Source organism: Mus musculus, chromosome Y, assembly GCF_000001635.26.
Source record: "Mus musculus strain C57BL/6J chromosome Y, GRCm38.p6 C57BL/6J".
In the NCBI taxonomy this organism is placed as follows: Eukaryota; Metazoa; Chordata; class Mammalia; order Rodentia; family Muridae; genus Mus; species Mus musculus.
Window position 1 is genome coordinate 88,529,881 of NC_000087.7, and position 72,089 is coordinate 88,601,969.

Consider the following 72,089-nt stretch of genomic DNA (forward strand, 5'->3'; position numbering starts at 1 on the left):
TCACTGTTACAGTCCAGGTTACACAATGTATACACAAAGGAAAGGAGTTATAGTTAACCAGTTAAACTAGTCAGGTGGTTAGCTTGTAGATGGCCAGCATTACAACACTGTAGAGTGTCTTCTTCCATGGGTTAGCATAGCCCATTCTACCTCAGATAAATAAATTTGTATATCGTCAAATATTAACATTCCTGAAGAAGAGAAAGGACTTGAATTTAATACTGAGTCAGAAGCAGTTGTTGTACCTGTCTGTGAATCATGGCAGGCTGCATACTGAGGAAATTATCAGTAACGACTTTAGGTGGAGAAACTGGGATAACCAGAGGTAGGCAAGTGGACCAGATAATTGGTTGTAAAATATCCAGTTTCCACTCTGATCCTGACAAGTCTAGTCGCCTGGAGATCAGTAAGGTTGAATGTACCAGAGAACACTAGTGGTCTTAGCAGCAGGAAAAATCTAAAATGAGACTGCCTGAATTCAAAAGGGAAATGTTAAAATAAAATAAAACAATAACAAAAAGCAATCTGACTTTCTCCAGCCCCTCTATGGTCCAGTAGCCTCCATGGCTTTTTAACACCAACAAACCACTAGTAAAAACTACTGTTGGGCAGATTTGTGTGTTGCTATAAAGCTGCCTTGATCATTTGCTTTCTTGGGTGTTATCCTTCATGAAGTTATTTCTCTCTTTTCCTTCTCTGTAAAATATATAAGACTAAACTTAAAAGCATTTTCTGAAGTGATACATGAGTCCCACCCTCTCTATATAAGATCTGGTTACCATGAGTCAGCCAAAATAAACTCTGCCTGACATTCTTAGGTTGGATTCTGAAAGAGGTGTTTTCTGTTGTCACTGGGGTGTCACTTAGTTCCCCATTCACTAGCAGCACCTAGAACATGGCACTAGGGTACAAAGGCCAGTGGAAGTCCTCCTCTCTCAACTCATGGATGTATTTTCATAAAAAAGATATTAATCCCAGCATCTATTCCACCTCTAGAGAACATGAATGCCAGCCTAGGCTCCTATACCTAACAAAACTCTCAATCACCATAGACGGAGAAAACAATATATACAACGACAAAGCAAATTTTACACATAATCTTTCCTTAAATCCAGCCCTACAAAGAATAATAGGTGGAATACAACAACACAAGGAGTGAAACTACACCATAGAAGAAACAAGAAAGTAATCTTACAACAAATCCACAAAAACATGCTTCCACCTCTAAGAATAAAACTAATAGAAAGTAACAATCACTTTACCTTAATATCTATTAATATGAAAATTAATATTACCATCATAACCTAATTGAATGAAATTCAAAAATATGAGGAATTAGAAATTGTCCGTTTTTCATTATGTTGTTCCTAATTTGGTAAATAGGATTAACAAGTCCAATATTGTATAATCCATATAGTCTTTCTTCTTGTTTATACATAACACTGTATTGCTGTGTGCCACATAATGGTCTTGAAAACATGGTTCCCCTATCTCAGCCTCTGTATTAGTAGGATTGTTTATTTGATATTTTTACACTATACTATGGTTTTCAGAACAGCTTAAATTTTTCAAAACTCTTTATAAACCAAAATAAATGTAGACAATTAATTTGGGAGGTGGCTTATAAGAGAACAGCAAAGAGTGAGACTAAAGGCTTTGCTTGATATTTATTATTATTGTATAAATTCTGAAGAGGACTTTATAAGTTACTATTATTCTAAGGTGAATGCTTTTGAAAAAACATCACATCCAATAAAACTGAATTCTATCATCAACTAACTTCTGTGACACTCTCCAAGCAGAACAATTCTTCATTGAAACAGTTGATCAATGACTTCATGGATAGACCATCTTAATAAACACCCATTCCATAAGTGAATGTACCCTGTTACATGTGGCCTGAGAATGACAACAATCACTCAAATCAAATAGCTTTGAACATAGCAGAAAATTAGTATCCAAAAATCATGCCTACAGTTCATTCCTTGCCACAGCAGATATATCAACTCTACCCTTAGTACTATGGAGGTAAAATACTTTGGTGATGTGAGGGACATTCAAGTACAGCCTTATTACAATGAAATCCAGTGTCCATAAATTGTTCTTCTTTTTTTCTTTTCTTTTTTTTTTTGTATCACAGTAAGCCAAGATTTTTTTTTAATTTTACAATTATTATATACTTTCTTCGTTTACATTCCAAAAGTCCCCTCCCGCCTCCCCCCTTACCTCTCCTTGATCCCCAACATACCTACTCCCACCTACATTCCCTAGCAGTACCCTGAACTGAGGCATATAACCTTCACAAAACCATAGGCCTCTCTCCCCACAGATGGCCTACCAGGCCATCTCCTGCTACACATTCAACTAGAGACATGAGCTCTGGAGGTACTGGTTAGTTAATATTGTTGTTCTTATTTAGGGTTTCAAACCATCTCAGTTCCTTGGGTACTTTCTCTAGCTCCTCCATTGGGAGTCCTGTGTTCCATCCAATAGATGATTGTGAGCATCCACTTCTGTATTTGCCAGTCACTGGACTATCCTCACACAAGACAACTTCAGGGTCCTGTTAGCATAATCTGTAAGTCAAGAATTTTAAGATCTCCTAAAAACACAACAAACAAACAAACAAACAAACAACAAACAAACCAAAAGACTATTTATGTTCACCAAAAAAACTAATAGTGATATATTATTTTAATATATCATACAGTTAATATAATTGCAGTTATTTAAAATTTATGAGAAAAAAGAATTTTCAGTATTGCTGCAGACAAATATATAAATTGATTGTTGTTTCTATCAAACAACATTTTTAATATTCATTTTTATTGTTACAATATTTTATAAATATTAAGGAACATGATAAAAAATGGAAGGTTGATAGGTTTTGAGTGGGCATCAGCTGGAGGAGTTGGGGTACAAAATAAAAAGAAGAATGTGATGTAAGTCTGTTTACTCAAAATATGTTTTTAGATGTTAACAAATTCAGATAAATTGAAATTATGTATATTTTCTTATCATAATGCAATAAAAATTAAATCAAAATATATTTCTAGAACTGGTGGGATTGCTCAGCAGTTATGAGAACCGGCTATTATTTTACAGTTCCTGAGTTCAATTCCCAGCAACAACATGGTGGCTTACTACCATATATAAAGTGATCTGATGACCCCTTCTTTCATGAAGGTGAACCCATAAAAAGAGGACTCATACATTTTAAAAATGATAGACTTAAACACATTAAAATGTTTCTATTATTATTATTATTATTATTATTATTATTATTATTATTATTATTATTAAAGTGTCTAACTACTTCCTTTCATTTCTTTCCACCAAACCAGCCTTGGAAATCTAATGCACAAGTAGGAAAACACTGCAAGTTAATGGGCGGAATGCTCTTGGGTACATGAAATACACACTAGACTAGTTGAAAAAATGGAAAAACTAGCTGTTAAGGGCAACTTTTGGTTAGGCAGTGGTGGTTCATGCCTTCAATCACAGCACTTGGGAGGCAGAGGACAAGGATTTTTGAGTTCAAAATCAGCCTGGTGTAAGTTCCAGGACAGACAGTGCTACACTGAAAAACCCTGTCTTGAAATTCAATAATAATAATAATAATAATAATAATAATAATAATAAAAGCACCTATTCTATGCAGAGGACCAGGCACAAAGCACCCACATTGTGGCTCATAACATATGCACAATCACAGTTTCAGAGAAACAGTGCTCTCTTGCAGCGTCTGTAGGCAACAGAGGCATAAGTGAGAGAGAGGGGCTGCTCAGCCTAGCACATAAGTGAGAGAGGGGACCTGGGCAGCCCAGCATATAAGTGAGAGAGAGGCCCTGCCCAGCCTAGCACATAAGTGAAAAAGAGGGCCTGCAAGGACTAACATCTAAGTGAGAGGGAGGTCCTGGGAAGCCTAGCACATAAGAGAGAGAAGGGCCCTGGGCAGTCTAGCACATAAGAGAGAGAGAGGACATGTGAAGCCTAGCACCTAAGAGAGAGAGAGAGAGAGAGAGAGAGAGAGAGAGAGAGAGAGAGAGAGAGAGAGAGAGAGAGAGAGAGAGAGAGAGAGAGAGAAAGAGAGAGAGAGAGAGAGAGGACCTGCCCAGCCTAACACCTAAGTGAGAGAGTGGGCCTGAGTGGCCAAGCACATAAGTGAGAGAGAGAGGGCCTGCACTGCCTAGCACACTCTTCTATCAAGCTGAGGACTAGGAAAGTAGAGAAAGGAGAGTACCAGGGGTTGTAGGAAATCTGCATGTTCCCTTCTGAACTCTTAGGGCAGCATAGACTCTTCTGGTGTGCGTGTGTACATGCAGAAGTCCACATTATTAAATGTTTATGCACATAAATAAATAAAAAAACAAAAATGCTTACAAGAGCCTCTACAGCTGAAATTAAGTAGAGCCATTTGCTGTATTTCATATGTTACATATTTGTTCTGGATTTTCAAGTTTGTAAGCACTTGTCAACCAACAAACTGGAAATCATTTGTCTTAAAGCCAGTAGATTACTCCCACCTTCTAAAATCTCCCTTCAAAGTACTTGGTATTCCGTGAACGCATGCGCAGGGTGTATTCAGCCAATCAGCACAGTCCTTTGGTGAGACCTATTTGCTCCAGCTGGCATCACAAAGGATCCTCTGAGGCTTCTGTCTGGGTGTGGCCCCTGACAACGGTTTTTTTTTTTTTTTTTTTTTTTTTTTTTTGCCATTGAGGAGCTAAGCACAGAAGGGTGCGGTTGGGAAGGTGTTCTCCTCTTAGATGAGCTGTAAGTGATAGTCTGCCCTGATCAGGGTTGTTGGACAGTTAATCGAGGTGTGACAGGGTGGGGAATCTCAGGCCCAGGAGGCCACTATGTGAGGAAAAGCCTCCTGATCGCCATTTTCTGTGGAATCTGAGGGTGAATGGAAGGTGGAGGACCGTATTCATGGAAGAGGATCGAACAGGTCAGGGCCATAGAGAATTGGGAACCCTTGGAAGAGAAAAGCTTGGGGCCTGGGGATAGGATCAGAGAACCAGCTGCAGGACTGTGGGTCAGGGAACAGGGAGCCATTGGTGAGATGCCTTGGCGATTGTCCTGTGTGATATTCAGGATCCCTTAGAAACACACTGAGGATTCCTCCCTCCTCATTGTCTTCTCTATGGTGTGTTCCTTTGGTATAGACTGTATGAACATTGCAGACAGTAGAATGGCATAGGAAGATGAATGAAAAGAAGAAGAGGAGATAATTGTAAGAGATTCATAAGTCATTGGGGATGGATTCTGACCACAGATCTTTCTGTCTCAGTCTCCCATGTATTGGGATTAAAGACTTGCACCACCAAGTTCAGCTTTTTCTCTCAGTTTAGTTTCTGTAGGATGGGATCTATCTTTGCAGTTTAAGCTGGCCCGGCTTGGCCTGGCCTTGAACTTACAATCTTCAGATGTTTGAAATCCTCGGCTTCCCCAAATCCCTAATTTCTCCAATATAAGGTCTTTCTGTGTGGGTGGTGGTGGTAGTTCATGTTTTTTTGTAGACTTAGTGGTGGATCTTTTTGATATGAATATACAGTTACCATGTTCTTTATCTTTCTGGATAGAACTGTGAGTTTACGTTAGACTGAGATAAACTGGTAAACAGAATTGCTGATGTTTTGTTTAAAAATATTCTGTGGGAGATAGGACCAAAATTCAGATACCTCAAAGGTTAAAGGATGTTGCTCATCGTTTTTTGGGAGGAGGGGAGGACTCATATGTTGAAGGTTGGCCAGTTTTTGTCTCTTTTTAAACTGAGAAATGGCAGACTAATAATTTAGGTTCTAAAGGAGGTTTTTAAAGAAGTGAGTTAAAGAAGTTTTTAAAACAAGTTGTGAGGGAGAGGGACATGATAAATGGGATACACGGAGGAAATGGTACGGGTAAGTGTATATATATATGCATCACCATATTGAATATGTACACAGAACTCTCTGATAAAGGCAATTGATTAAAAATATACATGTTAAGTAAAAAAAGAAATGATCTTTCATTGAGCTAAAATAATTATTTGATTTTTTGTTATTTTTAATTATTTAAATGATAATTTTTAATCAGGTAACTAAGTTCTTTTTTTTTTCCTTTTTATTTTTATTGTTTTTTTTTTTTAACTAAGAAGACTACTGAGTTCTTATGAGAAGAATGGCTCTTAAGAAATTGAAGGTGATACCAAAGGAAGGTTACTTATTACTTTTGGACTTTGATGATGAGGACTATGACATAAAAGTTTCAGAGGAGGCTCTTTCGGAAGGTATCGCATTTCCAGTATTAATTGTGTCCTGCAGTTCATTAGACTTTACCTAGTCACCTGAAATGGAAGAAGTCTTTGTTAAGAGTTTACATATACTTCATTTCTAATTTTACCTATATCTCTCTATTCCTATATACAAGGTTTTGCAGCACATAAACCTACTCTTGGAACTATATCAGCATATGTTGAGAGAGAAGAACTTTCTTGATTTCACCTCAAGAAAAGACATGAACATTGTTCGTATAATATGTTTGCCAAACATGAATTTATTTCATAAAACTTGCAAATAAATTATTTCCTTTCTTTTTCTATTATAACTTTTCCTTATTTACATTTCAAATATTATCCCCGTTTCTAGTTTCCACTCCAAAAAATCTCCTGTCCTCTCCCCTCTCCCCCATCTCCCCAACACATCATCTACCAATTCCTAACCCAGGTATTCCCCCATACTGGGGCATAGGATCTTTACAGGAACAAGTGTCTCTCCTCCCATTGATGCCTGACTAGTCCATCCTCTGCTACATAAGAAGCTGGAATCATATATCCCATTATTTGTTTTCATTGATTGGTGGTTTAATCCCATGGAATTGTGGGGTACTTGTTAGTTCATGTTGTTTTTTCTTCTAGGGGCCTGCAAACTCCTTAAGCTCCTTAGGTATTTTCTCCAGCTCCATAATTGGGGACCCTGTGCTAAGTCCAAAGGATGTCTGTGAACATCCACTTTTTTATTTGTCAGGCATTAGCAGATCCTCTCAGGAGACAACTATATCATTCTCCTGCACCCAAGCCCTTGTTGGCATCTTCAGTAGATTTGGTGGTTGTATATGGGATGGATCCCCAAGTGAGGCAGTCTCTGTATTCTTTTATTCTCAGCTCCAATCTTTGTCTCTGTAACTCCCTCCATGATTATTTGTTTCCCCATTCTAAGAAGGAACGGCATATCCACACTTTGGTCTTCCTTCTTCAGTTTCATGGGTTTTGCACATTTTACCTTGGTTATTCTGAGCTTCAGGGATAATATCCACTCATCAATGTGTGAATATCATGTGTGTTTTTTGTGATTGGGTTAACTCTCTTAGGAAGATATCATCCAGATCCATCCATTTGTATAAAAATTTCATGAATTCATTGTTTTTAATAGCTGTGTAGTAATTCATTAAGTAAATGTGCCATATTTTCTATATACATTCCTCTAAAGAGAGTCATCTGGGTTCATTTCAGCTTCTTGTTATTATACAAAAGGCTGCTATGGACAAAGTGAAGCATGTTTCCTTATTACAAGTTTGAACTTCTGGGTATAACCTTATCAGTTTTATGAGGTCCCATTTGTCCATTTTTAATCTTATAGCACAAGACATTGGTAGTATTTTTTTTCAAGAATATCCCCCCTTTGCCCATGTATTCCAGGCTATTCCCCACTTTCTCCTCTATAAGTTTCAGTGTCTCTGGTTTTATGTGCAGTCCCTTGATCGACTTAGACTTGAGCATTGCACAGGTGATGAGAATAGATCAATTTACATTCTCCTACATGCTAACTGCCAATTGAACCAACACCATTTGTTGAAAATGCTGTCTCCTTTCCACTAGATGGTTTTAGCTCCTTTGTCAAAGATCAAGTGACTAAAGGTTTATTTCTCTGACTTCAGTTCTATTTCATTTATCTACCTGTCTACCACTATACCTGTACCATGTAGTGTTTATCACAATTGCTTTGTAGTGCACTTTGAGGTCAGGCATGGTGATTCCACAAGAGGTTCTTTTATTGTTGGGAATAGTTTTTCCTATACCAGGTTTTTGTTTTTTGTTGTTGTTGTTGTTGTTGGTTTTTTGTTGTTGTTGTTGTTGTTGCTTGTTTGTTTTTTTCAAATTCCAGGAGAATTTGTAAATTGCCCTTTCTAACTCAGTAAAGAATTGAGTTGGAATTTTGATGGGGATTATATTGAATCTATAAACTACTTTTGGCAGAACAGCCATTTTTACTATATTAATCCTTCCAATCCATGAGCATGGGAGTTCTTTCCATGTTCTGAGATCTTGTTTCATTTCTTTCTTCAGAGACATGAAGTTTTTATCATATATATCTTTCACTTTCTAAGTTAGAGTCACACCAAGCTATTTTATATTATTTGTGAGTATTGTGAAGGGTGAGTTTTCCCAAATTTCTTTCTCATCCTCTTTTTCCTTTGAGTAGAGAAAGGCCACTGATATGTTTGAGTTAATTTTATATTCACCTACTGCACTGAAGTCATATATATGGTTACGATTTCTCTGGTGCATTTTTGGGTCACTGATACATGCTATCATATATTCTGGAAATAGTGATATTTTGACTTCTTCCTTTCCAATTTGTATTCATTTGTTTTCCTTTTGTTGTCTAATTGCTCTGGTTAGGACTTCAACTACTATATTCAATAGGTATGAAGAAAGTGGGCAGCCTTGTCTAGTCCCTGATTTTAATGAGATTGTTTCATTTAGTTTAATGTTTCCTACTCGTTTGCTGTCTATTGTATTTTTTTTTTTATGTTTAGATATGGGCCTTGAATTCCTGACCTTTCCTGGACTTTTATTATGAATGGGTGTTGTGTTTTGTCAAATGCTTTCTCAGCATCTAATGAGGTGATCATGTTGTTTTCGTCTTTGAGTTTGTTTCTATAGTGGATTAAGTTGACAAATTTCCATATATTAAACCATCCCTGCATTACAGGGATGAAGTCTACTTGACCATGATGGATGATCGCTTTGATGTATTCTTTTATTTGGTTTGCAGTGATTTTATTGAGTATTTTTGCTTCGAAATTCATAAGGGAAAATGGTCTGAAGTTTCCTTTCTTCATTGTGTTTTTGTATGGTTTGAATATAATTGTAATCTGGCTTCATAGAACAAATTCAATAGTGTTCCTTCTCTTTTGATTTTGCATATTAGTTTGAAGAGTTTTGGTATTAGGTCTCCATGTGTAAGACCCCGAAGATGGACCTCCTCTCAAGTCCAGTAAAGTCCCGGGATGAGCTGGCCAGCACCCCAATGACTTGAGAGAAATCGACACCTGATGCAAACTGCAAGAGTTTTTATTATCAGCTAGCTAAGGACAAACTCCTTCCACTGTGCAGGGCAGGGGCGTATGACTCTGAGATGTGACAGAAGAAGGTTTTTATTAGCTAGCTGAGGAATTGGGATGAGTTGGGAGGAGAGTTTGGAGGAGTTGGGAAGAGATGGGAGGAGTGTTCTTCTCTGCCCAGATGTCCTTGTCAAAACTCCAATTTTGAATCTCTAGCTGTAAGGCTCAGAAACCAAAAGGATTTTTGGTGGCTGTAGAGAACATAGAGTCTCTTTCTGGCTGTATTTTTATAAATCAGGGAAAACAATCTTGGAGAATGTCCAGGTGCTTTACCTTCCAGGGAGAAACGCTCTAAGTTGTGGTCTCACATTTCCCACTCCTTCTAGTACATAGTTCTGATCTTATAAGTTAGAAAATTAAACCTCTGGCCCAGCTGCCAAACAAAGCCAACATGAGGTCACAGCTTTAGGATATGTAAGATTGAGAACCTCAGAAGCCCATTGAATGAGACAAAAGAGCCTCTTGCCATTGGGAGGAGGGAGGGAGGGAGGTTCCTGTGCAGTGCCCACTGTGTGTGAGCAGTGCCAGGCCAGTGGGCCATGGCAGGCTGGATGCCAGAACTGGGCACATGCTGGAGGTGTGGCAGCAGGGCTTGTGAGAATCATCAGGGAAAGTCCTTTTGATCTGAGTTCAAGTTTGCCAGAATGGTGGCACCAGACCAGGACAGGTACTCCTGTTTGAAATTTATGTGGCACCAAGATGGTTTCTGGTTCGTATGTTTTTTGTTTTTTTGTTTTTGTTTAAGTTTTTTATTGTGTTTCAACATTTCCAAGGCATCTTTTCTGACCAGTTGTATGTCCTTCAAGTGAGCTAGTGGGAGTTCTGAAAAAGAAACATGAGGGTCAAACATTCCACCTGCTTCTGTTAAAGGGGGGGGGGTCCCCAGTTGAGGAGTTCGAATGGTGTAAGTTTAAATTTCCCTGTGGTGTTCCATACTCAGAACAAGGTGAAGGGAAAAAGAGCTGCATAATCTTTTCTGCAGGTCTCTAAAACCAATTTAGTCAAGGTTTCTTTTAATGCTCTATTCATGTGTGTTTTTGAGCTTTACTAAAGTTTCTTTTATGAGTGTGGATGACATTGCATTTGGCGTATAAATGTTCAGAATTGGGAATTCATTTTGGCAAATTTTAACATTGATGAATATGAAGTGTCCCTCCTCTTTTTTTTTTTTTTTGATAACTTTGGGTTGAAAGTCGAATTTATTTGATATTAGAATGGCTACTCCAACTTGTTTCTTTGTAACATTTCCTTGGATAATTGTTTTCCAGCCATTTACTCTAAGGTAATATCTGTATTTGTCCCTGAGATTTGTTTCTAGTATGCTTGGTCTTGCTTACACATCCTGTCTGTTATTCTATGTCTTTTTATTGGTGAATTGTGTCCGCTGATATTATGAGATATTAAGGAAAAGTAGTTGTTGCTTCCTGTTATTTTTGTTGTTAGAGTTGGAATGTGATTCATGTAGCTTTCTTCTTTTAGGTTTGCTTCAAGATCAATTTCTGGGTTTTTCTAGAGTGTAATTTCCCTCCTTATATTGGAGTTTTCCCATTATTACCCACTTGATGGGCTGGATTTGTTCGAGCATATTGTGTAGATATCGTTTTTTTTCACAGAATACCTTGTTTTCTCAATCTATTGTAAAATTTTTTGATGCGTCTAGTAGCCTTGTCTGGCATTTCTTTTCCCTTAGGGTCTGTATGACATCTGCCCTGGATATTATGGCTTTCATAATCTCTGGGGATAAGTTAGGTATAGTTTTGATAGGATTTCCTTTATAAGTCACTTGACCATTTTCCCTTAGTGCTTTTAATATTCTTCTTTTTCTTTTCTTTTTTTTTATTATGCATTTGGAGTTTTGATTTCTATATGATGGAAGAATTTTCTCTTGTGGTCCAAACTATTTGGAGTTTTGTAGGCTACTTGTATATTCATAGGCAACTCTTTCTTTAGGTTAGGGAAGTTTTCTTCTATAATTTTGTTGAATATATTCACTGTCCCTAAATTTGAAAAACTTACTTGTCATTGATACCTATTATCCTTAAGTTTTGTCATCTCCTTGTGTCCTGGATTTTCTCGGTGTAAATATTTCCTTTCTAAAATCTCTTCCAAAAATTTACATGGAGAGTTTTTCCAGATAAATTCAAATCGATAGTACTTTATTAACTATTACTTATATAGAATCCTTTCAAATGTTTCTGTTTTCTATTGTTAATACAGTAAAGAGCCCAGCATTTGATAAAAATGAGAATATATCGCCTCAAGCAGAAGCAGATGAAGATATGGGGTAACATTTTCAATATTTTTTGCCAGCTCAATAGATTACTTCATAAGTAGTGTTTGTATTACCTTCACTGGAGAAGTAGATTCAGGAAGATAGCAATACAAATCAGACACTGCTATATGTTGAGTTCAAGCCCAGCTTGAGGTCCTTCAGACCTTGTGATAACAAACACATAGCAACTAGTATAATATGACCACCTGCCTGAGATCTTCCAAGATATACACACAAAGAAAAGGAGAAAAATCATGAAAATAAGAGGGGGACCATCTGGCAAGAAGAAGGGTCTCAGCAAAAGTGGGAGAGTAATGAATAAACTACTGTGGGTGTAAATGTATGAATTGGTAAAAGTAAAGGATACAAGATCACTTTGATACTCCACCATGTAATACATACATACATATATATATATATATATATATATATACATATATATGTATACATACATACATACATATATATATATACGCATACATATACATATGTATATATATATGTATATATATATATGACATTTGTTCTTAACCAAACATTATATATTTATTATAAATAATTAAAAGAAAGTTCTTTTTAAAGTTTTGTGTGGGTAAGAAAAATGCCTACCAGTCCACTATATTTCTTGCATTAATTTTTTTATTTTCCTTTCTTCACAGATACAGTAGACAGTATATTGGATAAATCTGAAGGTATGTGTTTTTGGAGGTATTTGCCTGTTTTTTAAAGAGGTCAGAAGAGGGCATCAGATTTCTAGACTGAATAGCAAAAGGGGATAATTTTGGGTTCACAGTAATTGTAGTTTCCTTTAAAACACATATGAGATAACTTCTCAGCAAACATTCAGAATGCAAGATTAGCTGAAGATGTAGCTCAGTGGTAAATCACCATTTAAAAGTGATGAGTTTCATCTTCAGTGGCAAAAATAAACAAACAAAAACAAAGAAACAAAACAAAACAATAACAATAAAAACCCCAAACAAACCAACAAATGCACCAAATTAACAAAAATCCTACCAAACAAGCAAAACACAGTTATAAGTCTTGCAAATGAAATGTTAGGTTGTCCAGTTTGTCAAATTAACTGCAAATTGTAAAATGAGCAAGAAACCCAGTTTGCTCTTGTAAGGAAACAAGCAAAACCAGCAATAAGCATTTTAGGAGCCTAAACTTAGGCATGATTAGAGAATAAAAAAAAATATACAGTGGCTACCACAAGAGAACAAACCTCTCAGAGGGGCTAGAGAGATGGCTGTTTTGGTAATGTGCTTTATTTGAAAGTATATAAATTAAGGAGGGCGTCTTAAATCGGCTTTAAAAATGCAGGCTGCAACCCAGTGAAAAGTAGTTGGAGACAGCTTGCTGGCTAGCCAGGCTAGTGGCATTGGTGAGCTGCAGATTCAGAGAGAACCTGTCTCATGTTTTAAATTTGGGCAGTCAGAGGTGGTTCATGCCATAATCCCAGCAGTTGGTAACCAGGGTGAGGTCCAGGACTACAACCCTGCCTTGAAAAAAAAAAAAAAAAAAAAAAAAAAAAAGGAAGTTGGAATGTGATTGAGAATGCAGCAAATGTCTATTTGTCGCCCTCTTATGCATACTTATACTGGAATGTATATGCATCAGTTTTTTACAATACTCTTTATCTGATTTACACAATCCATTAAAATGATGGTTTTTGTCTTTTTGTTTTTTCTCTATGAGCAAATTGTCAATATTAAGAAAGTGTTATAATTTTGTAATCTCCACTGTATAGTACAAATAAACATCTTTCAAGAAAAATGATCAGCACACCTTAAAAGACACAAAGGACAGGGATGGAAAGATGGCTTAGAAATTAAGAGCACTTGTTGTTCTTGGACAGAACCAAGTTTTAGTTCCTAGGACCCACACAATGGCTCAAAACCATTTTTAATTCTATATCCATGGGTTTTGGAATTCTCTTCTAGTTTCTATGTGCACCACACATGCATGTTTATAAACACAAACATGCAAAAACAAATTACTTAAATAAATAAAACAATTGAAAATTACAAACAACAGCACCTTCATCTGAAACAAAGTAGGAGAGTCTTGTTTGGGGTCCGTTTTATTTTAGCTTTCAAGTTAGTATTGTAAACTTGGAAAATGGAAAGCCTCTGGGTAGTAGTGGCAGCTAAAATACTACCTCCTTTTTGCTCTTCAATGACAGACGACTGATTGAGCCTTTCTCACCCTTAGTACACATGTGCAAACACTGCCATTCAGCAAGGGCCTTGGCTGAGATTGTTTTCCCGCTATCCAAACCCTGTTACCCAGTATGCTTTGTGGTAGTCATCAAGCCGAGTTCTTGTGGAAGCAAGGTTCTTGAGGAAGCATGGTAGGGAGAAGTCTCAGTAGAGGTAGTCAATTGTCTGTTGAAAGATGATTAATACTGTTTGAGCTGGGGGCCTGTGTGGGGAAGAAGGTGGAGGGGTGGAGGTGTTACTTTAGGAGTAAGGAGAGGAGGTGACCCTCACTGGACTCAGGAAGGTACTACTTCCAGGCTCACAATCAACTTTTCCCACTTAGTTCTCTGCTGAGAAAAACAGAGAACTTCGCTAAGGGCAGGGGTTTGAACAGAATTATCTTCTAACAGAAAGCAGGAAGGCCAGGGAATTGGAGACCCTGGAAGTCTTCTTGGGGCTTGGGGAGGTGAGGAGTGAGTAAATTGGAAGTCAGTTAGTGGAGCCAACAGACTAAAACCTTCTTTTAGCTGCTGCTGCCTGCCAGGAATTCATTAAAAACGAACTGAAAACTAGTCTTCATTTACCTCTACCTGTTGTTAAAATGGCAGATTCCCGAAATTTCTATGTATAGGCTCCAATTGCCTCAAAATACAGAGGCTCCTCTCAGCCTCAGAAGTGCTGGGACTTCAGACATAATTCAGGCCAGGTTGTTGTTATTTATTTGTTGTTTTGGTTTAGGACAGTAAGCTCTAACTCTATATCTCAGGATTGTCTGAAACCTCACCTGCAGCTTTGACTGGCCTTGAAACTGAAGTCCCCAGCCTTACAAATGTACCTGGGCCTGAGGAAATATGTGTTCTTTATTTTTTATATTTAAATTTTTGTTTGTTTGTTTGTTTGTTTGTTTGTTTGTTTTTTATTCCTTTTTTCCTTGTTGAAGATTGAAACCAGAGCTTCTTGCTGTAGCAGTAAAATATTTGTCCAGCCAGAAAAACTTTATATTTTAGATCTGCTTTAGATTTGTATTATGATGAAAAAAATTGAGGAGCTTGGTTATGATAAAAGCAACCATGATTTCATTTGGAGATTGAGATGCAAACACATTTACTCTAATTTATCAAAACCCTAGCAACAATGGGACCAAAATTTAGATCATCCTGTGATTGCATATAAACCCACTTGAAGTCACAGTTAAAGCCATCATATTATGTGTGTGTGTGTGTGTGTGTGTGTGTGTGTGTTTATTTACATTTCAAATATTAGTCATTTCCTGGTTTCACCCCAGAAATTCCCTTTACCATTCCACCCTCCCTCTGCTTCTATGAGCATGTTCCCCCACCCACCAACACCCATGTCCCTGCTCTGGTATTTGCCTACACTGGGACACCAAACTTCACATGACCAAGGACCTCTCCTCTCACTGATGTTTGACAAGGACATCCTCTGCTATGTATTTAGCTGGAGCCATGGTCCCCCTCTTTGTTTGCTGGCTTCGTCCCTGAGTGCTCTGGGGGGAGGGGGGCGGTCTGCTTGGTTCATATTATTGTTCTTCCTGTAAGATTACAAACCCCTTCAGCTCCTTCAGTCCTTCCTCTAACTCCTCCACTGTGGACCCCATAATCAGTCTGATTGTTGGCTGTGAGCATGAGCCTCTGTTTTTGCCAACCTCTGGCAGAGCCCCTAAGGACACAGCCTTATTAGGCTCCTTTCAGCAATCATTTGTTGGTATCCACAATAGTGACAGGGTCTGGTGTTTATATACGGGATGGATCCACAGGTGGGGCAGATTCTGAATGGTCGTTCCTTCAGTCTCTGCCCTGCACTTTGTCTCCATATTTCCTCCACGACTATTTTGTTCCCCATTCTGAGAAGGACGGAAACATGCACACTTTTTTCTTCCTTCTTAAGGTTTATGTGGTCTGTGAATTACATTTTGGGTATTCTGAACTTTTAGGATAATATCCACTTATCAGTGAGTGCATACCATATTTTTTCCTTTGGGATTGTGTTACCTCATACAGGATGATATACTTTAGACATATCCGTTTGCGTGTGAACTTCCTGAAGTCATTTTTTCTTTATGGTCACTATACATTTTTATCACTATTTCTCTATAATACAGCTTGAGGTCAGGGATGATTCCCCCTGAAGTTCTTTTATTGTTGTGAATAGTTTTACAATATCCTGGATTTTCGTTATTCCAAATGATTTTGCATATTGCTCTTTCTATCTTTATAAAGAATTAAGTTTGAATATTGATGGAGAGGGCATGGAATCAGAGCTTACTTATGGCAAGATAGACATTTTTACTAAATTATTTGGGACACCAATCTATGGCCATGGGAGATCTTTCCATCTTCTGAGAATTTCAATTCTATCTTTAGAGACATGAAGTTCTTGTCCTACAGAACTTTGACTTGCTTTTTTCGTGTCACACCAAGTTATTAAAATATGAGACTATTGTGAAGAGTGTTGCTTCCATAACTTCCTTTTCAGCCTGTTTATCCTTTGAGTAGAGGAAGGCTACTGATCTATTTGAGTTAATTGTATATCCAATCACTTTGCTAAAGTTGTTTCTCAGGCTTAAGGGTTCTTTAGAGGATTTTTTTGGGGTCACTAAATATACTATCTTATTACCTATTAATAGTGATATTTTCATTTGTTCTTTTCCAATTTTTAACTTTTTGACCTCTTTTTGTTGTCTATTTAATCTGGCTAGAACTTCTAGTACTATAGTGAATAGGTAGGGAGAGAGTGGGAAGCCTTGTCATATATTAGTGGGATTGCATCGAGTTTCTCTCCATTTATTTTGATGTTGGATCCTGGTTTGCTACTATGTTTAGTTATGGGCCTTGCTTTCTGAATCTATCCAAGACTTCATCATGAAGGTGTGTTGATTTTTTTTAAATGATTCCTCAGCGTCTAATGAGATAATACTGTGTTTTTTTCCTTGAGATTCTTTACATATTGGATTACATTGATGGATTCCCATATATTGAACCATTCCTGTATCCCTGGGATGAAGCCGCTTGATCATGAAAGATGATCATTTTGATGTGTTCTTGGATTGTGTTTAACAGGATGTTATTGAGTATTTTTGCATCAATATTTATAAGTTAAATTGGTCTGAAGTATCCTGTCTTCATTGGGTTTTTGTATGGTTTGGGTATAAGATTAAATGTGGCTTCATAGAACAAATTAAGTAGTGTTCATTTTCTTTTGTTTTTGCATAATAGATTGAAGATTGTTGGTATTGGTGTTTCATTGAAAGCCTGATAGAAATCTGTACTAAACCCATCAGATACGGGGCTTTTTTTTTTTTTTTTGAGGGGGGAGCTCTTAATGACTGCTTCTATTTCTTTGGGGATTATGGGAGAGTTTACAGGGTTTATCTCAACCTGATTGAAATTTAGTACCTGACATCTGTCTAGATAATTGTCCAATTCATCCAGATTTTCCACTTTTGCTAAGTTACAGGCTTATATAGTAGGATCTGATGATTTTTTTGGATTTACTAAGTATCTGTTGTTATGTCTCCCTTTTCATGACTGGTTTTGTTAATGTTGATATTTTCCCTGTGCCCTGTAATTAGTCTGGCTTATGTTTTATCTATCTTGTTGACTTTCTCAAAGGTCCAGCTCCTAGTTTGTTTGATTTTATGTTATAGTTCCTTTGTTTCCACTTGTTTGATTTCAGCCCTGAGTGTGATTAGTTCCTGCCTTCAACTCCTCTTGGGTGAATTTCCTTCCTGTTATTCAAGGGGTTTTAGGTGTGCTGTCAACCTACTACTGTATCTTCTCTCCAGTTTCTATTTAGAGGCATTCAGAGCTATGAGATTCCCTTTAACACTGCTTTAGTTGTGTTCCACAACTTTTGTTATATAGTAACTTCATTTTTTTTTAAACTCTAAAAAGTCTTACATTTATTTTTTTTTTTTCTTCCCTACCTGATTTATCACTGACTGGATTTTTGTTCACCTTCTACGTGTACATGGGTTTTCAATTATTTATATTATTATTTCAGATCAGCCTTAGTCCTTGGTGATTAGATAGGATGTATGAGATTATTTGGATATTTTTATATCTGTTGAGGCATGCTTTGTGACTGATTATATTGTTAATTTTGGAGAAGGCGTCATGAGGTGCTGAGCAGAATGGACAATTTTTGTTCTAGAATAAAATGTTCTATAGATATCAACTAATGTATTTGTTTCATAACTTCTGTTAGTTTAACTGTGTCTTTTTTTAATTTTTCTTTCCAGGATCTTTCCATTGATGAGGAGGGTTGTTGAAGTCTTCTGCTATTATTGTGTGTGGTGCAATGTGCATTTTGAGCTGTACTAAAGTTTCTTATATGAATATGGATGCCATTGCATTTGGACTATAAATGTTTAGAATTGAAAATTCATCTTGGTAAATTTTAACTTTGATGAATATGAAGTGTCACTCCTTGTCTTTTTTGATAACATTGGGTTGAAAGTCAAATTTATTTGATATTAGAATGGCTACTCCAAATTTGTTTCTTTGGAACATTTGCTTAGAAAATTGTTTTCCAGCCTTTTACTGTGAGGCAATGTCTGTCTTTGTCCCTGAGGTTTGTTTCTGGTATGCTGGGTCTTGCTTACACATCCAGTCTGTTTGTCTATTTCTTTCTAATTGGTGAATAGAATATGGTGATATTAAGAGATACTAAGACAAAGTCTTTGTTTCTTCCTGTTATTTTTGTTGGAATTTTGTTCATGTAGCTATCTTCTTTTAGGTTTACTTCAAGATTAATATCTTGCTTTTGCTAGCATGTGATTTCCCTCCTTATATTGGAGTTTTCCCTTTATTATCCCTTGAAGGGTTTGGTTTGTTCAAAGATATTGTGTAAATATTGTTTTTTCACGGAATACCTTGTTTTCTCAATCTATGGTAAAATAGTTTTACTGCATATTATAGCTTTGGCTCTTATTTCTGCTCTCTTAGTGTCTGTATGATATCTACCGTGGATCTTATGGCTTTCATAGTCTCTGGGGAGAAGTTAGGTGTAATTCTGATAGGAATTCCTGTATATGTTACTTGACCATTTTACCTTACTGCTTTTAATATTCTTTCTTTGTTTTGTTCATTTGGTGCTTTGATTAATATATGATGGCAGGGATTTTTGTTTTTGTTGTTGTTTTTCTGGTCCAAACTGTTTGGAGTTCTGCATGCTTCTTGTATGTTCATGGACATCTCTTTCATTAGGTTAGGAAAGGTTTCTTTTATAGTTTTGTTGAAGATATTCACTGGCCCTATAATTTGGAAATCTTACTTCTCATCTATACCTGTTATCCTTATGTTTTTTCTTCTCCTTGTGTCCTAGATTTCCTGGATGTACTTAATTTTACTTAATTTTTAAAATCTGTTTCAAAAACTCAAAATGGGCAGTTTTTCCAAAGAAATTCAAATTGATAGTACTTTATTAACTATTACTAATATTGCATACTTTCAAATGTTTACATTTTCTATTGTCAATACAGTAAATAATCCAGCAATTGGTAAAGATGAAAATATATCGCCTCAAGTAAAAGGAGATGAAGACATGGGGTAATATTTTCAATTCTTTTTCTTTTTTTCTCTTCTTTTTTCTTTCTTTTTTTTTTTTTTTTGCCAGTTCAATAGAGTACTTCAAAAGTAGTGTTTGTGTTACCTTCACTGGAAAACTAGATTCAGGAAGATCAGCATTTCAATGTCAGATGCTGATATATGTTAAGTTCAAGCCCAGCTTGGGATCCTTTAGACTTTGTGATCACCAACACATAGGAACTCATACAATAGGACCACCTGCATGTGATCTTTGACACACTCAAAGAAAAGGAGAAACATCATAAAAATAAGTAGGGGACTATCTGGGGGAAAAAAGGGTCTTGGCAATTGTGGGAGAGTTATGAATAAACTCCTTGTGGGGTGTAAACGTATGAATTGTTAAAAGTAAATAATCCAAGTTCAAGTTGGTAGTCCACCATATATTTTATATGCATATGACATTTGTTCCAAACCAAACATTATATATTTATTATAAAAAATTAAAGAAGGTTCTGTGTAAAGTTTTGTGTGTGGTAAAAAAAAATGGCCTACCAGTCTACTATATTTCTTGCTTTAATTTTTTATTGTTCTGTCTTCACAGACATGAAGTAGGCAGTATGTTGGATAAATCTGGAGGTATGTATTTTAGAAATATTTCCCTGTTTCTTGAAGAGGCCAAACGAGGGAAACAGATCTCTATAGAACCTATAGCATAGGGGGATAATTGTAGGCTTCACAGAAATTATAGTTTTCGTTAAAAAATACACACAGATAACTTCTCATCCAACATTCAAAACTAAAGATTAACTAAAGATGTAGCTCAGTGGTAAAGCACCATTAAAAGTTATAAATTTCATCTTCAGTGGTGAAAACAAAAACAAAAACAAAAAACCAGCAAAAAAAAAAAACAAACCCAGCAAATTAAAAAAAAAAAAAAAAAAAAAAAAAAGCACCAAAGAAACAAAACACAGCAATAAGACTAGTAAATGAAATGTCAGTTCGTCCAGTGTGCCAAATTAGCTGCAAATTGTAAAGTGAGCAAGAAAACCAATTTGCTGTTGTAAGGAAACAAGCAAAACCACCACTAAGCATTTTAGGAGCCTAAACTTAGGCATGATTAGAGAAATAGAAAAAGAAACCAAACAAAAAAAAAACAAACAAACAAAAAATTGCAGTGTCTATAGCAACAGAACAAACCTTGAAGAGTGGCTAGAGAGATGGCTGTTTTAGTAAAATGTTTTTCTTGAAAATAAAAGTGGGGGCCTAGAATCCACTTCTAAAATGCAGGCTGCCAACCAGTGCTGAGTAGGTGGAGACAGCTTGCTGGCTAGCCGAGGTAGTGGCATTGGTTAGCTGCATATTCAGAGAGAACCTATCTCAAGTTTTAAGTTGGGTCAGTCAGTGGTGGCACATGCCTTAATCCCAGACGTTGGGAGGCAGAGGCAGGGAGATTTTTGATTTTGATGCCACCCGGGTATACAGGGTGAGTTCCTGGTTAACCAGAGCTATACAGATAAACCCTGACTTGAAAAAAAAACTGAAAATGAAAAAGAAATTTGGAATATAATTGAGAATAAAACAGATGTCTATATCTGGCCTCCTTATGCACCCATATACTGAAATGTATACACTCCATTTTTATCCTGAAACTATTTATGATTTACACAATCCATTAAAATTATGTTTTTTTTTGTTGCTGTTTTGTTTGTTTGTTTGTTTGTTTTTCTGTTTCTGGAAATAGACAACATTAACAAAGTCATTTTTTATACTCTCCATTATATAGTAAAATTAAACATCTATCGTGAGAAATGGTCCAGCACACCTTAAAACACACACAGGATAGGAATGGAAAGATGGCTTAGAAATTAAGAACACTTGTTGCTTTTGTACAGAACCAATGTTTAGTTCCTAGAACGCACATAATTCTCAAAATCATTTTTAATTCTAGATCCAGGGATTTTGGCATCCTATTCTAGTTTCTAGGGGAACTAGTCATACATGTTATATAAATACAAACATGCAAAAACACTTTAGTTTAAAAAAAAACCAAAAAAAAAGAAACAAAAAAACAAAACAAACAAACAAACAAAAAAAACAATTTAGAGTTACACAGAACAGTCCCTTCATCTGAAACAAAGTAGGAGAGTCGTCTTTGGAGTTCATTTTATTTTAACTTTCAAGTTAGTATTGCAAACTTAGAAAATGGAAAGCCTCTGGGTAGTAGTGGAAGTTAAAATACTACCCGCTTTTTGAAGCTTTAATCACAGATGACTGAAAGAGCCTCTCTTACCCTTAGTACTCATGTGCAAACACAGCCAATCAGCAATGGGCTTGGCTGAGATTATTTTCCTGCTGTTCAAACCCTGTTACCCAGTATGGTGGCTACAAAGAGTTCTTGAGGAAACAAAATTCTTGAGGAATCATGGTAGGATGAAGTCTCAGTGGAGGTAGTCAATTATCTGTTGGTTAATCCTGGTTCAGCTAGGGGTCTGGGTGGGGATGAAGGTGGAGTTTTGGAGGTGTTTCTTCAGGAGTAATGAGATTAGGTGACCCTCACTGGACTCAGGAAGTTGCTACTTCCAGGTTCACAATCGACCTTTCCCACTTAGGCCTCTGCTGAGAAAAACTGAGAACTTCACTGTAAGTGCAAGAGTTTGAACAGACTAGCTCCTAGCAGAAATCAGGAAGGCCAAGGAAATGGAGACCCTGAAAGTATTCTTGGGGACTGGGGATGTGAGGTGTGAGTAAACTGGACTTCACTTAGTGGATGAAACAGACAAAACCCTCTTCTGTGCAACTGCTTCCCACCAGGAATTTATTAAATAGAAACTGAAGACCAGTCTACATTTTAACGTGTTGTGATAATGCCACATTGCCGAAATTTCTATATATAGGTTCCAAACTGCCTCAAATACTAGAGGCTTCTCTCAGCCTCAGAAGTGCTGGGAATTCAGACATAATTCAGACCAGGCTGTCTTTATTTATTTGTTGTTTTGGTTTAGGAAAGTAACCTCTAGCTCTATATCTCAGGATTGTCTGAAACCTCAATTGCAGCCTGGACTGGCCTTGTACCTGAAGTCCTCAGCCTCAGAAATGTAATGGGGCCCGAGGAATCATGCCTTCTTTATTTTTTATATCTAAATTTTGGGGGTTTTTATTTTTCATTCCTGAAGATTGAAACCAGAGCTTCTTGCTGTAGCAGTAAAATATTTGTCCAGCCAGGAAGAATTTTATATTTAAGATTTGTCTTAGATTTGTATTGTGATGAAAAAGGTTGAGGAGCTTGGTTGTGATAAGAGCAACTATGATTTTATTTGGAGATTGAGATGCAGACACATTTACTCTAATTTATCAAAAAACTAGCAGGAATGGGAAAAATTTAGATCATCCTGTGACTAGATGTAAACCCACCTGAAGACACAGTTAAAGCCATCTGTGTGTGTGTGTGTGTGTGTGTGTGTGTGTGTGTGTGTGTGTGTGTGTGTGTGTGAGTGTGTGTGTATTTATTTACATTTCAAATATCAGCCATTTCCTGGTAAAATCCCAGGAAATCCCTATTCCATTTGACACTTGCTTTGTTTCTATGAGCCTGTTCCCTCACCCACATACTCCACCTCCCTACCCTGGCATTTGCCTACACTGGGGCATGGAGCTTTCACAGGACCAAGGACCTCTCCTCCCACTGATGTCTGACAATACCATCCTCTGCTCTATATGCCGCTAGAGTCATGGGTGCCCCTCTTTGTTTGGTGGCTTAGTCCCTGAGTGCTCTGGTCTGTCTGCTCGGTTCATATTGTTGTTCTTCCTGTAAGGTTGCAAACCCCTTCAGCTCCTTCAGTTCTTCCTCTAACTGCTCCCCTGGGGACCCCATGATCAGTCTGATTGTTGGCTGTGAGCATCAGCCTCTGTTCTTGCCAAGCCCTGGCAGAGCCTCTCAGGAGACAGTCATATTATGCTCCTATCAGCAAGCACTTGTTGGTATCCACAATAGTGACTGTGCCTGGTTTCTGTATATGGGATGGATCCAAAGGTTGGACAGAATCTGGATGGTCATTCCTTAAGTCTCTGCCCTGATCTCCACATTTCCTATCAGGAATATTATGTTCCCCATTCTAAGAAGGACTGAAACACCTACACTTTTGTCTTCCTTCTTCTTCAGCTTCATGTGGTCTGTGAATTACATTTTGGGTATTCTGAGCTTTTAGGATAATATCCACTTATCAGTGAGTGCATACCATGTTTTTTTTTCCTTTGAGATCACACAGGATGATATATTTTAGATCTCTCCATTTCATGAAGGCATTGTCTCTGTACCATTACCATACATTTTTTATCACTATTTCTGCATAATACAGCTTAAGGTCAGGGATGATTCCCCCTGAAGTTCTTTTATTGTTGAGAATAGTTTTGGGATATTCTGGAGTTTTGATATTCCGAATGGTTTTGCATATTGCTCTTTCTGTCTCTACGAAGAATTGAGTTTAAATTTTGATGGAGAGTGCATGGAATCTGTAGATTGCTTTTGGGAAGACAGCCATTTTTACTAACTTAATCTATGACCATGGGAGACCTTTCCATCTTCTGAGATTTTTCAGTTTCTTTCTTCAGAGACTTGAAGTTCTTGTCATAGAAATCTTTCACCTGCTTGGTTTGAGTCACATCAAGGAACTATAATTTGTGACTTTTGAAAGGTGTTGTTTCCATAATTGCCTTTCATCCTGTTTATCTTTTGAGTAGAAGAAAGGTACTGTTTTGTTTGAGTTAATTGTATATCTAGCCACTTTGCTGAAGTTGTTTTTCAGGTTTATGGGTTCTCTGATGGAATTTTTGTGGTCACTTAAGTATACTATTTTATTATCTGCTAATAGTGATATTTTGATTTATTCCTTTCCAATTTTTATTCCTTTGACCAATTTTTGTTTTCTAGTTGCTCTGTCTAGAACTTGTAGTACTATAGTGAATTGGTAGGGAAAGAGTAAGAAGCCTTGTCTAGTCCTGTCTTGTCTTATTTTAGTGGGATTGCATCAAGTTTCTTTCCATTTAATTTGATGTTGGCTTCTGGTTTGCTTCTATATTTAGGTATGTGCTTAAAATTCTTAATCTATCCAAGACTATTATCAAGAAGGTTTGTTGATTTTTTTTCAAATAATTTATCTTCATCTAGTGAGAACTGTGTGTGAATTTGCTTCAATATATGTGTGCATGTTTGGATGTGTGTGTCTGTGTGTGTGTGACAGATACATATATATGTATCTGATGAATCCGATTGTTTCATAACTTCTCATTAGTTTCACAGTGTCTCTTTTTCATTTCTTTTTTTCCAGGACCTCTGCGTTGCTCAGAGTGGGGTGTTGAAGTTTCTCACTATTATTATATGGGGTACAATATGTACTTTGAGTTCTAGTAAAATTTCTTTATGAATTTGGTTGCCCTTGTATTTGGAGCATAGATATTCAGAATTGTGAGTTCATCTTTGATGAATTATCCTTTGATAAGCATGAAGTAACATTACTTACCTTAAAAAACAAAAAAAAAGTACTTTGTGAACCTCCTCTTTTCACAGTAGGCCCTCTTGACTACTGAGGCTTTTTTGTAACAGCTTTGAAGGAATTTTAAAAGGAAAAAAAAATAGATGTAAACAATTTCACAGTTCCATGTACTCATAGCTAAGTGATATGTATACAAAATTCTGTACATGAAACATATTTTCATTGATCCAGTGCTAATTTTATATTAAGTCAGTTTCTTTTCTAGGAGTCTTCTGTGCTTCCTTCTTTATATGGCACAGTGCAAAACTGAATTCTTTAATGTAACCCTTATAACTTATTTTTAAATTTTATGTTATGGTTATTGTTTTTTTTTTTTCTTTCACATGTGTATGTGCACAACTAGTGTGTCTTGTACCTGAGGAAGCCAGATGAAGGCCTTGAATCCCCTGAAACTGAAGTTATAGGTAGTGAGCCACCTTGTGGGTTTTGGTACTCCAATCTCAGAAAGCTGGAAGGGAACCAGTGCTCTTAACTGCTGAATCATCTCTCCAATCCCTTCATTGTTTTTTTTTTTTTTCTTTTTATGAAATGAATTATGTAACTGTAAGTGGAAGACAACTTACTAAACAATGAGAGAATGATACTCAGATTCTAAAGTATCTGTTTTAAATTATATGTAACTGAATGCTAAGTGAGCTTTCTCAGAAGACAGTAACTTGTCTTTGAGATATGGTGTCATTATGTAGTTCAGGCTGGCCTGCATTTTCCTATTTAACCTATGCAGTCTTTACACTGGAAATCTCCTGCTTAAGCTTCCAATACTAGGATCATACACACAAAAAAAAACATCTTTACATGGCTTACTAAACAATGCTCCTAATACCTATTTTTGGACTTATTTATGTGTATTAGTGTTTTGCTTACAGTTATATATGTGCACCACATGTGTACCTGTTGTTCAGATATCAGTTGATTATTTCAGATACCTGGAACTGGAGTCAGATAGTTGTGAGCCACCATATGAGTGCTAGACACCAAACCTATGTCCTTTGCAAAGAACAGGAAGTACTCTTAACTGCTGAGCCATATCTCTACCCCCATGAAACAATATTATATTTTTTAAAAAATAATATTTTGCTTCTTTCAAGTTACCCATTTTACCAAATTATTTTTTTCAACTGAAGGATTTGCTCTATTTAGAGGAGGCAGAATAATCATTTAATAATCTGATTTTGTCTAGTACTATGGATGGTGAGAATATTAAACATGTACACCGAAATATAGCTTCATCCTAGTTACTGAAAGCTAACTGTGCATGCTAGAAAGGTACTAAACATTTTCTGAAGCATTACAATTTTCATGAACTGCAGCAGTTACTGATCAAAAGTTCCTACCATAATTTTCTTCAAGTGTTTTTTAAAGGATATGTTCTGAAATATAATTACCAATTCACTTTAGAAATAATTTTATTTTGATTAAAAAAAACTTGGAGATCATTGTTTTAAACATAGATTTTAACATTTTTATCTATTTTTATTTATATAGGTATTTTGCCTATAAGTATGTCTGTGAGTCATATACATATGTACCTGGTGCATGCAGAATTTAGAACAGGGCATCACATCCCCTGGAACTGGAGTTGGAGATATTTGTGCACATTATGTAGGTGCTAGAAATCAAACGCAGGTTTGATTCTGACAGGGTCTCATTTGTAGCTCTGTCTGTCCTGGAACTCAGTATGTTGACCAGGTTAACCTGGAATACACAAATATCTCTCTGCCTTTTCCTCCAGAATACTAGGATTAACATGGGAACCAATATGACCGGTTGCCCTCTTATTTTAATTGAATATTTTAAACAATGGGTCTAACAGTTCCACAGTCAAGTTTGTTCTTTCAGTTGCATCATCTTTTTTAGATTTGGAAAAGAATTAGCCTTTATTAAAAGTGTTTCCTTATGAAGAATTAAGTATACTTTTGATCCTTTGTTTTGTGCATTTGTTCTTTTGAAAACTGTTCTTGAAGCTCAAAATTATTTTCCTTACAGAAATTAAAATTATAATAATTTATTTATATAATTATAAATAAGATTAGATATTTCTTATCCAAAATACATGGACTGTTTTTTTCTATGTTGTGGAACATTTCTGTAGACTTTACAGGTTGAACATCCTTCATCTGAACATACCAAACCCTAAGTATTCTAAAGTATGAAGCATGTTTGTGATATCTATCATTTAATTTTAAGTTTCCATAGCATTATTGAATGAAATTTATCTATATCTATTTTTACTTGAATACATGGAATCATCTAATTTTTCTTCAAAATGACTCTTTATTTTTAATATAGATGACATTTATAAGACGCTTCACATAAAGAGAAAATGGATGGAAACTTATGTCAAAGAATCTTTCAAAGGCAGCAACCAGAAATTAGAAAGATTTTGCAAAACGAACGAACGAGAGAGGTAGAGTTGTTATATTTGTAGGGTCAAATGTGTATCATTTTAAAAATTATATGTGGCTGCAGTTTAAAAAAAATTATATCCTGTCTGATTCTTTAGTAAAAATGTGTGGCTTTGATTTTGTCTAAACAGTTAACCCTATAACATCATGCCTTCAAGCAAACTAAATCTAATTCATAGAAATCTATGAAAATTTTATTTTCTGCTTTAAGTCAATGTTAATGAGATTTAAATTTTAATTTACATTCATTGTGGAAATACAGAAGTCTTGCACATAGTCTTAGGAATGTAATTTATGGATTATTATGTTTAACAATATTCAAAAGGAACAACTACAATTACATATGCAGACAATTAGTATATTTTAGTTGACATGTTTTGCACTGTCTTTACTAAGGCAATGTATGAAAAATAAATTAGAATTTATATTTGGTAGAAAATAATGAAAAAAAAACCACATTGAAATATAATTAAATTTTGTACATGTATATATATATATATATATATATATATATATATATATATATATATATATATATATATATGTGTGTGTGTGTGTGTGTGTGTGTGTGTGTGTGTGTGTGTGTGTGTGTGTGTTACGTGTGTGTTGTGTGTGTTTATATTTCTTTAATTTTGAAAAGCTAAAACGTAAATGAAAACCTCTCTGATAATATGTTAGCGGAAAAATCTATAATGATTTCCCATTAGATATTTTATACTGCTATTTTTCTTTTTATAGTATGAAATGTTCAATTGAATTTGTTCTGAGTGTTCATTTTCATATTGGTATGAAATGTGCCTGCTTTTGTTACTGTGCTTTACAGGAAGAACATCAACAACAAATTTTGTGAGCAGTATATAACTACATTTCAGAAGTCTGATATGGATGTACAGAAATTCAATGAAGAAAAAGAAAAATCAGTGGTTGGTACCATAAAAAAAACTTAATATTTAACCTAGTATTACTAAGTAGGAATGGAACAACTAGCCTTGAGTTGAGCATATGAAACTAAATTAAGTTCCATTATCTATCTATCCTTGCTTCTGTTCTAGTCTTACTGAGATATAAACTATTGATTGCATACTATATCAATGAAAACGACTAGGCATTTTATGGTATACCAGATCATAAATTTTCAAGAGGCAGACATTTGCAGAAAGATCAAGAGATGATTACCAGTGACAAAAAAAAAAAAAAAAAAAAAAAAAAAAAAAAAAAAAAAAAAAAAAAAAAACACAATATATCAGAGTTCAAAGAAGAGAGAAAGCTTATTTATTGGTTTCACCTGGACTCTGTTGTTTATATTAAAAAACCAACTCAATTTGGTAAATCAGTTCTTACAGTCCTAAATTTAGTAAAGATTTAGTAACAACAGAGGATGGAAACAAACAATCTCAACAGCCCTGGAAGAATTTTCCTGTGGAAGAATATCAGCAAACAATTTTAGATCACGTCTCCATTACTCTACCTGTAGAGTCATCACCTGGTTTCCAAGTAAGATCTGAGACAACGATAATCATATTAACTATTTTATTTTATTTACTGGTTAATAGTTTGGAAAGTATTCAATTTGAAAGGAACAGCAAATTCATTCTTGCCTCAGAAGGCATTGAGGAACCTGCCATTATGAGTCAGTTCTGGAAAGAGATAGGAACTAAAGATAAATAATAAATACTCCAATTGAAGACAGTTTTTAAACATTGGACTCTGGATGACATTTCAAGGGAAAGTGATCATCCCTGTAAATAAGGAGTCTAAATTTCAGAACAGCAGGGTACTTCAAAATTTGTAATTTTGCATATGGCAGCTGGTGAGAGGGAGCCAGTAAAGGAAGAGAACCACTGGTAGAAAGAAAACTACCATGAGTGAAGGAAAGTTTTAAAGAAGAAAAGATCCCTAAATGTGTCATATGCTGCATGTGGGCCCAATAAGATTGATTTACAGGGCTGGAAGATGGTTTAATTGGTAATCTTTCTCCCGTGTAGGCATGGAGACCCCAGCTTATATTCCCTGCATTGGGATGAATGCCCACACCACCACCAACAACAACAAAATAAACAACAACAAACTAGCAACACTAAAAACAAACCACCACCACAACAACAAAAAAAAGTTGGTGTGGTTGTGAGCATTTTAAAACAACCAATCTCAGATTTAGTTCAGAGAAAAGAAGATCTCCAGATCTTTGTAGCCACCAGGTGTAGCATAAATGATGAGCTCTAGGTTTAGTGAGATTCTGTCTCTGAAACAGTACTGTGAAATCAAAGATGACACCCAATATTAACCCTTTGTCTCCAAATGTATGCAGGTGCACTTTTTTTAAAGATAAGCATTGCAAATTAGAGGTAATTTTACTTAATTATGATGATTTGAGTGCAAATGTGAGGTAAAAAATTGATCACAGTGAATAAAGGGCAAAACAGGATTGTAGTAGCCCAAGGTGAAAAGGTGTAAAGGGCTTGTCTTAATTTTTTTAAAATGCAAATTATCATGGTTGTGCGCAACCCTAAAGAATACAATGAGAACTTTATGTTACTACTTCTATATGTTGCTTGAGATTGGAATCTAGAGAAAACCAATCTAAGCTTCCAAGACTAGGATTTTACCGAGTTCATGTATACATGGTGCATGCCTATAAACATAAGAACTTGGGAGGCTAAGGCCAGTCTGTGCATTATGAAAAACTCTTTCACATTAAAAAAAATTCCTACCCCACAATTGGTAGCATAATGTTATTTCATATTATTGTAAATATATATATATATTTAGTCAAAATAGTTGTTAAAATTTTAAATCAGTTGGAAAACTATTCCTTTTAACTTTCATATAGAATTATTTTTGCTCACATAAATGTTTTAGTATTAGATATACATTTAGTGTTTTATTGTTAGACTGCCATGCATGTTGCATGGCAGTAACAACAAAAATAAACAGAATTGTTATACTAATGTTTTCCTTTTACATTTGTAGAATAGTTGTCAAAAAGAACAACAAGCATTGAAACTGTCCAAATGTAGTCAGAACCAGACCCTGGAAGCAGTTAAAGAAATGCATGAGAAGTCCATGGAGGTATGTTGCACATGGTCCATAAAATGACCTTAGGAATCTAAATATGTTTTAATAATCATAAAGTTTTAACTACTTATTATTTTGAATTATTTCTTACTGAAATGACTGCTATTATCCATAAAATCCTAATGGCTTTGTATGAATTATTAAAGATATAAAATGATAAAATGGGAATTAGACCTCAGATGTACCTCATACTTTAATAACACTATAATTATCCTGCTTTATTAAACATAACACTAACACTAACCCTAATCCTAATCCTGACCTTAACCTTTACCCTATACATCATCTGCACAGAATCTTTCATATTTGTATCCTTGGGAATTTATTTAATAAGAGGTACTTTTCTGTTTTAGTTTTTGATGAACTTGGGGACCAAGAACTAAGATATGCTTTTTGGTGTAGATGGTGAACTGAGAAAAAAAAATGTCTATGTTTGAAAGAGCCATCATGGAGAATAATCTGAAGTACTCTTCTACTTTCCCATCTTCAGAAAAATGAAGCATGAAAAATTTTCACTTGCTGGTATATATATATAAAACAAATAAAAAAATCTCTAACTTTTTTGTTTCCTATGAAACAGAGTTTTAAAGTTTCTTTAATCCTTGTTATTCTGATGATTCTGAGAAGGAAGTTAATCCCAGTGATGTGATTACAAAGTTAACTAGCAGTTATACCTTTAGAGTTAAAATAGAACTTCTTTATTTTTAAATATCTTTAATCATTTTCTTGTTTAAGTGTAAGTGCATCTTTATATTAACTTCCAAAGGAAATCTAAATGAATATGTGAATGGTATATAGTCCCGTGGACTGAAATTCCACACACTAATATAGTTGAATTATTTAAAATTTATTCTTATACTTTTTTTAAAGTCAAGATTTTATTCTTCTCCTAGTTCCCCCTCTTACTGTTCCACACCCCATATCTCCTGCCTATATGCCCCCATGCTCCCAGGGCCCCAAGCCCACAATCCCCATCTCCAAGAGTATGTCCCCACCATCCTTTCCCCTCTCCACCAGACCTCCCTGCTCCCTGGGGCCTGAAGTCCCTTGAGGATTAGATGGACCTCATCTGACTGAGTCCAGACCTGGCAGTCCTTTTCTGTATATGTGTTGGTGGCTTTATATCATCTGGTGTATGAAGCCTGGTTGCTGGCTCAGTGTCTGAGACATCCTGGGAGGTCCAGGTTATTTGAGATTGTTGGTCCTCCTACCGGGTAGACCTCTTCCTCAGCTTCTTCCAGCTTTTCCCCAATTCATCCACAGGGGTTCCCAGCTTCTGTCTATTTGTTGCATATAAATTTGAGCATCTGACTCTTTCACCTGCTGGTTTGGTCTTTCAGAGAGCAGTCATGATAAGCCCATTTTTTGTGAGCACAGAATAGCATCAGTAATAGTGTCAGGCCTTGATGCCTCTCCTTGAGCTTTATCACAATTTGGTCTTGTCACTGGATCTCCTTTTCTTTAGGCTTTTCTCCATGTTTTTTCCTTGCAGTTCTTTCAGACAGGAACAATTCTGGGTTAGAGCTTTTTACTGTGGGATGGTAACTCAATCTTTCCACTTGATGTCCTGTCCCTCCACTGGAGGAGGACTCTACAAGTTCCCTCTCCCCACTGTAGGGCATTTCTTCTAAGGTCCCTCCCTTTGAGTCCTTAGGGTCTCTCACCTCCCAGGTCTCTGATATAACCGAGGGTTTTCTCACCTCCTACCTCAAAAAGTTGCCTGTTTCCATTCTTTTTGCTTTTCCTCAGCACTTCAGTTATGTTCCCCACACACATAATACCTGATCATGTTCACCTTCTTGTCCCATTTCCCACCAAGGCTCTTTCCTCCCCATCACTGTAGTGATTTTTTTAACCTTCTTAACATTTAAAATTGTTTTCATTCATACAGATAATTGAAATTTATTTATTTTTTGATTCATTATCTTATTAGTTTCCAAAGGTAAGAGATACAAATAAAGAAGGTACATTGGGTTGATTTTATTTCACTTCATTTCATTTTTGAAATAGGCACATAGTATGTTGTGTATTGTCCAAGAAGTTCTAGAATGTTTAGGTTCCAGGTGATCTCAGCATTCCATGTAGGTATTATTACAGGTATGTGACAACATACCTGGCTTATATTGTTCTTAAGAAAGTAGTCCCACAAAAATTTCCTATAAACACTTTAAAATTAACATTGCTCTCAGAGATGAAAATATTTCCTGTTAACTTACAAAATTCATAGAAAGTATATTTCTTTCTTGAAAGAAACTAAACTGCTAACTTCAAGGCAGGATAAAAGGACTGATTAGCCCCCTCTCTCTGTTCTAGGCCCAACCTCTCTGTTCCCATTGTTCTTGTTTCTATAGCTCTGTCTCCTCTTTGTTTTCAGCTAGCCCTCTATCTGTTCTTTGCCCCACATTTTTCTGACCTAATGGTTTTGTTTCTGCCTCTATGCCTCTATACCTCCCCCATTTCCTCACTCCTCTACCCTCTCCCAATCATTCCTTTATACCAGGTCTGTTCCGTGGTGTAATTTCTGAAGGTCACAACATGCATGGGTCCAGCAAATGTATTCCCTTGCTATGTAATATTTCATAACACTAACACATTAAAAGCAACTGACAAAATCTATAAATATTAGTTTGAGACATGGATTTTTGTATTCCCAAAAAGGAATCAAAACAACATTTCATTTGGCTTGGCCTTCAGATAAATTCAGATAACCTAACCTTACCTAATGACTAAGAATGCTAAATTATGCACTTGTTTTTCTCCTTGCAACAATGTATGTCCATCAGTGCCCTTTGACACAAATAAATCCACAAACTTGCTCCATTGACAAGAGCATTGCTCATTTAATCCTGTGATAACAAAAGCAGGTGCAGCAGGAGCAGCATCTGCCCTAGGTCCTCTCAGGAGCTCTTTCTTTTATTCACTCTCAAGAATCACTAGAATTTCAAACAAAAACTATCTGCAGCTGGGGACAGACATGAGATTAAAACAAAACAAAATAAAAAAAAAACTACACATATAACATTGCTGGGTTTTTATAGGAAGCAAAGTTCTCATACATTTTTTCCTATAAGGAGGATGGAGGATCCTACAACTCAGAAGCAAATAAAACTTCCAAGTTTTAGGAAGCTCAGAAAGGGCTAGGTTTGCTGAGGCCCTCCCAAAGGCAAGAAAAGAGGAACACAATTGCTGGGGTGATGTTTCGCCTACCTCTTCCTGGTAAAGAGAATTCAACACAGTTGAATTCTTTTCAACAGCTTAAGAGCAGGAATGCCTCAATGCTACAGGAACCCCAGGAACCCAGGGAGGACTGCTTAAATACACCCCAGCACTGGGGAGGGCTATGCGTCCTGCTAGGGTTGGTCAGTCTGCAGACATGTTAATTTGCATGCACCCACTCAGGAGGGGTTGGTGCCAGATTTGGTCTAGCACCTGCTCAGTGGTGTTGTTTACTGCGATGGTGTACCAGAGACCAGCACCATCTTTTAGGTGCTGGCTGCCTACAGCATGAACAGATTTTTTTTTTAACTACTTGCTTGGACTGATCTTCCCCTGCTTTGTGGGCCCAGCCTGCTAATTCTGTTATCTACTGTATTTGTCTGACTCATTTGGGATAAGGATTTACTTGGACCCAGCTTCATTTGTCACATCCACTTTTCAAGTATAAAAAAAATCACATACTCCATCTACCAACATGGGAGACATTATTTTTTGATATGCAGTTTTCCCCAACAGTGGAATGACAAGACGACCAGAGCCTTCCTTTAGGACAGGGACAAATGATCCAAAAGTTACTATTCTCTAACCTAGGACAACCAGTGTCAATAATTTTATATGTCTCTGCAAACCTAGATTATGGCTGATCAACTTCATTGAGTCAGTGGTAGCACTCAGAGTGGGCATACAGGCTAAATGATAACTATATATGTGAACATCCTTCAACTCTGGCCAGATGTACCCCTAAAGCCCATTTTTACATTTCCTACTGGAAGCACATCTTATGAACAACCTGGCACTACAAGTGCAAAAATGGTGCTCCTTCAAAAGGAGCCTTCTGCATCAGACTGTCAACTAGGGACCTGGAAACATTCTAATTTCAATATCACTAACTTAAGAAACCCCTGACAGAATACTGGCTGGCAGATTGGAAAGGGCACGATCACAGGGTCTGTTTTAAATGTCAAGAGAGTTTCTATCATGCATTAAGTGACATCCAGATCTTCCATTCTTTTCATGAGGAAATAAAAATTAGCCCATTTCTCATTGCTCCCATAGCAAGAAATCTGTTTTTGGTCCTGTGGCCACAGACCCTCTGGGTCCCTCTTTCTGCATGGAAAGAGTCACTAGTCCGAGATGGGCAAAGAGTCTGCGAATGACAGAAAGATGAACACGTGAGATTGTGTACTATCTGAATGTCATTTGTCAAATTGAGCATCAAACTTTTTATACACAAGAAAATAGGGAAGTTAGGTGACACATTGGCAAAGTACAAATGAGGTTACTGGGTGCTTAATGGCTCTTACACAAAACAGAGGAATGTAAACACAAAGACAGGCAGGAACTGGTCAATAAAACAACTGAGACAAAGTCAGCCCTATCTAAGGTCACCTAAAGTCTTAGAAGCCAGGTGTGAGGTCTTACACTCCTAGGGCAATGGCTTTCACACCCAAGTCATATTTCTAATTAGGGAGTTTGGCTCTAGCTAACCATCTCATTACCCTAAAACCACAGCCAGATCTACTGCCTAAACCATTGTAAATTCCTGTATGTGGGAGTGATTTGGCTTTTATTCTAAGTGATAGTGTAATACCAAAGGCAATTCTGAATGTCACTGAATAGGCAACATTGAATTCCAAACCCATGGTCAGCTCAAGGACTTTCTAGGACATTGGAACACTGGCAAAGGCTTAGCTATGTCAGAAATCAATCTTAAAAGGCACTTATAATAAGATATTACTAAAAGAGAGCACATGGATCTGTACACCAGACTAACAAAAGGATAGGGTATGAATATGTGGGTTATGAGAATGCCAAAGCTCCAGGAGTTGAGTTCATTTTGAAACTCTTTGACTCATGAGTGCTTCCAGGGCTCTTGGACTGCCAAGCAGACTTCACTACAGTGTGCATGTGCGGCATCCTGGTAGACACTAGAGTCGAGTAGCTAAGGGTGTATTTTGGCCATGCATGTGAAAAAACTAACATGGAAGAACTATGGCCTGGATAGATAAAAAAAAAAAAAAAGAACTGGATTCCTGTAATCCTTTGTATGAGACAAGGTTCCCCGGTCCTGCTACAAATCTTGACTCACTAAAACTTCAATTATTGGGACTAGGAGTGGTAATAGCACATGTGTTTAAACCTAAGCACTCCAGAGTCAGAATCCTCTGTGATTTTGAGGCTAGCCTGGTTTACACAGTGTGTTCCAGATTACTCTGACCTACATAATGAGATCCTGGACAAATCCAAAACCAAAATTGAACTAATACTTAAGTTGTTGGGGAAAACTGACCTACCTAATGGAAGGGTGATTTAAACTTCAGCTGGAAGCCCCACATGCCTGGGCCAAACATTCTTTAATGCAGTCACTTGGGAAATTCAATGGTGTGGATTCCCAAACCACTTTGAACAAAACATCTATTCCTTGTCTAGTTTCTCTAATCTCTGACAGGACTGAAAAAAAATGTCAATGCAGGTATCAGGTACCATGCCCTTTGTGGGCTATACTGGATATGTTGGGTACACAGCCTCGATTATACTTTTTCTCACCTAATCAGGATTGTGTGTTTTGGGGACTAGCTGTACAATTTTCTTCCTGTTCCAACTTACCAGAGGGGACCATTTAGAAATCTAAAGTACTAGCCAGGTGGTGGTGGCACTCGACTTTAATCCCAGCACTTTGGAGGCAGAGGCAGGCAGATTTTTGAGTTCGAGGCCAGGCTGCTGTTCAAAGTGTGTTTCAGGACAGCTGGGGGTATACACAGAAACCCTGTCATGAAAATAAAAAAAAAAATCTAAAGTACTGGTAGTCGCAAAGTAAATGGTGTGCCCTTGAAATTGGCAACTAAAAATAAAATGAATGGCAATCTGAGTGTAAAATTCATTAACATGATCCAGCTACCTGGACAGAGTCCTGAGGCTACCAAACTCCCATGTATATGTGAAACCATATTAGCAGTATAAGACACAGTTTAAATAATTATTAGTATAATATTATTTTGTGACATAAAATTATTAACTGTACAATACAAGAAACATTGAATTTATTACTACTATAACTCCAAAAGCCCTTAATATACATTTGTATAATAGTATCCTCAGAGGATTGAAACCTTCCACCCTACAGGAAGCTCCTTAAGCAGAGAGATAAACAACTCAAAAGAAATCCAGGAAGCTCTTTAAGCAGGAAGGCAAACACCTTCAAAGAGCTTCAAGGAGTCCCTCAAACTGACAAAAGTCAGTAGGCTTCTCCCTGCCAGAGAAAGGAATAAAAGCTGAGAGTCCCTCTCATATGCAGAAAGATGAGGTACAAAAGAGAAATATGAGGCCAAGGCTTAGAGCATTTCTCCCTGGAAGGTAAAACCCTGGACAATCCCCAACCTTGTTTTCCCTAATCTCTAAAATACATTCAGAAAGAAGCTCTTTGTTCTCTATAGCCAGCAAAAAGCCTTTTTGTTTCTGTGCCTTACAGCCAGAGATGTGATTATTGTAGGAAGACCTATAGGGATATGGAGATAGAGACTACTCCCCACCCATAGCCAAGTTTACTCCCAACTCCTCCCAACTCTCCCCATCTCCTCCGAACTCTCCTCCCAACTCCTCCCAATTCTTCATCTAGCTGTTAAAACCCCCTGTTCTTACTGCTCAGGGTCAAACTCCCCTGCCCTGCAAGGCAGAAGGAGTTTGTCCTCAGCTAGATTTAGTAAAAACTCTTGAATTTGGCATCAGGGGGGGTTTTCTCTTGAGTCTTTGGGGTGCTGGCCAGCTCATCCTAGGACTTGAGTGGAGGCCCAGCTTTTGGTGGTCTTACATGTGGGTGCTCATTTGCTGAGATTTGTGGCCTACCCCAGTTCTCAGAAATCCCCGCTGAGAGGTAAGATCCTGCCTTTGTCTATGTCTTTGTCTATGTCTTTGTCTGCAGGCTTTTTTTGAATTTTGTATTCTTAGTTTACAGTAGCCTGTGCACATGAGAGCAACAAATTCCCTGTCTGGGATGGAGGGGAGTGTTACTGACAGACGTGTCAGGAGTAACTGCCTGCCAACCTGGGAGACATCCCAGAAGGTCTGAGGGAGCTCCAGGGATGCCTGGGTATTTCCCATCGGGGAGCCAATTGAGACTGTGCTCACTCACCCGTCTGTTTCTGTTACTAGGTGCTAATTGAGTGGTGCTCACTCAACCATCTGTTTCTGTTACTGTGTGCCAATTGAAAGGTGCTCACTCAGCAATCCATTTCTGTTACTGGGTGCCAAGTGAGAGTGTGCTCACTCAGTCATCTGTTTCTGTTACTGGGTGCAAAGTTAAGAGTGTGCTTACTTGGCTGTCTGATTTTGTACTGGTTGCAGTTATCGTAATTTATTGTGTGTATATCTTGTTTGTCTCCCTGAATGTGACTCTGACAATGAGACAGACTCTTAGCACTCCCCTCGTATGAGTCTTGTGATTTGGACTTAAATTAAGACTAGGATTCACAACCCGTCTGTAGATGTCAGAAAGAGATTTTGAAGAACTTTCTGCTCTAGGGAATGGCACGCTTTTGGTGTTGGTTTAACACCAGAGGACACTCTTGATTTGATTGTGATTTCTGCCCTTAAAAATGTTGTTTAGGCAGAGGGGACCAGGGTCTCAACCAAATCAAGTGCCATAGAATCTCATCTAAAAAAATTTAGCCAAGGATCCCCCCCATCCTTGTTGAAACCTTGAGTTCAGTGGAAAAAGCCAGACTCCTGAGACCTAACTCTCTGCCACTCAGAGAAAAAAAAAAACTGAGATAAAAATAGTGGAGTCTGAACTGCAACCCTGGCTCCCACAAAGATATATCCAGAGTTAGAAGAACCTCCACAATGGCATAACACCCTACCACCATATCCCCAACTCGTCCCCTCCCAGACCTCTCAACATGTCTGAGGTGCCGCTGGAGATGTGGGGGTGGGACCAGCAGCTGGAACCTGAGGCTGTTGAGCTCGGAACCTAGAGGAAACAGACTGCACAGTGCTGCCTTTATATACTTACGGCCCTCCTCCATCAGAACCCAGACAACTGCAGTCCCTTTAGTACTGGCCATTTTCCTCTACTGATCCTATAATTTGAAGGCATATCATGCCCCCTTTTCTGGAAATCCCTCTAGCCATACTCATCTAATATAATCTCTCATGTTCTCTCATCAGCCCACTAGGGATAACTTTCAACAGAATTTGAGCATTCTTTTCACCACAGAGGAGAAAAAAAAGATACTGCTGGAGGCCAGAAAGAACATGCTAGGGGTCAATGAATGGCTGTCACATCTTCTGAATGAAATATATGCAGGCTTGCCTCTGACAAGTCCTGACTGGGACCCTGAAAGTCCTCACAGTAGGGGGCAGTTGACAGTTTTCCTCTGGGCTCTAGTAACAGGGCTGAAAGGAGCTGGCAGGTGCCCCACTAATTTGGCCAAGGTAAGAGGGATCCTACAAGAGGAAAAGTAGCACCCAGCAGTGTTTTTTTTGAGCACCTCTTAGAACCATACAGGCCTTACACTCACTTTGACCCTACATCAGAGGGCCAGCAGGTAGCGATGGCCATGGCTTTCATTGGCCAGTCTGCTTCTGACATTAAAAGGTTACAGTGTCTATAGAGTCTGCAAATATTATCTTTGAAAGATCTGGTTAAGGAGACAGAGAAAGTGTACTATAAGAGAGAGACTGGAGAAGAAAAAAGAGAAAGAGTAAAGAGAGAGTCTGAAAAAAGATAAATTATATGAGATAGAAGGCTGTAAGAAATTTAACTAGGGTTTTAGACATAATTCCAGGTGATAAGGAATATTATAGAAAGGGAGGAGGATGTAGGCAGACAGTGTACCTGGGTAACACAGCACCAAGAAGATGTCAAAACTCCAGAGGACCTTTGCAACCACCTCTAGATAAGGACCAATAAAAAAAAATGGACACTGGGCAAAAGACTGCCCCCCCCCAAAAAATAGATATCAGTCCTCCCAAGGTCCTTAACCCAGATGACAATGACTAGGGCAGATGGGCCTCAGGCCCCCCTCCCCGAGCCTAGGGTAATCCTAACTGTGGAGGCGACCACAACATATTTCCTTGTTGATACCAGAGCAGAATTTTTAGTCCTGAAAGAGCCACTGGGGAAATTGAAGAACAAGAAAACTGTAGTAATAGTGGCTACTTGTCAGAATCCATACTCTTGGACCACTGATAATAAAGTTGATTTAAGAAGAAGCCAAGTAACTCATTACTTTCTCATCATTCCTGAATGCTCCACCCCATTGTTGGGGAGAGACTTACTATCAAAATAAAAGCCCACATAAGTTTCTTTTCAGAAGGAACTTCAGTCTCTTGGATTCCACCATCTCTATAATTTTAGCTTGAAAATCAGAAAACTAATATAGATAAAGTGAGCCTCAAACCTGTTAGAGAAAAGTTCTAGAAGGGAACTGGTTAGAGAGATATCCTCAAGCCTGGCCAGAGACTGCAGGTATAAAAATGACAAAAAGGGTGCCCCCATCGTTGTGATGCTCAAAGCTGGTGCGACTCCTATTGGGGTATGATAATACCCCATGAACAAAGAGGCCTTCAAGGGCATCAGACCTCACCTCAAAAGGCTCTTAGAACTGGGTGTTTTATTCCCTTGTCAGTCTTCCGGGAATACTCTGTTGCTAACAGTTAAAATTCAGGCTTTGCCCCGGGAAAGCAGCTAAGAGGTGACCCGCTAGGGGCATACTGGGCAATAAATTTTACTGACGTTAATCCAGCCAAGTACAGTAATAAATATTTATTAGTTTTTTTAGACACTTTTTCAGGGTGAATGGAAGCCTTCCACACTAAGAAGGAGACCACCAAAGTCATGGTAAAGAAGATATTAGAGGAAATTTTCCCAATATTTGACATCCCTAAGGTAATTTCATCAGACAACATCCCCTCCTTCATTGCTCAGATAAGACAATTGCTTATAGACCCCAGATTTCAGGACAGGTAGAGCAGATAAAGAGAACATTAAAGTAAACCTTAACTAGATTGGCTTTAGAGACCAGCAGAAAAGATTGGACAACACTCCTAACCTTCGCCTTGTTCCCAGGGAAATTTATACTTACACCCTTTGAACTCCTCCATGGGAGACCTAATGAAGCAGGGAGAATGTTTGACCTGGTGTTCCTTTTTCCCAACCCCTGCCAGCTCACTTGAAGGCCCTATAACTGATCAAAAATGATTCCTGGGAATTGCTGAAAAAAAATCAAACAAAGACACACAGACACACAGACACACACACAGACACACACACACACACAAACAAACAAACAATACATAGGTACCAGGAACCACAATGGGACCACATCAATTTCAAATAGAGCATCCTATCCTGGCCTGACACCACCTTTCTAACAACCATAAACCCAGACGAAAAGGACCCTAACTGGTGCTTGTGACAAGCTCTGCTGCTGCTCCTCCAGCCTGTGTCTGGCTCCTCCTATTGGCCCCACCGAGGCCCACTGACCCAGCCCTGCTTGCACTAACTGGCCTTGGCTCAGGAACTGAACCTCCTCCCTCCATCCCACCTCTGGTGAGAAACTCTTTAGTCTCATTAAAGCGCTTCTGGGGCTCTCAATGTAACAAATTCTGAAGATGTGACCTCATGTTGGCTTTATTTGACAGCTGGGACAGAGGTTTAATTTTCCTAGTTCTAATATTAGAACTATTTACTAGAAGGAGTAGGGTATGTGAGACCCTGTCTTATAGCATTTATCCCTGGAAGGAAGAGCCCCTGGACATTTCCCAACCTTTTTTTTTCCCTTGATCTCTAAATAAACATCAGAAAGAAGCTCTTTGTATTCTATTGCCAGCAAAAGGCTTTTTGTTTCTGTGCCTTACAGCCAGAGATGCGATAATTGTAGGAAGACCTACAAAGATATGGATATAGAGAGGAGGTGCAGACTACTCCCCCACTATACCCCCACCTATAGCCAACTCTCCTTCCAACTTCTTCCAATTCCTCAGCTAGCTGTTAAAGTCCTGTAATGTTACTGCTCAGGGTCAAACTCCCCTGCCCTGCATGGCAGAAGGAGTTCCTCCTCAGCTACCTGATAATAAAACCTCTTGCAGTTTGCATTAGGTGTGGTTTTCTCTTGAGTCTTTGGGGTGCTGGGCAGCTCATCCTGGGACTTGAGTGGAGGCCCAGCTTTGGGGGTCTTACAGAGTCTTGGTGAAGTTGAGACTAGTTGTCTGAAAGAAGCAGAAACAAGAGGGAGCTGGAGCTACCTTGCCTGGAAGAGGTTTAGATCCACTGAGCTACATTGAAAGGATTCTCTCCAACCTGTTGAGCTGTCTGCTCTATTCTCCAGGTTCCCGTTTTTGTGGACCATAGTGGGGTGGGTTTGGTGGTGCAGCTGTCCCTGAGTCATTTCTGCTCCTGTAAGTAACCCCTCACACTTATTCCTGTAAGGAATCCCAGTAAAACTCATTCATCAACCAATTTGGAATTCAGCAACATTTATAGCATAACCAGTTCTAATTCCACCACAGTTAATGCAATAGCGAACATTTGGCCTTAATTATTACAGATTGATTATTTTTGCTTGTTTATTGTGTATAAGAATAACTCAGTGAAATTCTACCTTTCTCCCATATGGATTCAGTCCTTGAAATCCAGATGCCAGGGAGCAAAAAACGAAATTTGACTTCCTGAGCCTTCTTGCCAGCTCTGATTTTGCCAACTTTAATGCTTATAGCAGAAACATGGCCTAAAGTCAAAATATTTGTATTTATTTATTCAAATTCATTTGTTCATTTAATATATTCGTGTGTGCCTATTCTCATGCCACAGTACACAGGGTTTTTGGGCATTGCGGTTTTTAGTGTCTTTTTGGGGGTTCTATTTTTTTTAAGGTTATTTTAGAGTTTTAGGGTTTTTTTTTCATTAGTTTGTTTTATATTTTGTTTCTTTGTTTCATTTGTTTTTTTAGTAAGACTTCTTGAGTTCTCTTTAGAATTTTAGATTTTTCTTTAGGGTTTGTAAAGTTTTAATTATGTCTTTTAGGATTTTTTTTAAGGTTCTTTCATATAAAAAATAATTTTAGGGTTTCCTCAGTGTTTCAGGCAACTTTTTAAAGACATGTTGTTGTTGTTGTTGTTGTTGTCGTTGTTTGTTTTGTTCTTCTGTTTTGTTTTTTGGTTTTTTTTTTGTTTTGTTTTTTTTTGCTTTTACAATTTTTAATGTCTTTTTAGGGTTCTTTAGATTTTGGGGAATTTTAGGGCATTTTTAAAGTGTTTTTAGAATTTTTAATGGTCTTTTTAGAGTTCCTGTTTTTTTGTTTGTTTGTTTGTTTTGTTTTGTTTTGTTTTGTATTTTTGTTTTATTTTTTGTTTTGTTTGTTTGTTTAAGTATTTTCGGGTCTCCTTTCTGTGATGTCCAATGGCTTTAATCCCAGCATATGGCAGGCAGAGGCAGGCAGATTTCTGATTTCAAGGCCAGCCTTGTCTAAAAAGTGATTTCCAGGACAGGCAGAATTACACAGAGAAACACTGTCTTGAAAAACCGTAAAAAGTATATAGATAGATAGATAGGTAGATAGATAGATAGATAGATAGATAGATAGATAGATAGATAGATAGATAGATAGATAGATATAGATAGATAAGATAAGATACATAGATAAGATAGGTAGGTAGGTAGGTAGTTAGGTAGGTAGGTAGGTAGATGATAGGTAGAAAGGTAGATAGGTAGATAGATAAATATAAAGCATTTTAGGTTATTTTAAAAGCTTTTTAGGTCTCTTTTAGTGTTTGGTTAAAGATTCTAAAGTGTTTTAGGGTTTTCTTTTTTAAGATTTTAGGAGTCTTTTAGGGAATTTTAAGTATTTTAGAGTTTTTAGGATGGGGGGCTTGAATGACAGGGATTTTATGTAGGGTTTTAGTTTTTTATGATTTAAAAATATTTCTGGATTTTTTGGGATTTTAGGGTTTTCTTGAGGTCTATATTTGGAGAGGGATGGATGTTTCTTGATTTCTTTTGAATTTTAAAGTATTTTAGGGTATTAGGGTCTTTTAGGGCTTTTAAAGGATTTTAGGATTTTTTTTTAATTTCTATTTTTTTAAGGCTTTTATTTTGTTTGTTTGTTTGTCATTGTTTATTTTATTTTATTTTTTAGAAATTTGGTATATTTTGTTAGGGCTTTAGGGTCATATATATATATATATATATATATATATATATATATATATATATATATATATATATTTTCTTTTTTTGGTTTTCCTGATTTTTTTAAACTTTCAGTGTTTTTTGGGTCTTTTGCAATTTTTATATTTGCCTCTCTCCATTTGTTTATCTCAGATTTTTACTGGCCTTATTGTTTCTGACTGGATCCTGTTCCTCCAACGAGCTGATTGTGAACTGGTTGTGGTGGAGCTTCCGGGAATCAAAGTTGTCGATGTTTGTGGGACTGGATCTGGAGCAGTGGCTCTGGCCCAGGCCGAGTTTTCGGCCAGAAGGAAAATGTATCTCTACCAGGGCAAGACAGATATGGTTTGCTTTCACTGGGCCCCTTGAGGTCCCAGGTAGGCACAGTATTGTGGCAAGCGGTATCTCATCTGTGAGCTTGGCTATGACAGACCTCCTAGTAGTCAAGATATCTCTGTATGTGGGAGGAGTTCTGGAGCACCAGCTCTGCTGCAGGGAAGAGTTGTGGCATCATGATAAAGTCTTATCCCTCTGGAATGATAAGACAAAAAAAGCTTTCCTTCTACTAGTTGCCTTGGTAATAGTGGTTGATCACAGCAATAATACAGCAATTGCTAACTCCCCTTTATGTTCATTATGATAAGTAATATATTAGGTTTTCTATCTTTCTGCAAGAGAATACTATCACTCAACCTCACACATGCACGAAATTATATAAAAATGGCCTCAAACCCGTATGAGAGCAAAACTATGTTAATTACCTTATTCCAAATCTGTGTTAACTCACCTAACAAAACACTCTCCTTCCATCCATTTTCCTCCAAATGCCTTGATTTCAGCTACTGCTACAAACACACCAGTAGTGACCCACCTGACAGGCCGAAAAGCCTAGACATGGTCCCGAGGCGAAAACTTCACGGAAACTTAGTCTCCTGTATTCATGGTAACCTGTATAATGAATGTTCCAATGTCCTTGCTTTAGTTGGTAAATGGATCTGTGTGCTTTCCCTTAATATTGCTTTTTTGTAAGTGCCTCTAAGGATTGATTTTGACATATTGCTAAGTTAGATACCTCACCTAGGAATTCCTGTCCTAGGCATTCCTTGAGCAAACTATGGTCTTTGAATTCACCAAGGATGCTGCCTATTCAGTGACATTCAGATTTACCTCTAGTACTGTAAGAGAGATAATGAAAGAAATCAGGCATTACTATCTGTTCCACAGAGTTAGAATTCTCAGGGCAAACTACTACCATATGCAAGAATTTACTATTATCTAGGAATAAGAAAGGTTGTGTTATAAGAAGAAACCAGAATAGATAATTAGAACTATAGATATTTGAGCTTCAAACATACACAGGAATTTGCAATGACCTAGGGGCCGGAGGTATTATATGATAGACTAGAAGAGGAACTATTGCAAGGGCACAAAACCATTGCCTATGACTTCTAAGATTAAGCAAACCTTAGGGAAGGCTACTTTTGATCCCAGTTTTTAACATTGAATTTTATCCCAATTGGTCCCTGCCAGTCCTTTGTAGGCATTCCTCTATTTTGTGTAAAAGTCACTTATAAGACTATTGCTCCCTTTGAGACAAATTACATTCAGATCCACACTCCTTTGTGTCTTGTCTGTTTCTCAGCCTCTCTTCTTGTTAAATCCTTGCCCACCTTTACTCAGAATCCAAGATATGCCCATGGAGCAAGGACCCAAGTGAGGTTTGTCTGTGGCAAGCTACCTTTCAGTTGACTAAAATTATATCATATATATATATATATATATATACACACTCCAGCTCTATTCAGGTACCCCAGGAGAAGGCATTAGATCTCATTATGGATGGTTGTGAGCCACCTAGTAGTTACTGGGATTTGAAATCTGGACCTTCAGAAAAGCAGTCAGAGCGCTCAACCACTGAGCCATCTCACCGGCCCTATATACCACATTTCATCTATTAAGTTCATAATGGAAAAGAAACGGTTCCATTTCCTAGCTATTGTGAATATTGCAATAAACATGCATTGAACATATATCAGATGTAGGACGTGGGATCTTTAAGTATTTGTCTTGGTGTGTGACAGCTAGACTATCTCATAAGTCTAGTTTTGAAAACCAGTGTACTAATTTACACAGTGCTGCCCATGTTTACATACCACCATGGATACATATGGGAGAGGAAGTAGTCAATTGATCCCCATTTGTAGAAAATGCAATCCTGTCCTTAATAGTTTCAACAGAAAACTTATATACAAACAGTTTCAGCAAATTGGAGTGATACAAAGTCACATTAAAAAATCAACATATTTATATATGCCATCAATGAACTTGCTGAGAAAGAAATAAAGGAAGTAAAAGCCAATTCCTAATAACATTTTTTTAAAAATAATAGGAGCTGGGAAATAGTTAAGGGGATATTGTGCTTGCCACACAAATGTGAGGAAAAGAGTTCAGATAACCCAGTACCCAGTGGTGAGTGAGTGTGTCTGCTCACCTATACTCTGAGCAGAGGAAGACTGGAAATCCTGGGTCAAGCTGCCCTGCTAGACAACCCAAACCCTGCTCAGTAAACAGAGTGAAAGTCATCAAATTACACAGCTTTAACATGTGGTCTGTACATGCACATGCACACACATGAACATATACACTTACATATATGTACAGCTTCATACATGAAAAAACATTATATATACATGCCATTAAGATCCACCTCCATTCTCCCTCATCCACTCTACACACACACAAACACTCTCACACACACACACACACACACACAGAGAGAGAGAGAGAGAGAGAAAGAGAGAGAGAGAGAGACAGAGACAGAGACAGAGAGACAGAGAAAGATAGACAGAGACACAGAAAAACAGAAAGACAGAGACTGAGAGAAAGAGAGAAGGGATGAGGAGGAGTCATAAGAAGATAAATTGTAAGAAAACATTAAGACAGGACAAACAAGAGTGTCTTACTGTTCCCACAAAACTCTGCTAGGAGAAATAGCATAAAAGCACAATGGTGTCATCAATACAGCTCCAGTCATGAAAAAGAAAGTACACCAAGGCCCTATTAAATATCCAAACCAACATTTTGTTTGACTGACTTCCAGTGTCAAGCTTTTAACATGCCAAATGTCAAAAGATATTAATTTAGTTTACAAAAAGACTTGGTCTTATGTCTTTCCTGGTCATTCAGTTGTTTGTTCATGTAAGAGAATAAACTTAAGAAAAGGAATAGATTTTAAAAGCTTTATTAAAGAATATTAATTACTGTGTTAAATGCTACAAACCTATTCAGTTATTTTCATTATTACATTTACAATGAATAAAAGTCATTTTATTTGAACAACATTATAATGCTGTTATTAATAATGATATGTTTAAAAACATATCCAATATTTAGAAAAATTCACAGAAAACTTTTCAAAACATAAGTCAAGTAATCACCTTCATAGATTTAATTTCAAAGTGAAAAATTGAACTTTCTTTTCAATATCACCATGCTTAAATCAAGCATTTCTCCATTTATAAACCACTACTCATTTTGCCTTTATAGATTATCTGAAAGAAACATAGTAACAGTAACTTAAATCCAGAAAGCTATTTTGTTCTGACATTAAGATTGCACAGCTAATTCTCAAAAGGTGTATATTATCTGAATCGATACATATAATTTCCTACCCATTTTACCATGCAGCAAGTTCTTCATGCCTAGCAGGATTGTTCTGTTACTTAAATTCAATGTTTTCAGAGATAGCAAAAGACCAACTAGAAATTCAGATAAGAATAGTTAATACAGAATTAGCCAGGAATACAAGTTACCCCAGATTGTAGGAGAAGAGTGGATATTCTGACAGCAAATAGCTTTTAAATATAAACTCCTGAGATAAGTTGGAGTTAAAAAAAAAGAGAGGGGGTGGTAAAGCATTCAAGAATTCCAAGAAGAAAGAACTTATGGCATAGCACTGAGGCAATGGCACAAGGAAATAACTGGTTGATAGAAAGTGTCCCTGAGTTTCTGAATGATACAAGCCTTTATTGCTGCATAGCCAAAGGGAAACAGAAATCCTTCACAAAAATCAAAGAGAGGAGCCAATAAACACCTTTCATCCAGCAAGATCAAAAACTGCTCTTAGAAAACTGGCAAAGTGTACAAAACAGGCAAAACAAGTTTCTGTGTCAGTAAAGTAGGATCTTCACTTATAGCCTCAATTTTACACTTTCTCAGTGTACCAATTTCTATAAAACATGACCTTTCAAAGAATCAGCTTGACTAAGTGTTTAATAAACAATCCTGTGCAACTATATTCCAGCTGCATCATTGGACATAAACTGAATTTTCCATGTGTTGCCACTGATGTGAGCCATTATCCTGTTGTGCTTCAGGAGATTTATATGACCTTCAACAAGCAATCCAAATATGAAAATGAATAAGAACCCAACTTGCTAACTGTGACAGACAAAACAATTCTTTAAGGCCACTAGTGCTACATTCAGGAGTCCAACTTTGTCTGTGTTCTGAATCTAGTCAAAAACAGTTAAAATATTGGAAATAAAACTTGCATCTGTACTATAAATAGATTACTGTTTTGCCCTTATTCTCTGAACAATAACATGTTAATTGCACAGTAATATTTCAGTAAGTATTAGTCATTCAGAGATGTCTTTCAGCATCCAGTTAGACTCACAGTTGTCACAAATTTATCTAGGAGAGTTCGTTTTTAAAATACAGAATAATATCTGTGATATCAATTCCATGCATTCTTTGCTCTATTCAAATACTATCACCAGTTCTTTCCCTAGCAAGTATGCCAGTGTTTGTCTATCCCCATAGCCTCTGAGGAGGAATTGTATGGATAAAACTTACCCATTCATTTATGAGATGGAAACTGACGTCACTGAAAATCTCACTGACTACCACAGGTTATAGGGATCTATCCTGGTTTAAAATGGACTTGAGATCACAGCCTCCTAAGAACATGTCCATTATTTCATATCATGCTCTGACTTCAACAATTCCTTGTCATGACCCCTTAGAGTGGGCACCAGACCAGGTAGCACTCTGAACCCTAAAGAAGAGAGTCCTCGGGGTCCTTCCTCATTCAGAAACTTTGGACGATTGCCGTGCTACCTGAAGCAGAACTGCAAAGTGAGGCAGCCTAGGATTGGCCAGTGCAAGAACAAGGACAACCAATCTACAGGTTCCAGATTGGCCTGTGCAGGCAAGAGGGTAGCCATTATCTAGGCTCGGGACAGGCCCGAGAAGGCATGAGGACAGCCGTTCTCAAAATTTGCTTGATTCCTGAGGCCACTGTTACTTATATTCTGTGCGATTTGCCTTACGATATGTCCAAAATTTTCAGGAGAGAGCATCACTCTTAAAGGATGCTGCTTCATTGTTTCTTTCTGCAAGTCACCATTGGCAAGTCCATTCCTTGCCCCTTTAAGGGTCAGCCGCCCATTTCATGTTTCTTGAACAATTTTCTTAATGATTAAATGGCAAGACATGTGGAGAGATGGCAGCGAGCCTCAGCAAAGACTTGACCCTATGACCACAGACCACAGGTTTCCCTGCTTCTAGAGCCTGGTACTGCCTTCAGTGTCGCCCAAAGAAAGGTGATACCCTACCCCAATCGGGGAATAGCCTGGGGCCCACTTCACTGACCCCCAGCTGTATTTAACACCTTAAGCCAACAGGGGAAGCATTTGACCAGCAGAGACCCGAAGGACTTTGTGCCTCCAGGGCTCCTAATACAGAAACGGCACAAGTTCAGGTGCCTAAAGCCCTATGAAGACCACACATTCAAAAAAGTCTGATGCTCATGTTGCAGACGAGCTACAGAAACCCAAAGCTCTTATAAAGCGTTTAGCCATTTACACGACCCTGGGCCCTCTGAAGGAGCTAAAAGAGAACAAAAAAAAATGATCAGTTACACTTTCTCTGATGTTTCCTGAGTTCATGAGTAACCCACTGAGCAGGGTACCAGACAATCTGTTTTACCACCTTCCACCAGAAAATGAGTGGCCTCATCTGCTGTGCCCATGCATAGATAGGTGAAAAGAAGCCAGCCTATGTCCACTGGGTTTGAAGAACCTAGGGATTTTGACCAGTCGGGTGCCAGAGTGCCTGCAGCATCTTCCAAACACAGGGCTGGAGATACCAGTCACAAATTCAAAGAAGATAACACAGTGCCTGGGCCATCGTCTGCTGGACAACATGGACAGGTAATTTACCCACACATTCAAGGTTCCCTACACCTTTCCCAATCTAACCAAGGAGATCTGGGATCTTCAAATTCTCAGGGCAGGTCCTTATGCACCAAAAAGTTTTGAGAACTAACGCAAAGTTTCCAAGACTCTATGGGACATTGCACATCTGCCCAGGCATCCCATAGACTTCCCACGTGTGCTTAAAAGAAATTCATAAATGCCTCCTCTTCCAGAAGGAGTTCAAAAGTTTGTTCCCTACCCTACATAACTGTATTCTTTCCAATTCTCCTCCAAAGCATTTTGGAGAAGAACTCTCTTGTCAAGCAACAGGCCCCATCAGACAAAGAGGGCTCCAAACCTTCTTCGCCTAACGGTAATGTCAGTGATGTCTTATTAGTCCCTAATGCATCAAGTCCCACCTCCTCTTCCCAGGAGAATTCAACATGTTTGACAGATGCCAAGGCGGGGAAGAGAGCTAAGTCCTCTCAAAATGACAGCCAAAGATGTTCCCTTTCTCCCCCAAAGTGCCATATGCAATCTGCTTTTAGTAAAATGAGTTTGAGAGCAGACCCTGCTGAACAAGGGGGTTTCAAAACTTCCCCATTAAACCAAGAGGGATTTCAAAGTCATTTATCATTATAAAATGGGCTCATGTCATCTCTTACAGTAAAAGGGAATTAAATGCACAACTTCCTAAGTGAGCCTCACACAGCTCATACCTGCCCAAGCAGAGAGAAAAAAATTCCACAAGGAGCTCAAGTACTTTGCCATTCATGGAATTGCACTTGAGTGTTCCACACATACTCAAGATGTGGTAGAATCACTTAAGTCCTCCAAAGGGACTCTACTTTACTTCTGCACAAAGTGAACTAGAACCATAGGCAACTTCCCCAGGGGTTATGATAAATTCTCATTCTGTCAGGGGGCCAAGAAGATTATCCCCCTCTATGGAACAGATTCAAAGACAGTTCTTAAGTTTTCTCTACCACAGAAAGGAAGATTATATCATTCTCCTGCTATGAAATGTGACACAAACATTGTCATTCTAGTAGAAGACTGAAAGATGCTCTGTCCAAACAATGGGTCTTCAGAAAGTCCTGATCTGATCAAGAATTATTCAGATATCTCTTATCAGCCAAAAGAGCCCTCTTGATTTGTCAGCAGGCCCCAAACACCTGAGAGATTATTCCAAAACACTTCCAGTGAGCTAAACAATTTCAATATTTGTCGTAGAATACACAACTAAGAGGATATCACCCTCTCAGCTGCCACTGGGCACACTAGAGGCTGTGAAGAATTCCCCATATATGTCCAAGTTTCTAGGATTTCCAAAACCTGTACAGGACTCTCTGCATACTACTCTATCACATAAAGGGACTGTAGGACAGGATAAATCTACAGAAGAGAGTTCTAGCCACAGTCCCATCTTTAGAAATGGCTCATGGATATGATACATCTTCAAAAGATGTTCTAGGACAGATTCCATCTGTAAAGAAGGGTCTGGATCCAATCCTATGTGAACATGGTGCTATCGGATGTGATTTGCACACACAAGAGTCTGTAGCATCCTGTACAGCCCAAAGAAGGGAATTCCATGTATTCTACCTGTGCACAAGAATTCATATGATCTCCCCAAACTTCACAGGAGACTATGAGAACTTCTCTATCTCTCAAGAGGATCAGCCCTCTTCTCCAAATACACATTCTTATCCACCTGCACAAGGGCTGTTGGTCCTTCTCCATGCCTGCATAAGTCTCCATAATATATTCCAAATGCCTGAAAAAGCTCTGGATTTTACTTCATCTTCCAAAGGGCCCTTGGAACCTGTTTGCCCATCAAGTAGTCTATGACACCTGAAATATCTACACAGAAGTTGTTATCCAATTCTCTAGCTGAAGAAAATTTTCTTGGAACTTCCACTGTTACACAAGGAGGTCTAAAAATTTCACTCAATGCCCATGAGGCTCTTAGACCTTTTACACATGTCCATGAAGCTCTAAGAGAGGCCACATCTACGCAGGTATCTCTAGGGCCTTCTCCTAATTCTGAAGCTATTGTCAAGACTTGTACATATACACAAGGAAATTTAGACCTTTACCATCTGTGCAAAAGGTCATATGTCTATCATATCTGAACAGGGTGCTTTACAATTATTTCCATCTACCCTAGAGTGTTTATTTTCCTTGTCTTGTCTGGTTGAAAGCAGTAGACATTTGCCCTCTACCAAAGTGATCCACAGGCATCCAGTTTCTAGGAATTAAAAAAAAACAAAAAACAAAAAAAACAAAAACAAAAAAAAACAAACAATCAAACAAAAAAACCAGGTTAATTGTTGATCCTTCTGAAATAGGACACTTCAGAAATTCTGTTAAAAGGTAATACTTGCATCATGTCCTGCTGAAAAAAAAACAAACAAAAAAAAAAATCAAAAGCTACAACTATTCCTCAGGTGAGTCCCACAACATCTCTATCCAAAATACCTTGAAATGTTCAACAAATGACCAAGGGACTGTGGAAACTTTCTTGTCTACCCAAGAGCATGTTGCCCACTTACATACCTTATAAACAGACTCTGCATTCTTCAATATCTACACTAGGGTATTTCCATTTGCAAAGAAATGTTGAAATGTCATCACTGGCACAAGGAACACTAGAGTCTTTATATCATCCCACAAGGAAAGGTACAAAATACAAATCAGAATAAGACATTCTGTGACAGTCTATATCACCACGGGGGACTGTAGAACCATCACAAAGTAATACAAGGGCTTTAGGATCTACTCAACATGCTCATGGGAAGGCTCAAATATTTCCATCTACTCAAGGAACTGAGAAACATTCTTTGTCTCTTAGAGGGGCTATGGGACTACCCAAATCTGAAACTAGGCCCTAAAAAATTCACCATCTGAACCAGGACCTGAGAAAATTTTCAGTTTTTTTTTTTTTTTGGGGAAGTCTTCTACACGTTCTCTATTTTTGTAAGATACCCTGTGACATCTACCATTTGATACAGAGGTTCTTACATCTTCTCCATCTAACCAGGGGACTAAGAAAACATTGTTATCTTCCAAAGGGAATGTGAAACCTTCATCAACTGCAACACATGCTCAGAAACCTCCATGCACAATGACGGGAACTTTAACAAATGTCAGATGTAACCAAGGGCCTCTAGAAGATTCTGTTCCTGTCCAGGTGAAGGAGGGATTTTTACTTCTATCTCAGGAATTCTAAGAGCATTCAGCACCTTTCCAAAAGAAGCTATGGTACTTGTCACACATGGTAGAATCTCTAGATACCTTGCCATCTTTCCATGGGACTACAAATCCTCTGCCTTCTACAGAGGTTATGTGACCTCCCAAATCTGAACCTAGGAAGTCAGAAACATCTCCATCTGAAAAAAATTCTTCATCCACCAGGAAAACTAAAAAAAAAAAAAAAAGAAAGAAAGAAAAACAAACAAACAAAAAACAAAAACAAAACAAAACAAACAAACAACAAAAAAAAAAACATTGTTATCTTCCCAAGTGACTGTGAAACCTTTGTCTTCTGTACCATGTGCTCAGAAATTTCCACTAATTACATCAGGTACTCCAACAACTGTGAGATGTAAACAAGCAGTTCCAGAATATTCTATACCTGTCCAGGAAACTTTGGATTTTTTGCTGACGATTCCCGAGGTTTCTAGAACATTCAGCATCTTTCCAACAGAAGCGAGGGAACTAGTCAACATGGTAGAATCTCAGGATACCTCACCAATATTCCAAAGTACTACAGTCCCTTTGCCACATCCCTCAAGTCATACAGGATATTCACAACCTGACCAATGATCTCAGGAGAATTCTTTAGAAGTCCCAAGGGATCTAGCACCTTTGAAGTCTACCAAATTTTCATATCTGTTGAGGCATGTCTAGGCCTTTCACTATATGCTCAACAGTCTATCCAGCAGTCATCATCTTCCCAAAAGATTCTGGGAACATCAGAGTGTGCCAAGTGTATTCATTAACATTTTTCTTTCGTCTCAGGTTCTTTGGGAATGTATTCATGTGTCCTATGGATGACAGGAACATTGCTACAAGTCCCAAAGCCTATTGGACATTCCTCACCAATACAAGCATTTCAATCCCCTCCACCATCTATGAAAAGAAACTGTGACAACTTGTATTCACAAGCAACTCTTGTAGCATAAAACTCTCCATTGTTCTCACCATCTACTCAGGTGAATGGACAAGAATCTACTTTGGGACAGCCCATAGCTGCCCAGGGAGTTCAACAACTTTTGTTGTCCAGCCCAGGTTATAAAGAAAGTGACAAGCAGGAAATAGGAATTTTTCCATCTTACCAAGTACTTCTGGGAATTTCCTTACCTGCAGAGGGAATGGTAGGATCATGACCATCTGTACAAAGGGTTCTGGGAACTTCCCTATCTGTCCAAGAGTCTCTGTTCACACCCAAACAAGAACCTGTAGGTACTCTGCATCTCTAACAAAGTCTTTCAAATATCAATCTACACACTAGAGGGCTCTCAAATTTTTTCCATGTGCTCAACATACAATGTTCATCATGTTCCCCACACTAATGAACCTCTCCTTTCTAGCCAGAAAAATCAGAAGAAATTTTTATATTTGCCAGGTTATCCAGAACACTACCTATCTGCACCAGATGGTCAGGGGCATATAATACCTACTCGAGTAGCTGTAATACTTTTGCTTACTTCTCAAGGGCACAAGAAAAACTTAACAATTGCAATGGAAACTTTGCATTTTCAAAGTTCTTTGTCATCCATTCAAAGGAATCCATTACCTTTGTCAGATTCCATAGGTATATTGGAATTAAGACAATGTAAACACACAGAGACTTTTTTGGACCTTTTGCCTCAAGTGAAGAAGGATGCCAGATCTTCTAAATCTGCTTTCCCTACTGTAGGAAATTAGTCACCATCACCTCGAGAACCTGTGAGACATTCATCTTTTCCTAAAGGAGGTATAGAAATGCTCTCAACTGGTCTAGGGAATCTAGTACCTTTGCAATCAATCCAGGGGCCTTTGACACTTTATATCTCAGCCCAGACAATGACACATAACTCAGGATCTGCCAATGGGGTTGTACTGCATTCAGCTTCTTCCCCAGCAGTTTCAGAAAGAAATGAATATTCTCCATTTACCCAAGGGACTTCAGAAAGTTCCAAAAGATCTGGATTGCATCTGGATCTTACTACATCACTACCGGTAACACAATCATCTTCAAGATTTGAACAAGGAATTGTGGAAACTTGCTTATCTGAACAAGGGACTAAATTTAAAGAAACATCTATAGGGTTGTATGCTTATGCTCAGGATACTATGGGGCATTCTTTATCTGCACAAGCCACAGTATGAAAGTCCATGTCTGCAAAGCAGACTTGGAAACTTTGGCTACCACTACAGGACCTTTGGGGTCTACACAAGTGACTCTTGTAGTCTCAGAGTCATTGTCATCTGATCAGAGGCCTCTGGGAATTTATTTAACTTCAACGGGAACTCTAGGCTCTTCGTCTTCCATAGAGGCTTTTGGAATATCCCTTTCTGAGCAAGGGTCTCTAAAACAGTCCACATCAAAATTAGGGTCTGTAGAAACTGTGACATCTTCTCCAAAGACTGTGCATCATCCAACATATTGCCAGGAAGCTATGAGATTTTCTCCTCTTTCTAACATTTTGGACAAAAATCCCCAGCTTTCTCAAGGTTCATTGGTCTGTTCCTACCTCGCCAGAAATCTCAAAAATCCATTTCATCATTCATCACGAGATGTAACATACGCATCATCTGTACTAGGTACTCAGGATCACCCTCTTTCTAGTCCAGAGTTTCAAGGATATTTTCTGACCTCTCTAAAGTCTAAGGAATGTCCCACAGCTGCAAAGAGAACTTTGACTATGCAAATTTCTTTGTCATCCATCCAAAGGTATGTAGAACCTTTGGCAGAATCCACAAGGATATTGGGAATGGGACAATGTAAAGACACAGAGACTACTGTGGGCCCATTGCCTCAAGTAATGAAGGATATAGAAACTTCTCCATCTGCTTTGCCAATTCTATGAACTTTGCCACCATCACCTCAAGAACCTGGTAGACATTCATCTTTTCCTAAAGGTGGTGCAGAAATATTTCCATCTGGTCCAGAAATTCTAGGACATTTGCAATCAGCCCTGGGGCCTCTGGCACTTTCCATCTCAGCCCAGGCAATGACACATCACTCAAGGCCTACTGACAGGGCTCTACTGCATTCAGCTCCTTGCCCAGCTATATCAGAAACAAATGAATATGCTCCATCTTTCCGAGAGACTTCAGACACTTACAGATGTGCTGGACTGCATCTGAATCTTACTACATAGCTACAGATGACACCATCATCTTTGAGATCTGAGTAAGGAACTGTGGGATTCTTGTCTATCAGAAGAAAGGTGTCTGAAAGTGACTAAATCTAAAGAAAGTACTATAGGGTATTCCACATCTGCTCAGGCCACAGAGGGGCATTCTTTATCTGCACAAGCCATAGTAGGGAAGTACATATCTGAACAGTTGCAATTGGAAATTTGCCTGTGCAAAGTTCTTTGTCTGGGCACACTGTGCAGACTGTGAGAACTTTGCCTCCCACTCCAGGACCTTTGGGGTCTACCAAATATACTCAGGTGCTACCAGAATCTGTGTCATCTGATCAGAGGCCTCTTTGAGTTTCTTTAGCTTCACAGGGAACTCTAAATTCTTCATCTTCCCAAGAGGCCTTTGGACATTTCTGTTCTACCCAAATGTCTCTAAAACTGTCCACATCTAAACAAAGGACTGCACAAAATGTTTTATCTGCTCAAAATAGTTTGAATGCTCCAACTTCTTTGAAAACAGATATGGGATTTTTTCCAACTTACTAACATTTTGCATAAAGATTCCCAGCTTTCCCAAAAAACACTGGAATTTCCCCACCTAGTCAGAAATGTCAAGTATCCATTTGTCCTTCACCATCATATGGAGGACATTTCACACCTCTACTAGGTGTTCAGGAGCATATTGTACCTATGTGGTTTTAGAAGCTTTTCCATCTTTTCAAAAGCCCAGGAAAATTTTCAGGACAGAAGAGGGAACTTTGCACATACAAAGTTATTTTTTCTTCAACCATATAAATCTGGAAAATTCAACAGGTTTCACATGGATATTGACACACATACACACAAAAAAAAGACTCACAGAGTAGTTTAGGGCATTTGCCTGGAGTGATAGAGGATATAGAACCTTCTCATTCAACTTCAGTGACTCTATGAACTTTGCCACCATCACCTCCAAAAACTTTTAGACATTCATATTCTACCCAAGGATGTGCAGAGACTTTCCCATTTGGCTAAGGGTATCTAGCACCTCTGAAATTTACCCAGGGGCCTCTGAAACTTTCTATCTCATCATAGGCAGTGATGAATACATACCAATGATATGAATGTTCTTCTAATTCTCTAGGTCTTTCCTCCTCAGAACAAGGGACTCCAGCATCTTCAGATTCTCCTCTTGGAGGTGTGAGTCCCTGCCTCTCTGCACAGGAGACCTTATGTCTCTCCACATGTCCACAAAGGTCTACCCAAGATTCTACATGTTCCAAAGGCTTTTAAATCCTTCTTTACATAAACAAGGTATAGGAACTCAGTCCACATCTACATACTATACAGTAGAAGACTCACCAACTTCCCAGCTGTGTCAGGGATATACTGACCCTGCTCCAAATAAAGCAAGGACTTTTAGATCTATCCAAGGACCTCTGAGTATTTCAGGAACTGCATAAGGCTCTATAGAACCTTTGCCATCTCCCCAGGGGACTCTAGGATATTCATCATTTGCATCAGGTGGACAATCATTTTCAACAGCTACCCCAGGACATGTGATATGCAGTGACTCACCAGTGTAACTTGCAATTTCTGTCCATCTTAGTTCCTCACTTTTTTCCTTAAGCATTTTGAATCCATTCATTTACACATAATCACTCTAAACCTACAGAGGGGTCTTAAAGTTCATGCTACAGACCAAATTATTATTTGATTACTCCACAAATGGTCCAACAAACAGATCCATATGCTTCAGATGCTTCAGGATCTACTCATTTTTCCAAAGGAGTCATGGTAATTTCTTTATCTGGACAGGGAACACTATGACCTGTATCATCTGCCCTAGAATCTTTGACAATGCCCTCATCTGCTCAAGTGAATCAGAACCTTCTTTATCTATTCTAGAAGTTGTAGGCCCATGCCTGTCTTCTACAGGAAAATCTGGAAGCTTGTCATGTACAAAAAGCAAGCCAGGAATAGCGAATGTTTCACCAGGAGCTTTGGAAATTTCACTATCTACCATAGTGAGTCTAGGGTTTCCTTTATCTGTCCAATTGGATTTGAGTGATACAACCTGGATTTTTTTCCTCAGAGACTTTCTCTGTATGCCCATGGTATAGTAGGACTATCAACACCTGCACAATGACCTTCAGACACTTCCTTTTTATCACAAGAGACCCAAAAACCCTGTTTGGAAAAAGAGGCTTTAGGTTATTCACCATCTGATCCTAAAGATCTTGGACTTTTTGCCGAGGACAAATTATAAACATGGCCATGTATGCAAAACCATTCAGATATAACACCTGTCACCAAAGAGATCATAGCATCTTTGTCATCCATGCAAGATACTCTCAGATAGATGGGTGGATGGATGGATGGATGGATGGATAGATGGATGGATGGGTGGATGGATGGATGGATGGATGGATAGATGATAGATAGATAGATAGATAGATAGATAGATAGATAGATGGATAGATAGATGAGATAGAAGAGATAGATGAGATAGATAAGATAGGCTGAGAGGTAGAGAGGTAGATAGGTAGATAGATAAAATATACTAAATATAAAGCACTTTAGGTTATTTTAGAAAGCTTTTTTAGGGCTTTTTTAGGGTTTGTTTAAAGATGCTAAGGTTTTTGAGGGTTTCCTATTTTTAAGGTTTTAGGTATCTTTATGGTGTTATAAGTATTTTAGAGTTTTTACAATTTTAGGGGGGATTGAATGACTTAGGGACTTTATGTAGGGTTTTAGTTTTTTATGATTTTTAAAATAATTTTGGATTTTGGGGAGTTTTAGGGTTTTTTGGGGTTTATTTTTTGGGGGGTTGGATGTTTCTTGAATTCATATGGATTTTAAGGTATTTTGGGTTATTAGGATTATTTAGGGCTTTTAAAGAATTTTAGGATTTTTTTTAAACCTTCTATCTGTTTTGTTTTGTTGCTGTTGTTTGTTTCTTTTTGGCTTATGGGTTTGTTAAAGGTTTTAGTTTTTTTTGGGGGGGGCTCTTTTTAGAGTTCTAGAAATGTGTTTGTTTGTCTTTTTTTAATTTTGGGATATTTTGTTAGTGTTTTATGTTCTTAGTTTTAGAATTTAAATGTATATAGTTTTCTTTTTTAGGGTTTTGTTGATTTTTTAAAGCTTTCAGTGTTTTTTTGGGTCTTTTCCAATTTTTCACTTGCCTCTTGATATCTGTTTATCTCAGATTTTAACTTGGCTTATTGTTTCTGACTGGATCCTGTTCCTTGTATGAGCTTGTGTACTGTTTGGGATTCAGCTACCAGGAATCAGGCTGTCTAGGGTTGTGGGATGGGATCTGGAAAAGTGGCTCTGGCACAGGCCAAGAAGTGGGCCAAAAAGAAGATGTGTCTGTAGCAGGGCAAGACAAATAGGTTTTGCCTGCACAGGGACCCTGGAGGTCCCAGGTAGTCCAGGTATTGCTGCAAGGGGTATCTCATCTGTGAGCTTGGCTATGACAGATCTGGTAGTCAATGTATCTTTGTATGTGGGAGGAGTTCTGGAGCCCCAGCTCTGCCTCAGGGCTGAGTTGTGGCATCATGACGAAATCTTATCTCTCTGGAATGATAAGACAAAAAAAGCTTTCCTTCTACTAGTTGTCTTGGTAATAATGGTTTATCACGGCAATAATACAGCAATTGCTATACACCATTTTATATTTTTTATGATATGTATTCTACTTTGTTTTCTATCTTTCTCCTAGATAATAATATCACTCAACCACACACATGCATGAAAATATATAAAAATGATCTCAAACCCGTATGAGAGCAAACCTATGTTAATACCCTCATTCCAAATCTATGTTAACTCACCTAACAAAACACTCTCCTTCCATCCATTTTCCTCCATGCCTTGATTTCAGCAACTGCTACAAACACACGAGTAGTGACCCACCTGACAGGCCAAAAATCCTAGACATGGTCCTGAGGCGAAAAATTCATGGAAATTTAGTCTCCTGTATTCATGGCAACATGTGTAATGAATGCTCCAGTGCCGTTGCTTTAGTTTGTAAATGGATCTGTGTGCTTTCTCTTAATATTGATTTATTGTAAGTGCCTCTAAGGATTGGTTTTGACATATTGCTAAGTTAGATTCCACACATATAAATTCCTCTCCTAGGCAGTCCTTGAGCAAACCATGGTCTTTGAATTCAGTAAGGATGCTGCCTATTTGGGTACATTCAGATTAACCTCTAGTATTGTAAGAGAGACAGTGAAAGAAATCAGGCATTACTAACTGCTACATAGAGTTAGAAATCTCAGGACAAACTACCATATGCAAGAATTTACCATTATCTCGAAATAAGGAATGTTATGTTATAAGGATCAAGCAGAATAGATACTTAGAACTATAGATAGTTGAGTTTCAACCATGCACAGGAATTTACAATGGCCTAGGGTGGAGGGGTACTATATGATAGACTAGAAGAGGAACCATTGTAAGGGCATGAGACTCTTGCCTATTGCTTCTAAGATTAAGCAAACCTTGGAGGGGGGCTGCTTGTAATCACAGTTGTTAACATTGAATTCTATCCCAATTGGTCCCTCCCAGTCCTTTGTAGGCATTCCTCTATTTTGTGTAAAAGTCACTTATAAGACTAGTGCTCGCTTTGAGACAAATTACATTCAGATCAACCCTCTGTTTGGTCGTGTCAGTTTCTCAGCCCCTCTTCTTGGCTAATCCTTGCCTACCGGTACCCAGAACCCAAGTTATGCCAATGGATCGAGGACCTAAGTGAGGTTTGTCTGTGGCAAGCTACTTTTCCTTTTACTAAAATTACATCATATATATATATATATATATATATATATATATATATATATATATATATACACATATATATGTATATGTATATATATATATATATATGTGTGTGTGTGTGTGTGTGTGTGTGTTTATGTGTATGTGTATGTGTATGTGTTTGTGTATATGTATATACATACACATATACATCAATACATATACATATATATACATTATACACATATACACACGTACATATACACATATATATATGTGTGTGTGTTTGTGTGTGTGTACATATGATATATATGTACAGCTTCATACATGAAAAAACATTATACATACATGCCATTGAGATCCACCCCCATTCTGTCTCAGCCATTCTACACACACACAAACACTCACACACACACATACACACACACAGAGAGAGAGAGAGAGAGAGAGAGAGAGAGAGAGAGAGAGAGAGAGAGAGAGAGAGAGAGAGAGAGAGAGAGAGAGAGAGAGAGGGACATGGAGACTTGGACAGAGATGGAGACAGAGACAGACAGAATAAATTTGGAAATCACCAAGACAACAGTGGATTTTTCTATTACACATTGCAATAAGTTAAACCAATAAAAGCATATTTGTGAAAATGCTCTAAGGAATCTTATTGCTTTGTACTGTGACAAAGAAAATGAACAGAATTTAAAAGCTTTATTAAAGAATATTAATTACTGTGTCAAATGCTACAAACCTACTATTCAGTTATTTTCGTTATTAAATTTACAATGAATAAAAGTCATTTTGTTTGAACAACTTTATACTGCTGATATTAATAATGATATTTTTAAAAATTCACAGAAATCTTTTCCAAACACAAGTTAAGTTATCATCTTCAGAGATTTAATTTCAAAGTGAAAAATTGTAATTTCTTTTCAATATTATCATGCTTAATGCAGACATTTCTTCATTTATAAACCACTACTCATTTTGCCTTTATAGATTATCTGAGTGAAACATAGCAACTGTAACTTAAATTAAGAAAGCTATTTTGTTCGGACATTAGAAATGTGAAGCTAATTCTCAAAAGGTATATATTATCTGAATTGATACTTATAATTTCCTACCCATTTTACCATGCAGCAAGTTCTTCATGCCTAGCAGGATTATTCTGGTACTTAAATTTAATGTTTTCAAAGATGTAAAAAGACCAACTGGAAATTCAGAAAAGCACAGTGAATACAGAAATATCCAGAATACAAGTTACCCCCTATTGTAGGAAATGAGTGGATATTCTGACAGTAAATGGCTTTTAAATATAAACTACTGAGATAAATTACAGTTAAACAAAGAAAAGGGGTGCTAAAGCATTCAGGAATTCCAAGAAGAAAGAACTTATGGCATAGCATTGAGGCAATGACACAAGGAAATAATTAGATATTAGAAAGTGCCCCTGTGTTTCTGAATGATGCAAGACTTTATTGCTGTGTAGCCAAAGGGAAACCGAAATCCTTCAGAAAAATCAAAGAGAGGAGCCAAATAAACACCTTTCATCCAGCAAGATCAAAAACTGCTCTTAGAAAACTGGCAAGGTATGCAACAGGCAAACAAAGTTTCTGTGTCAGTAAAGAAGGATCTTCACTTATAGCCTCAATTTTACACTTTCTTAGTGTATCAATTTCTATAAAACATGACCTCTCAAAGAATCAGTTTAATTAAGGGTTTAATAAATCATTCTGTGCAACTATATACCGGCTGCATCATTGGACTCAAACTGAATGGTCCATGTGTTGCCACTGATGTGAGCCATTTGCCTGTTGTCCTTCAGGAGAATTATATGACCTTCAACAAGCAATCCAAATATGAAAAAGTAATAGGAACCTACTCACTAACTGTGACAGACAAAGCAATTGTTTAAGGCCACAAGTGCTATTTTCAGGATTCCAACTTTGTCTGTGTTCTGAATCTAGTCAAACACAGATATAAGTATTTGAAATAAAACTTTCATTTGTACTATAAAGAGATTACTAAAGTTCTGCCCTTATTCTCTGAACAATAGCATATTAATTGCACAATAATGATATTGCAGTAAGTATTATTTAGTAATTTAGAGATGTCTTTCAGCATCCAGTTATCACAGATTTATCTAGGAGAGGTAGATTTAAAATTCGAAATAATATCTGTGATATCTATTCCATGCATTCTATGTTCTATTCAAATATTAACACCTGTTCTTTCTCTAGCAAATATGCCAGTGTTTGTTTAGCCCCATAGCCTGTGAGGAGCAAGGGTATGGATAAGCCTTTCCCATTCAGTTATGAGACAGAAACAAACATCACTGCAACACTCACTGATGACCTTAGGTTAGAGGGATCTATCCTGGATTAAGATGGACTTCAGAGCATAGTCTCCTAAGAACACCATGTCCTTAATTTCCAACCATGCTTTGCCTTCAACAATTCCTTGTCATGAACCCTTAGAGTGGGCACCAAACCAGGTAGCACTCTGAACCCTAAAGATGAGGGTCCTCTGGGTCCCTCCTCATTCAGAAATTTTGGATGATTGCCCTGCTAATATGAGGTAGCTCAGGACTGGCCAGTGCAAACAGGAGGACAGCCAAACTGCACGCTCCAGATTGGCCTGTGCAGGCAAGAGAACAGCAATCATCTAGGCTCGGGAATGGCCTGAGAAGGCTTGAGGACAGCCTTTCTCAAACTTTACTTGATTTCTGAGGCCACTGTAACTTATATTCTTTGTGATGTGCCTTCTTATATGTCCACAATTCTCAGGAGGGATGCTGCATAAGCGTTTCTTGTTACAAGTCACTTTTGCCAAGTACATTCACTGTCCCTTTAAGGGGCAGTCATCTATTTAATGTTTCTTGAACAATTTCCTTAATGATCAAATAGCAAGACATGTGGAGAAATAGCAGTGAGCCTCAGCCCAGACTTGACACTATGACCACATACCACAGGTTTCACATCCTCCAGTGCCTGGAACACCCTTAAGTGTAGTCCAAAGAATAGTGATACCCTACCGCAACTGATTTCACAGCCTCCATAGCCTTGGACTCCCTTCACTGTCCCCCAACTGGATTTTACACCTTAAACTAACAGGGGAAGCAGTTGGCCAGCAGAGACTCGAGGGATTTTGTGACTCCAGGGCTCCATATACAGAATCGGCACATGTTCAGGTGCCCAAAACCCTATGAAGACGAGAGATTCAAAAAAAAAAAAAAAAAAAAAAAAAACCTGATCTCATGTTACAGAAAAGTTACAGAAACCCAAAGCTCTTATAAAGCATTCATCCAATAACAGGACCCTGGACCCTCTGAAGGATCTAAAAGAGAACATAAAATGGACAGTTACACTTCCTCTGAGGTTTCCTGAGTTCACGAGTAATCCTCTAACCAGGGATACCAGACAATCTGTTTTACAGCCTTCCACTAGAAAATGAGTGGCCTCATCTGCTGTGCCCATGCATAGACAGGTGAAAAGAAGCCAGCCTATGTCCACTGGGTGAAGAACCTATGGATTTTCACCAGTTGGATGCCTGAATGCCTGTAATATCTTCCAAACACGGTACTGGAGATGCCATTAAAAAGTTCAAAGAAGATCACACAGTGCCTGGGGCATCTTCTGCCTACTCTTCTGCTGGCCAACATGGACAGGAAATTTCTCCAAACATTCAAGGTTCCTTACACCCTTCCCGATCTAGCCAAGGATATCTGGGATCTCCTAATTCTCTTCAAAATGCTCAGGGTCTTTCCTTATCCAGCCAAGAGGTAATGGAACTATCCAAATTTTTCCAATACTCTATGGGACATTGAACATCTGCACAGGCATCTCAAAGACTACTCACTTGTGCTGACAGTAAAATCATAATGCCTGCTCTTCCAGAAGGCTTTCCAAAAGGTTATCCATTACACTACATGACTCTCTTCTTTCCAATTTTCTTCCAAAGCATTTTGGAGAAGAACCCTCTGGTCAAGAGGACCTACAACAGGAGTGTAAGTCACATAAAGGGGGCTCTAAACCTTTTCCCCCAAGGGTAATGTCAGTGATTTGTCCCAAAAGTATCATGTCCCACATCCTTTCCCTAGCAGAGTTGAAAATGTTTGCCAGCTGCCAAAACAGGGCAGAGAGCAAAGTCTTCTCAGAAAGACATCCAAAGATGTTTCTCTTTCCCCCCAAAGTGTCCTATGCAATCTGTTCCTACTAGAGTTATTTTGAGACCTGACCCTCCTGACCAAGGGAATTTTAGTCATTCTCCATGAAACCAAGAGGCCTTTCAAAGTCCTCTACCAATAAGAAATGTGCTCACATCATCTATTTCAGTCCAAAGGGAAATACATGCAATCACAATGTCCCAAGTGAGCCTCACACCTCTAATAAATGCTCAAGGAAAGAGAAAAATGTCCACACCTACACCAGGAGCTCAAGGATATTTGCCATTCCAAGAATAGGATCTTGTGAGTTCCATACATACTCAAGACGTGGTAGAAATTCCTGAGTCTTCCAAAAGGCCTTTCGCTTCTGCACATACAGGAAGTGAACTAGAACCATCAGCATCTTCCACAGGCAGTCTGAGACCTTCTCAATCTTTCAAAGGGCGACTTAGAGTGGACACCATACCAGTTAACACTCTGAACTCTAAAGAAGAGGGTCCTCAGCATCCCTCCAAATTCAGAAAATTTGAGCTGCCCCAAACTTTATAGGAGACTATTAGATCTTCCCTATCACCTCAGGAGGATCAGCCTTCTTCCCCAACTAAACAAGATACTATAGATTCTTACCCCCCTACACAAAAGCCTGTTGGTCCTTCTTCATACCAGCATAAGTCTCTAGAAATTTTCAAATGCCAAAAATCCTCTGGGTTCTAATTCATATTCAAAAGGCCCCATGGAAGCTGTTTTGCCCATCAAGCTGTCTATGACACCTGAAAATTCTATACAGAAGTTGTTATCCACTTTTCCATCTGAAAAAAAGTTTCTTGGAACTTCCACTAGTACACAAGGAGGTCAAGAAATTCGACTACCTGCCCATGGGGATTTTATACCTTATACACCTATCCATGATGCTCTAAGGAGATGCCACTTTCATTAGTAGACAGGGAGGTAGTGAAATTTCACTACCTGCCTATGAGGCTCTTAGATCTTTACACTTGTCCATGATGCTCTAGAAGAAACCATATCTACACAGGTATCTCTAGGGCCTTCCCCTCATTTTAAAGCCAAGGTTAAGACTTGCACACTTACAAAAGACATATTAAGACCTTCCCCATCTGTGCAGAAGGTCATAGGATTTGTGATATTTGAACAAGGTGCTTTACAATTATCTCCATCTACCCAAGAGTGTTTCTTTTCCATGCCTTCTCTGGTAGGAAGTAGTAGACATTTTCCCTCTACCAAAATAATACAGTCATCCAGTTTATAGAAGAAGAAAAAAAAAACAGGTTAAGATTTGATCTTTCTAACAAAGGAGACTACAGAACATTTTCTAAAAAAAAAAAAAAAAAAAAGGGGGGGGAGACTTGAAACATCCCCTGATGCCAAAGAAACATCAAAAGCTACAATTTCTCCTCAGGTGAGTCTCACATCTTCAGTCTACCAAAGGGCATGTTGGACAATCCATATTTCCCCAAAAAGGCTCAAGATTATCTCACCAAAAGGCTCTTATGTGTTTACTATCTGGCCCAGGAAATTTCTTCATCTTTCTCAAATGATGCAGAACATTTTGACCATGCTTAAGGTAATTTGTCCTTTTGCAAATCAGACTTCAGGACTACACAATCTCCTTTGTGAAATCAAGGGCCTGAGGGAAAGTCCACATCTAAAAAAAATCATCTAGAACTTGTCTTTAGCCCAAACACACCAGAAAATTTTCATATCTTCTAAAGTATCTAAAAACGCTTCTGACTAAAACATTATTGTTGTAGGATATTTACCATCTGCTCTAGGATATGTGAGACCATCATTATTTAACCATGGGCATCTAGAAACTTTGTCACCTATGCAAAGGTGTTTTGGTTTTTCAGGATTTTTCCCAGTATATCTGGGTGCCCATGGAACTACAGAACTTTGTCATCTGGCCAAGGTGTTTAGAAAAATATTCCATCTTCAAAAAGTTATTCAAGACATTCACTCCACCTTCCAGGAGATCTGGATCTTTCCTCATCAGCACAATGAGTTTCAGGACATGGAATCTCAACTCATGAGTTTTCAGGAATTTTGATGTCCTTGCAAAGGCCTGTGGATTGTTCCACAACTACCCAGAGTACAGCTGCTACTTCACCAAGTACTCAAGAGAATTTATTACCATTGTTATCTCTCCAAAGTAAACTCAGAACCTGCCAACCTGCCCAAGAGATGGTAAGAACTTTGCCACTTAGACCAGGATCCCTGCCAATTTCCCCTTCAGCCATTGTAGCTCCTGGACCCAAACAGGTGGCTTCAGAGCCTGTGAGCCTTTCACCATTATATCATGATATGCCATCAAATTTTCCCCACATTCATGGAGTTCTAGATTTATCTCAGTATGACTCAGATTCTCCCCTAAATGTAATGTCACTCACCCAATGGCAACAGGGAACACCCTCATCCTCAGAATGAAGTGTAGCACTTTTGTCTTCTGTTCAAGGGAGTGTGGGAATATCCTTAACTGCACAACAGACTCCAGAACTCACCACATCTAAACAGGGAACTCTCATTCTCTTTCTTGACCAGGTGATATGGCAACTTCCTCATCTTCTAAGGTTTATAAAGGACATTTGCCATCTGTGGATGTGGATATGTGGACATATTTATATCCTCAGAAATCTCCAGGACATTTGAAAAATGTCTCTGTTTTTCCAAAAAACATGCTCTCTGGCTAGGATCCTGTAGCAATTTCCTTACCTGCTATTGCTACTGAGGCTTTGGTATCATCATCATCATCATCATCATCATCATGCCAAGGGCATCAAGGTTCTTTGCTATCTACCTAGGATGGTGGAAAAGACTCACTTACTGCACCAAATGCTCAGAAAATTTACTCATTTTCTTCCCAGGCCTTAGAAACTTTGGTAAATATCCAAGGACCACTGCCCACTTACACACCTTCTAAACAGACTCTGCATTCTTCACCATCTACACTAGGTATTTCCATTTGCAAAGAACTCTTCAAATGTCATCACTGGCACAAGGGACCCTAGAGTCTTTTATATCATCCCAAAAGGAAGGGACAAAATACAAATAAGAAAAAGACATTCTGAGACAGTCTATATACCACAGGGGACTGTAGAACCATCAAGACGTAAAACAGGGCCTTTAGGATCTACTCAAGGTGCTCATAGGATGGCTCAAATATTTCCATCTAATAAAGGGGCTGAGAAACATTCTTTATCTCTTAGAAGGACTATGGGACTACCCAAATCTGAAACTAGGACTCTAAAATTTCACCATCTGAACCAGGACCTGTGAAAAATTTCAGTTCTTTTCAGAAGCCTTATACATTTTCTCTATCTATGCAAGATACCCGATGACATCCACCATCTGAAACAGAGGCTATGATATCTTCTCCCTCTACCCAGGGAACTAAGGAAACATTGTTATCTTCCAAAGGGAATGTGAAACCTTCATCATCTGCACCACCATCATCTCCTCACACTACAACAGGAAATCTAACAATTGTCAGTTGTAAACAAAGACCTCTAGAACAATCTGTACTGTCCAGGGGACTTAGGGTTTTTAGTTATACCACAGGGAAATTAGAGCGTTCAGCATCTTTCCAGAAGAAGCTAGGGCACTCATCATACATAGTAGAATATCTGTATACCTTGCCATGTTTCCAAGGAACTACAGATCCTTTGCCTCCTACAGGGGTTATGCTAACTCCCAAATTTGAAAATAGGAAGTCAGAAAAATTTCCATCTGAAAAAAGATCTTCTTCATCCACCAGGACATAAAAACAAACAAACACACACACACACACACACACACACACACACACACACACACACACACACACACACACACACACACCCCAAAAACCAAAAAATCTCAACAACATTGTCATATTCCCAAGTGAAAGTGAAATCCTCAACTTCTCTATGATGTTCTCAGAAACTTCCACAAACTAGCAAACTATATCAGGCAATTCAATAACTGTGAGATGTAAGAAAACAACTCTAGAACACTTGATACCTGTCCAAGAAACTATGGGTGCTTTGCCATCTTTCCCAGGGTTTTTTAGAACATTCGGCATCTTTCCAAAAGAAGCTAGGGAACTCAACACACATGGTAGATTCTCAGGAAAACTCACCATCTGTTCAAGGGTCTACAGGCCTTTTGCCACATCCTTCAAGTCATACAGGACATTCACAATATGACCAATGATCTCAGGAGTCTTATTTTGTAGTCCCAAGGATCTAGCACATTTGCTATCTACCAAACTTAGCATATATGTTGAGGCTTCTATAGGCCTTTCACCATATACTCAACAGTCTTTTGATCAGTCATCATCGTCCCAAGAGATTCTGGGAATATCAGATTCTGCCCAGTGTACTCATAAACATTTGTCTTCATTCTCAGGTTCTTGGGGAATGTCTTCATGTATGCTAAGGGCAACAGAAACATTGCAACATGTCCCAAAGCCCCATGGCCATTTCTCACCAACACAAGCTAGTCGAGCCCCTCCATATCTTTGCGGACACTTGTCACAACTTCCCTATATCCATAAGCAACTCTTGAGCTGAATGTATCTGCACAAATTTCTTCATTACACTCATCATCTACTCAGGTGTCTGGACAATCTTACCTGAATTCAGAATCCATGTAGGGACATCCCATAGCTGCCCAGGGAGTTGAAGAAATTTTCCCATGTAGCCCGGAGACTCTAGGTTACAAAGAAAGTGATAAGCAGGAACAAGGATATTTCCAGTCTGTTCAAGTACTTCTGGGAATTTTTGACCTGCAGAAGGAAGGTTAGGATCTTTTTCATCTGCACAAAGGGTTCTGGGAACTTCTCTATCTGCCTAAGGGTCTCTGTACACACCCAAACAAGAACCTTTAGGTACTCTGTCTTCTCTACCAAATTCGTTCAAACATCCATCTAATTACTAGAGGGCTCTCACATTTTCTCCATCTGCTCAACTTACAATGCTCATCATGTTAGCCACAGACTAATGAATATGTTCTCTCTAGCCAGGAAAATCAGGAGAAGTTTTTGTATTTCCCAAGTTATCCAGAACACTACCTATCTGCACCAGGTGGTCAGGGATATCCACTATCTATCACTGTAAATGTAGAACATTTGCTAACTTCTTAAGGGTAAAAGAAAAATTGCACAGTTGCAATTGGAAATTTGCATGTGCAAAGTTCTGTGTCATCCATCCAAAGGTATCCAGAACCTTCGACTGATTCAACAGGTATATTGGGATTGGGACAATGTAAACACAAAGAGACTACCATGGGCCCTTTGCCTAGAGTGAAAGAGGATGTCAGATCTTCTAAATCTGTTTTGCTTACTCTAGGAAGTTTGCCATCATCACCTCAAGAACCTGGCAGACATTCATTTTTTTACTCAAGGAGGTGTAGAAATATTCCCATCTGTTCCAGGGAATCAAGTATATTCGCAATCAATCCAGGGGGCCTGACACATTCCATCTTAGCCCAGGCAATGACACATCACTCAGGACCTGCTGAAGGGGCTCTACTGCATTCAGCTTTTTCTCCAGCAGAATCAGAAGCAAATGAATATTCTCCATCTTTCTGAGGGACTTCAGACAGCTCCAGATGTGCTGGACTGCATCTGAATCTTACTATATCACTACATGTGCCACCATCATCTTTGAGATCTGAGCAAGGAACTGTGGGATTCTTGTCTATCGCAAGAAAGAAGTCTGAAAGTGACTAAAACTAAAGACATGATTCTAGGGTCTTCCTTGTATTCTCAGGGCACTGAGGGGGCATTGTTTATCTGCACAAGCCACAGTAGGAAAGTACATATCTGTAAAGCAGACTGTGGGAACTTTGCCTCCCACCCCAAGACGATTGGGGTCTATGCAAAATACTCAAGTGCTACCAGAATCTATGTCAATTGATCAAAGGCCTCTGGAAATTTCTTCATCTTCACAAGGAACTGTAGGTTCTTCATCTTCCCAAGAGGTTTTTGGACATTTCTGTTCTGCCTAAGGGTCTCCTAAACTGCCCACATCTAAACAGTGGACTGCACAAAATGTTTCATAAGCTCAAGATAGTTTGAATGCTCCAACTTCTTTGCAGACAGTTATGAATTTTCGCCAACTGTCCAAAATTTTGCACAAAAATCCCCAGCTTTCCCAAGGGAAACTGGACATTTCCTACCTTTCCAGAAATCTCAAGAATACTTTTGTCCTTAACCATCAGATGTAGGACATTGCCCACCTCTACTGGGTTCTCAGGAGCATCTTGTACCTCCTACAGTGGTTCTAGAAGCTTTTCCATCTTTTCAAAAGCCCCCAAAAATTTCCAGGGCAAAAGAGGGAACTTTATGCATATAAAGTTATTTTTTCTTCAACCAAAGAAATCTAGAAAATTCAACAGGTTTCACAGGGATATTGTCACAATATAAAGAATCACAGAGTATTTTAGGACATTTTCAAAGAGTGAGAGAAGATGTAACATCTTCTCAGACTACTTCATCAGCTCTAGGAACTTTGCCACCATGACCTCCAAAACTTAATAGACAATAACATTGTACCAAGGAGATGCAGAGACCTTCCCATTTGGCCAAGGGAATCCAGTACCTTTGTAATCTGCCCAGGGACCTCTGAAACTTTCTATCTCAGCATAGGCAATGATGAATACATCACAATGTTCTGAATGTTCTCATAATCCTCTGGGTCTTTTTTCCACTTAACAAGTGACTCCAGCTTCTTCTGATTATTCTCATGAAAGTTTGAGTCCCTTTCTCTCTGCAAAGAGGACCTTATATCTGTCCACATGTCCACAAAGGT

General features: G+C 38.1%; 1 pseudogene across 1 annotated transcript; it reads left to right on the forward strand.

Annotated features, from left to right (window-relative positions):
* Nucleotides 1-4,922: 4,922 nt before the first annotated feature.
* On the forward strand, nucleotides 4,923-48,184 carry Gm20819 (predicted gene, 20819; annotated as a pseudogene). Its single transcript, NR_164185.1, has 10 exons — nucleotides 4,923-4,954; nucleotides 6,143-6,274; nucleotides 11,608-11,674; nucleotides 12,322-12,354; nucleotides 19,370-19,436; nucleotides 20,017-20,051; nucleotides 27,254-27,371; nucleotides 28,193-28,292; nucleotides 30,340-30,438; nucleotides 48,129-48,184. The product of NR_164185.1 is annotated as a predicted gene, 20819 (transcript).
* The last annotated feature ends 23,905 nt before the right edge of the window (nucleotides 48,185-72,089 follow it).